The sequence below is a fragment of the Lepus europaeus genome, chromosome X, assembly GCF_033115175.1.
Source record: "Lepus europaeus isolate LE1 chromosome X, mLepTim1.pri, whole genome shotgun sequence".
Classification (NCBI taxonomy): Eukaryota; Metazoa; Chordata; class Mammalia; order Lagomorpha; family Leporidae; genus Lepus; species Lepus europaeus.
The window spans coordinates 78,720,316-78,792,404 of NC_084850.1; the positions used below are offsets into that span (position 1 = coordinate 78,720,316).

At 36.1% G+C, this 72,089-nt stretch overlaps 1 pseudogene; it reads right to left on the reverse strand.

The window, feature by feature from the left end:
* Window positions 1-15,931: 15,931 nt before the first annotated feature.
* LOC133752696 (putative elongation factor 1-alpha-like 3) lies at window positions 15,932-47,764 on the reverse strand (annotated as a pseudogene).
* Window positions 47,765-72,089: the final 24,325 nt, after the last annotated feature.

The window sequence follows — 72,089 nt, forward strand, 5'->3', positions numbered from 1 at the left end:
CAAGGAATCTCTGTAGAAAATACCTGACAAAAGATAACTAACTGATTTGAAGCAGAGTCTAGGATGAACAAGGCAATACTGAGAGTAATATTTCAGAAATACAGAAATCCAATATTAATCCAGATTGCCAAAGGCAATTGGGATGAGGGCAGAATAAACTAAGCAGGATGTGGCAGATAAAGGCCAAATTTTCAAAGCGAAACAGAGATAGAGTAGCAGGCACTCATACCGAAACAAAGAGGCCTAGTAGAGAAAATAGCATAGGTCAGATCTGGGGACCAAGGCAGACAAATTAGGGGTTAGTCAGTGGTCAGAAAGCTAAGATTCATTACCATGAAAATAAAAGGAGTGCTGAAGGGTAATACCTAACAGGGCTAGTACTTCAGCCAAAGAGATAATTAATTGTCCTAGAGAGGTGACTGCTTCACAATGGCTTGCAAGCTATAACCAGTCCGTTAATTAAGTAGTAATCAAGCCTTCTGAGTAGCTCTTGTGGTAGCCTCACTGATTGATTTGAGACTTCCAAGTTCCCTCTATGGACTTAGGTTTACTTACAATCTTAACAGTCATTCAACTTTCCCTGAATATTTTCAACGATGTAAAAAAGGAAACTAAGAAGATTGAAGAATCGGAACTTGTCAGAAACAGTAACAGGAAATAGGTACCCAGATAGCTAGTGCATAGAAATGAGGGCTTACAATTTGATAGCTAAACACTATTATTATTAACATATTACATATAGAAAACTCAAAGAGGTTAGGTTAATTACCCAAGTGAACATAAGTAGTTGGTAGGAAAACCAGGTAATGGGTCTACACTTTATTTTAAGCTTTCTTTTAAGTATTTTCTAGATTTCTAAGAATCCTCCTAGTAGGTGGGGCTAAAACCCGCTCTGATTAGTCCAGAGTTTGACACAAATTTTGCAAGTTCACAAGGACTTTTATTGTTTTCAGAGGATCACTTTTAAAATGCATGTTTCACAAAAGAATATTTTTTTAAGATTTATTTATTTGAAAGTCAGAGTTACACAGAGAGAGGAGAGGCAGAAAGAGAGATGTCTTCCATCTGCTGGTTCACTCCCCAGGTGGCCGCAATGGCCGGAGCTGTGCCGATCTGAAGCCAGGAGCCAGGAGCTTCCTCTGGGTCTCCCACATGGGTGCTGGGGCCCAAGGACTTGGGCCATCTTCCACTGCTTTCTTAGGCCATAGCAGAGAGCTGGATCAGAAGTGGAGCAGCCAGGTCTCGAATCGGTGCTCATATGGGATGCTGGTACTTCAAACCAGGCATTAACCCACTGTGCCACAATACTGGCCCCTCCAGAAGAATATTAATTAAAATACTCAACACATAATAATATACATTTTTTTCAGATAAATCATGTGAGTGCAGGTACCTGAGGCATCAGACCAAAGGCCAGGCCCATACTGAAGCAACAGAGGAGATAAAGGCAAGAGTTAGGGAATAATGGGACAAAGAAATAAGAACACTCCTGGAGGTCAGTGTTTTGAAATTAAAGAATAAGTTGTGTGAGACCAAGGTCCTTTATGGTTGGTCTTTATTATACTATTTGATGTTTTTTTAACAAGCAGAATTTTCCAGCTAAAATGTTTTATTAGTGGCAGTCTTTACTAGTTTACAATAGCGGGTGTATTCTGACTGGATATATATATATATATATATATATATATATATATATATATATGATGTCTGGTGATTAGGAAGTGATAGCAAAATACTTCTATGATTGACAGCTTTCAATACCCCATGAGCTGTATTTAATGACTAGTAAAACTGTCAGTCTTTGATCACTCTCAACAAACACATTAGATCTGCTCAGGAGCAATAAGTGCATGCGACATTGCCATTCTCAAGGGATCTCACAATTTCTTTTCCTTTTGGGTTGTTTTCTAGTGAAAGGATCATTTTGAAATTTACCAGGTGTTACTTAAAATGTTGTGTTCAGACTCTATAACTAACTAACTGAACTTGACTACAGAGTTAATCTTAGGCAATAATTTCTCCAACCCCGCTGGGATTTTGCATTTGATACTGTCATTAAAGACTTATTTTGTTCAAATCTCTGAAAAGTGGTACAGTTCTAGTCATTGTAAAGATTTTTCAAGAGGTGGAAGAAAGATCTAATGAGGTTGTTTTCCGTGGTGTTATACTGAGAAGTGCTTTGGTTGGGATGGCTTGGCAATTGGTGTTTCGATGCTTATATTTAGTACCCTTGAATAGTTGAAGATCAATGACATTATAAAATGCATTCTGTCTTATCTGTACTTTAAAACATCTCGCAGAAAACCATTCAGAGAACCATGTCATAATCATGTTTATATCTTAGGATTCATAGAATGGTGAGCACTTTGACAAACATGTGGCTTTTTAAAAATTTTTATAGAGTGTTTATTACAAAGATACTTTAAAAGCAGAGGAAAATGTACATTCCAAAAATAACTTTGCATATTCTAAGGCTGCTAAAACTGGGAATGAAATAAGATCTACTTCATTAACCTGATTGAATAAGATTATAATTATTTCTAAATGATTCTTGGCATTTGGGTCCAAATGTAAATTTCAACCCAATTTTTGTATTAAAAACATGAATGGAATATCAAGTACACATGCCATATACTTTATAAATTTCTCTCTTATATAATCTATTGTTTTTTTCCATACTCACAGCAAGACCACCATAACAATAAAGATGATATATCCCTGTGTTTTTCATAATGATTGCTTTCTGATTTCTCTGCAGTCAGGGAGTTGCCAGGGCCTTTCTTATATGGGCTTCCTTCCCTTTTAGTCTCAGTACCAATAGATCACAAGTCTCTCGAATCTGTGTATCTGTAGTGACATGCCTGAGAAAGAACAATGTGCTGTGATGTAATAATATTGGATTAGGTCAATTGTTATGTACAATTACTTTATTATGAACTTGAAAAACAGCACTATCTTGAGTATTCTGTTTGTAATGCAAATTCCCAGGATGGTGATCTTTACAATAGCTACTTACTGTTAAATGAGTAAAAATGAAATGCAGTACAATATACTGGTTAAGAAGATGGACTCTGGTGTGTTTATATATGTATACTTGTATACTTGTTTCAATTCATATAAAATTATGCTTTTGGAAGCAGTGTTGTTGCCTAGTGGATAATGCCACTACTCGCAATGTTGGCATCCCATATGGTTTGTTTTCTGGCTGCTCCACTTCAGATGCAGCTCCTTGCTAATGGTCTGGGAAAAGTAGTGGAACATGCCCCAAGTGTTTGGTCCCTACCAACCATGTGGGAGACCTGTAAGATGCTCCTGGTCTTGGCTTCAGTCTGGCCCTTTCCTGGCTATTGTGGCCATCTGGGGAGTGAACCAGCAGTTGGAATATTCTCTCTGTGTGTGTGTGTGTGTGTGTGTCTGTCTGTCTGTCTGCCTCTACCTCTCTCTCTGTAACTCTTTCAAATAAATAAACAAATAAATAAATAAATAAATAAATCTTTTTAAAAAAATTATGCTATTTATTATGAGTTTACCTCATTCATTTTAGTGGCTGTATAATATTTCAGTGCATGGATGGATGGATGTACTGTAATTTGATCATTACTCTTTTGATGTATATTTGGATTATTCCCAAGTTTGTTCCTATTTATCCCCTTCAAATGCAATTACACTATTAGTCTTTTACCTCCATTTTGGGACAGAACCCAGAATCCACATTTTACAGGGAAAAGGAGATAGTGCTGTGTAGAAAAGGAGAAACCTCTCATCAATTACTCTTCATCTTAATAGGGTATCAAGGGTAGGTCCTATTACTCCAGTTGTCAACAGTGTGTTAGAACTGCCTTGAAAGGGAACAATTTATCAACAGAATAATGAAAGAATGTTTGGTTCAAAGTCAGACAACTGGAGTGTGACATTTGGGATTATGGCCCAGTTAACTTGCTTGATTTTCACTTTTACCATCTCTAAAATGAGAAGTTGGAATACACAAGTTTTGTGGTCCCTCCCTACTTTAATGTTTCTATAATATTTTGTTGGAATATTAGTTTAATCTATATAATCCATATCAATTGAACTTTCTGTTATTTAAGTTAAAAACATCTTGTGTGTGTTTGTGTGTGTGTGTGTGAGAGAGAGAGAGAGAGAGAGAGAGAGATAGAGAAAGGGAGAGAGAGAGAGAGAGAGAGAGAGAGAGAGATAGGAGAGACAGAGAGAGAGATATGACACTAGAACCTAGATACCTGGGTTTGATAATGAGCTTTATTACTACTAGCAATGTGAATTTAGAAAAATTACTTTCTCTGTACCACCATAGTTTTATTTGCAAAATGTAAAGTAGACATGCTTCAAGTGATTTCCAATATGAAAAAATGATTTAATGTATGTAAATCACTTAATGTATGACACATAGTAAGCAGTATATCAATGTATTTCTATCATTATTATATTATTTCAAATTCCTTTTATTTATTTAATATTTATTTATTTATTTATTTGAAAAACAGAATTACACAGAGAGAGAGAGAGAGAGAGAGAGAGAGAGAGATCTTCCCTCTGTTGGTTCACTCTCCAGATGGACACAATGGCTATGGCTGGCCAGGCTGAAGCCAGGAGCCAGGAGTTCTTCCAGGTCTCCTATGTGGGGATAGTAGGGGCCCAAACACTTGGGCCATCTTTCAGTGCTTTTCCCAAGCAATTAGCAGAGAAATGGATTGGAAGTGGACCATCTGGAACACAAACCAGTGCCCATATGGGATGCAGGCAATGGGGACAGCAGCTTAACCTAGCTATGCCACAATGCAGACCCCTAAACCTCCATTTTGAAAGTACTATTATGATTCTAAGTGACTTATCTCTCTGTGTCATCTAAAAATTCATACTTTGATTAATACCATAAAAGCAAAAACTATTAAGTTTAAAGTCTCAGTACGAAAGACAACATAATCAGGTTATATTTCATTTCAGAATTTCAACTTTTTTTTTGTTTTGGATATATTTGTTATTATTGACACAGAGATAAAATATGTTTCTGCTCAAGATGGTGAATTATGTAGAATATGTCCAAACCCATAAAAGCTCAGGGTTTAAAAAAATCTTTTTTTAAATTTTAAGAAAATCAATGGGTAAGCTTGAAAGGAATAATAATAAAAAAAAATCCTCAGGTACAACAGCCAAATCAGAAACTCACAGCCAAAGTAATTAGAGGAAGGTAAAACTATGTGATCCACTGAGGTAATTGACATGTTGCACAAGACAATTATTTTTGTGAGTAACTATCTTTTGCATTGCAGGATGTTTGACATTCCTGGACCCCTTCCCACTAAATGTCAATAACACCCACCATTCATCATGACAAGTAACAATGCCTCCACCAGACCAAAATTTACCATGAAGCTAATGATGCTCAAATGTCTGCAGTAAATAGACAGTAAATAGACATTTTTCAAAGCCCTGTGCCTAATTTTGTATTTGTAACTTTGTATTATTCTTCAAAAGAATTCCAAAATTATAAGAACTTCATATTCCCCCAAATCTAGATCTTATCCTGACCCCCAAACATTTCCAAACTCCATTAAGCTGTGGAGGGAAAGGCACTTCCATACTCAGTTGAGATACAGGGTTTAAGGGGAAGGGATTATACACACTCATGGGATTGGAAACTGAGCCTACAATCTCTTTGTGTTGGGCTCCTAAAGCAATTTCCTATATAAATCTAGAAATCTGGATAGGGTTGTCACATGTATGACACTAAATATGGATTAAAAAGACTGTCTCCTAGTCCTAAAATAATGAATTGAAAATGAATTTCTTGTTTTGGAGTATGAGCCTAAATAATTAATCTGTGAGGAATCAGTATCTCTATGTGCTCCAACTGTGGGTGGTTGAGGATGAAATTACCTACTGATAGGGAAACCCCTGAGCCAACAAACTAAGAAGATCAATATCATGATGATGATTTTATGAACAAAACATACAAAACTTTTCGCACATCCCAGCATTACAACAGAAAGTTTGTGTATGTAACAAATAGAAGAATTTGCCCTGGAGAAAAAGATAATACAACATAATCATGAGTTATTTCACACTGTCATGACAATCTTCAGAAGTCTAAAGATTTCTTGCAGTTTGAAAATCTCTATCATATTTCTTCATGTATAAAATAAAGGTTTTTGACCTAGTCAGATCTCTGAAACCAGTTTGGGCTATGAACCTCAAGAATAGTCTGGAGGAGCCGGCGCTATGGCATAGCGGGTGAAACCACTGCCTGCAGCACCAACATCCCATATGTGCACTGGTTCGTGTCCCCACTGCTTCACTTCCAATCCAGCTCTGCTATGGCCTGGGAATGCAGTGGAAGATGACCCAAGTACTTGGGTCGCTGAACCCGCATGGGAGACCTGGAAGAAGCTCCTGGCTCCTGGCTTCGGATCGGCTCAGCTCCAAGCATTGCAGCCATCTGAGGAGTGAAGCAGTGGATGGAAGACCTCTCTCTCTCTCTCTCTCTGTGTGTGTGTCTCTCTGTCTCTGCCTCTGCCTCTCTGTAACTCTGCCTTTCAAATAAATAAATAAGTCTTTAAAAAAAGAATAGTCTGGATTCCTGCTTGAGAGATATTTGGAATTTGACTGTTGGCTCTATTCTAATCTGACTTCTGAATAAAATTTTGAGTTTCAGACCTGTTGGGAATGTGTTATAGCTATAATTACTTTTCCTAGAAAAATATTCAAATAGATGTAACAATAAATTTCTGTATAAAATCAAAATAGGTACAGATTCAACATCCGTTATTGTACTTACATGCACCCATTTGAACCAGTTTAAGAACTCCTATCCTATATGATGACTTGTATGAAAAGAAGTAACTGTTAAAATCTTCAGGATTTGATTCACCACAACAATTTGAGGTGGTTATGAGGAGGCTCAAATTTCAGGTCTCACTTAATTTTTCTATGCTGGGCTTCCATTTTGTGCAGGTATATGGGTGCTGTGTCCTATAATAGATTCTCTAGTCATGAAAAGAGTCAAGTAACATGAGCAAACTCAAACTTTTTCACAGATCAAGAAACTTCACAACACTACTAATCTACACACTTTCAGGGTGGAGAGTAAGAGATCGAAGCTAGTTTTTTTTTAAAAATGTATCATATTACAAATACATATAGTGAGATGAAATAAAACTTGAAATTGGGATATAGGTGAAATGTTTATAAGAAAAAGAAGGTAAATCCAGGAGTGAGGTTGGTTTACAAGATGCATGCTAAAATTAGCTGGTATATCTTCTAGAAAAGGGCTGAAAATGTGTCTTAAGCTTTCTAGCAGCAAATGTGAAGCACTGTTTTCTAATATGGCTTAAATTCAGGAATATATCTAAAAGCATATCAATTAGGGATTAGAAAACTTTCTGTAATGGGCCAGCAAATATTTTAAGCATTGAAAGTCATGTGGTCACAGTTCTGTATTTTCCTTTGCTTTTTTGTTTTGTGTTTTCTACTTTATTTTGTTTTTGTTTCTTTTATATCCCTTGAAAACTGTACAAACTTTTCTTAGCTTCCAAACCTACAAAAATAAGTCATGAGACAGATTTGGCCTATGCCACAAGTTTGCTAAACCATGACATGGAAGATTGATTAAACATTCTTCAAGCAATCTTGTAAATATTGCTTCATTTAACTGATATTTATTAAGTAGATAGCAACACTAAATTTAAGGTTATGCTCACTTATGAGTACCTAATTTATAACTATTCTTACTTATCTGTTAATTATGAAAACATTATTTCCCAGTTAATCAACTTAGAAATAGAATTGGTATTTTCTTGACAAAATTAAGAACCGGATTGTGTTATTTAGTTCTTCTGGGAAACACATGTTAAGATGACTTATGATACATTCAATGTAGTGCTTATGGAAGAGGATAAAATGAAGAAACAGAGAATATCTTCATATAAGGATGTTGGTCTGATACCTGTGAAAAAACAAAGGAAAAGGAGATACATTGTGTCTGAAAACCTCCAGACTACAGTGCAACTATGAGAAAACATTGGTCAGGCTGTAGAATATCACCTCCTTGTGTGACAGAAATGCCTGCACTCTATTATGCATTGGGGGCATTCTAGAAGAAGCAGGGACTATGGGAAGTATCACTATGTTCTATAATCTGTATATATGAAATGAATGAAATTTGTATACTTAAATTAAATAAATAAATAAAAACCTCAACAAACTAGGAACAGAAAGAAACTACCAAAAAGTATACATATTTTTGGTGTACAACATGATGTTTTGATACATACATACATTTGCAATATTCAAATCTGGGTAAGCATCTACAAGCATACTTTTAAAAGTTCATACAAGATGAAATTTGAAGATGAATTTATCTTGTAGCAAAAAAATTTTAAAAACCATGAATAACTTTTCATGACACACGTTTTCCATGAACCTATTAAAGATATCACCTATTTCCTAAAAAAAAAAATCTGGAGAAGCAATAGCTCTGGCTATTGGTCAACTGTACTCCCCACAGTAGATCTGCATGACACATTTTATGCTGACCACTCACTGACAAGATTTATTTATTTGAAAGGCAGAGTTATGAAGTTACGAGAGAGAGAGAGAGAGAGAGAGAGAGAGAGAAATAGAAAGAGGGAGGGAGAGAGGAAGGGAGAGATTGATTTTCCATCCATCAAAGATACTTTTTTGGTTCAAGTGACCTAATTCTCTGTACCAGATGTTTTAAATTTGTTGACATGTTTCTACTTGGGTTTGCTGGTCAAACAAGTCACACTTGTGTTATATATTTAAGTAATGTTTCCAAATACATGTACTCTTGCATTGCAATTTATAGAAGGCATTGGACCTTCTGGTAAATGTTTTCATAAGCTGTTATTTAACAGTTAAAATTACTTGCTAAGTTTTCATTTGATATTAAGTTATTGACATTAAGTGATCTGGGAAGGCTGACTTGTTCCCTCATTTCTCTATTGTCTTCAAGATGGGAAACTCATTCTATACTATACATCTTCAGGATGTACAGTTTGATCTTTAGATCTTATAAAAGGGATGGCTAACACTTTTCTGTAATAATAGCATAGACAAAATGAGAGCTTCAATTATGATTTCACAGCTAGATTTACTTTTCTATGGGTACAGTAAATAGGCAAAACCTCCCTTTTCAAACCAAACAAAGGGAGAATAAGTTTTAAAGCAAGGACATAGCTTTCTTAATGGGCATTGTCCACCTCAGAGAAAAACCACTATCAGAACATGCCTGTGACTATAAATTTCTAGTTTAGGGCACCAAAGATTAGAGATGGGACTGAGCACTCCTTGACTTGCATCCTAGTAAAGGTTTCCTCTGGTCTGCTTTAACAGAAACCAGGAGGAAGACGAAGCTAGGCTGCAGAAGCAATGTAGAGATAGGTGGTAGGCCAATTAATGGCTTCTTTACACAGTAATCTTCCATCATGGAGACCCAACAGCTCAGTGCATTGCATTGGTTTTTGATCTGGAAAGCCAGGGCTTCAGCAGAAGTCAGATTATGAAGGGTCCTGGCAGCTTTGCCAGCCAAGAGTTGGTTCACTGGAAATGGAAATGTGCTTTAATCAAAGGATTCCCAGGTCAGAGCCACAGGTTTTGTTGGCTCTAAGCTGAAAAGCCCTTCACTCGGCCCAGCTTCCAAAGTAACCACTGCTGTCAAGGGGATGGCCAAATAGGATCAGCAACCTTGCAGGCAGAACTGTAAATTAACTAAAAATGTTTTCTTTTCAGAGGTGCCACCTACCTTTTCTTCAAGCCAGCTCTCCTCCCAGGCAAGCTAGGTTATAGAAGTCAACAGGGTACTGTACCTTTCCTAACAAGGTTCACACCTCCCTTATGATGTACCCCATGTGAAGACATAGATAGGTCTGGACCTCAAATATCTGGCAAGACCTTAAATACCACTTGATTTTTATCAGGCCCCTTCTGTCAGTTTCTAGTTGCCTCTAAATGGGAAAATATGCTCGTGTTTTAGACAGCTCATTTCTCAGGTCTTCTAATAATGACTCTATGCTTTGTTTTAGATCCTGTGACTTTAAACTGCTTGTTAGATTCCTTTTCTCCGGACTTGAAAAAGAATTCTAGGTGGCCATGCACATGAAACCTCAGATGGAAGTGGTTTTGGATTCTTGATCAAATGTAAGTTGGCTGTAGATGTTTGGATTGATTTCTGGTGTTTCTATTCTGTTCCCTTGGTCTATCCATCTGTTTCTGTACAAGTACCATGTTGTTTTGATAACAACTGCCCTGTAGTATGTCCTGAAATCTGGTATTGTGATGCCTCCGGCTTTGTTTTTGTTGTACAAGATTGCTATTCGAGGTCTCCTGTGTCGCCATAAGAATTTCAGTATCATTTTTCCAGATCTGAGAACAATGTCTGTCTTCGCTATCTTGATTGGTAATGCATTGAATGTATAAATTGCTTTTGGGAGCATAGACATTTTGATGATATTGATTCTTCCAATCCATGAGCATGGAAGATTTCTCCATTTTTTGGTATCCTCTTCTATTTCTTTCTTTAAGGTTTTGTAATTTTCATCGTAGAGATCTTTAATGTCCTTGGTTAGGTTTATTCCAAGGTATTTGATTGTTTTTGTAGCTATTGTGAATGGGATTGATCTTAGAAGTTCTTCCTCGGCCGTGGCATTGCCTGTGTATACAAAGGCTGTTGATTTTTGTGCATTGACTTTATATCCTGCTACTTTTCCAAAATCTTCTATAGGTTCCAATAGTCTCTTAGTAGAGTTCTTTGGATCCCATAAATAAAGAATCATATCATCTGCAAAGAGTGATAGTTTGAGTTCTTCTTTCCCAATTTGTATCCCTTTAATCTCTTTTTCTTGCCTGATGGTTCTGGCTAAAACTTCCAGAATTATGTTGTATAGCAGTGGTGAGAGTGGGCATCCCTGTCTGGTACCAGATCTCAGTGGAAATGCTTCCAACTTTTCCCCATTCAATAGGATGCTGACCATGGGTTTTTCATAAATTGCTTTGATTATACTGAGGAATGTTTTTTCTATACCCATTTTGCTTAGGGTTTTCATCATGAAAGAGTGTTGTATTTTATCAAATGCTTTCTCTGCATCTATTGAGAGAATCATATGATTTTTCTTTGGCAGTTTGTTAATGTGGTGTATCACATTGATTGTTTTTCGAACATTGAACCATCCCTGCATACCAGGGATAAATCCCACTTGGTCTGGGTGGATACTTTTTTTGATGTGTTGTTGTATTCTATTTGCCAGAATTTTATGGTGGATTCAATCTTTTTCAATTGTTCTGAATAGTTTGAGAAGAATTGGAGATTGTTCTTCTTTAAATGTCTTGTAGAATTCAGCAGTGAATCCATCTGGTCCTGGGCTTTTCTTTGTTGGGAGGGCCTTTATTACTGTTTCAATTTCTGTCTCAGTTATGGGTCTGTATAGGTTTTCTATGTCTTCCTGGTTCAATTTAGGTAGGTTGCTTGTGTCCAGGAATCTATCCATTTCTGGTAGATTTCCCTGTTTGTTGGCATAGAACTCTTTGTAGTAATTTCTGATGATTCTTTTTATTTCTGTGGTGTCTGTTGTTATATTTCCTTTTTCATCTCTGATTTTATTGATTTGGGTCTTTTCTTTTTTTAGTTAGTTGAGCCAATGGTGTGTCAATTTTACTCATTTTTTCAAAAAACAAGCTGTTTGCTTGGCTGATTTTTTGTAATTTTTTTTGGATTCCATCCTGTTGATTTCTTCTCTGATTTTAATTATTTCTCTTCTCCTACTAGATTTGGGTCTGGTTTGCTGCAGTTTTTCTAGATCCTTGAGATTCGTTGAAAGCTCATTTATTTGGTGCCTTTCCAATTTCTTGATGTGGGCACCTATTGATATAAACTTTCCTCTCAGCACTGCTTTTTCCATATCCCATAAGTTTTGATATGTTGTGTTGTTATCCTCATTTACTTCCAGAAAGTTTTTGATTTCTCTTTTAATTTCTTCTATGAACCATTGTTCATTCAGGAGCATGTTCTTCAGTCTCCATGTGTTTGCATACTCTCTAGGGATTCCTGAGTTGCTAATTTCCACCTTCATTCCACTGTGTTCTGAGAAGCTGCATGGTATGATTCTAATTCTTTTAAATTTGCTGAGACTTGCTTTATGGCCTAGTATGTGGTCAATCTTAGAGAAGGTTCCATGCACTGCTGAGAAGAATGTAAATTCTCTATTTGTAGGATGAAAAGTTCTGTAGATATCTGTTAGATCCATTTGGGCAATAGTGTTGATTAAATCTGCTGTTTCCTTGTTGAACTTCTGTTCGGATGATCTGTCTATTTCTGAGAGTAGAGTATTGAAGTCCCCCAGTAATAATGTATTGGAATCTAAGTCTCCCTTTAAGTCCCTTAACATACCTTTTAAATATACCGGTTCCCTGTAATTAGGTGTATATACATTTATAATAGTTACATCTTCCTGTTGAATTGAACCCTTAATCATTATATAGTGTCCCTCTTTGTCTCTCTTAACAGTTTTTGTGATAAGTTTATTTTGTCTGATATTAATATGGCTACACCTGCTTTTTTTGGTTTCTGTTGGCATGGAATATACTTTTCCAACCTTTCACTTTCAGTCTGAATGCATCCTTGTTGGAAAGATGTGTTTCTTGTAGGCAGCAAATAGATGGGTTTTGTTCCTTAATCTATTCTGCCAGTCTGTGCCTTTTAACTGTAGAGTTGAGTCCATTAACGTTCAATGTGACTATTGATAAGTAGTGACATTGCCCTGCCATTTTCCCAAATATATTTGCTAGTATTTGCTTTGAGCTTCCTATGATCTTTTACTGGTAAGTTTTCTTCCTTAACCTTCTTTCATATTGATGGCCATGTTTCTGTGTTTCTCTGTGTGGCACATCTTTAAGTATTTTTTGCAGGGCTGGGCAAGTACCGACAAATTCTTTCAATTTCTGTTTTCTATGGAAGGTCTTTATTTCACCGTCATTCACAAATGAGAGCTTTGCAGGATATAATATTCTGGGCTGGCAGTTATTCTCTCTTAGTACCTGGGCTATATCGCCATTCCCTCCTAGCCAGTAGAGTTTCTGATGAGAAACCTGGGAAATTTTTTGCTAGTATCTCACTAAAAAGGTCTTTTAATCCTCTCTCCCTCTCCATGCCTTCAGGAACTCCTAGAACCCGAATATTGGTTTTTTTTTTTTAATAGTATCCTGTAGATTCCCGACAATATTTTTTAGATTTCTAGTTTCCTCTTCTTTTCTTTGGTTTGACTGTATACTTTCCTGTTCTCTGTCTTTTAAATCCGATATTTTCAAAACCTATGTCGCCTCAGAGTTAGTGTTTGTTGATTTTTTCTATGAGAATATTTTCATCGTTTTTCATTGTCACATAATAGCAGATAATAGTCTAGAAATGTTGATTTCATGAGATTAAATATTCTATTTAATCCTATGGAAGACACTTTGCCAAACTTGAAGGACAATTGACCTGGTTTACTAAAGGTCACAAGTTTTACCCTGTCTTCTATGGACTGTAGTTCCAATGTTCGTTAAATTTTCATAAATTTTGCAGTGTTAGTCAAATCTCTGTGTGTGCATCACCAAGTGGAAGTTCTCAGAAATAAATGTGTCCATTCAATTCTCAAAGTTGTTTCAATTTTTTTTAATTTCAAAAGAACCAATTTTTGAAGTTTTTTCTTTTCTCTTTTGCTTTTTAGCCATCTTTTAATAACTTATCAGTTTAATCATTACTATTATTTCCATCTATGTGATTTGTGTTTAGTTGACTCTTCTTTTTCCATTTTCCTAATGTGTTGTTAGATTATTGATTTGAGATCTTGCTTCACTTTCAACATAGACATTTTCTGCTATTCATTTCACTCTGCACTGCTTTAGCTACATCACATAAATTTTAGAATTTTTGTCTCATTTTTGTTTATCTTAAGAATTTTCTAACTTTTCTTGTGATTTTTTTGAGGCATCAGTTATATGGAAGTATGTTATTTAATTAATATGTTATGTTAATTAATATCTGATAATATCCCAAATTCCTTTCTGTTACAGGTTTCTAATTTCATTCCATTGTGGTTGGAGAATGTAATTTTTATTGCTTTGAAAATTTTGAAAGCATTTGTCATTTGTTGCTCGTATCATTTTTCCAGTCTATTTTAAATAACATATGGTGTCAATAATATGGTCTAATACAGCCTACCTGCTCTATACTATTTTTAGCAAATATATTATATACTTATTTGCTATCAGCCTCAAAATAAAATTACATATCTGAGGAATTTCTTTTAGTATTTTTCATAAAGCTGTTTTCCTTGCAATTAATTCTGTCACTGCTTATTTCTCTAGAATTGTCTATTTCATCACTGCTGAAGGCTATTTCTGCTAGATATAGCATTTTTGGTTGGCAATTTTTCTCTAAGAGAACCTTAAATATGGATTTCACTGCATTATGCTCTCCAGTGTTTTTTTTTTTTATTAATGATTTGTTTATTTATTTGAAAGTCAGAGTTACACACAGAGAGAAGGAAAGACACAGAGAGGTCTTTCATCCATTGTTTCACTTCATAATTGACTGCAATGGCTGGAGCTGTGCCAATCTGAAGCCAGGGGCCAGGAGCCTCCTTTGGGTCTCCCACACAGGCACAGGGGCCCAAGGACTTGGGCCATCTTCTACTGCTTTCCCAGGCCATAGCAAAGAGCTGGATTGGAAGAGGAGCAGCTGGGGTTCTTGAACCGGCACCCAAATGGGATGCAGGCATGACAGGTGGCGACCTTACCCTCTATGCCACAGTGCTGGGTCCCTCTCCATTGTTTTGATAGTGAGTTATTATTAAAGAAAAAAGGAGAGATGGGCATATATACTAGCAGTTAAGATGTCCATGTTTCACATTGTAGTGCTTGGATTTCATACCTGCCTTGGCCTCTGGTTCATAATTCTAAGTTCCTGCTAATGCAGATGCTGGGAGGCAGCAGTGATTGTTCAGGTAAATAGGTTCTTTCCACGCATACAGAGACTCAATTGAGTTCCTGGCTTCTAGCTTCATCCCAGACATAGTCCCAGCTATTGTAATCATTTGGGGAGTAAACTAGCATATGAGAAGATGACATTTCCTTCTCTCTCTCTCTTTCTCCCTCCATCCCTCCTCTCTAGCTGTCTCTTGCTCTGTGTCTCTCTGCTTCTCAAATCTTAAAAATATTTAAAGTTCATGGGACAGGCATTTGGTCTAATAGTTAAGATTCCATTTAAAATTCCTGCATCCTATTTTGGAGTACCTGGGTTCAAATCTAGATTCCACCACCAAATCTAACTTCCTGATAATACATACTCTAGGAGGCAGTGGGTGACGACTCCCTGCCACCCACATGGGAGACCTGGGTTGAGTTCCGGGCTCCTGGGTTTTGCCTGGTCCTCTCTTGGCTATTATGGGCATTTGGGTAGTGTACTAGTGGATTAGAGATCTTTTTCTGTCTCTGTTTCTCTCTCTCTCCTTTACATAAAAATGAAAATAAATAAGCAAAAATTTAGACAAAAGAGAAGCTTGCTTGGATACAATCAAATTTTGACATCCACGCATAGTTTTTTCTCTTTTGTTTTTCTCATTAAGGATTATTTTATGGGGTTTCACAATTCTGTGGTAGATTTTTGATTAAGTTTTTTTTTTCATTAAAAAATAGTGATTTTAAAAACCGATAACAAAAAAGTTCCATATTATATATACACATAGATATACACACAAAAATGATTCACAAAACATTTTCCTTTCTTTCAGAAAGTTTTATGCAGCATTGTTATCATTAACTGGTCTTTTACTATTAAACTTCAATGGGCAACTGAGACAGCAGTTCTGAGACCTTTCTTCTACCACTGAGTAAGACTGGGGTGGCAGGTGTTGGATAATACTCATTTAGCTTTCTGGGCAGACTTGGTGACCTTGCCAGCTCCAGCAGCTTTCTTAACCACTGCTTTTGATGACACTCACAGCAACTGTCTCATATCACAAACAGCAACATGACCCAGAGGAGGAGAATCAGAGAAGCTCTTAACATGCATTGGCTTGCCAGGAACCTCACTAATTATGGCTGCATCAACAGATTACAAGAATTTAGGGCCAGCTTCTAACAAAAGGACAATCAATAGTTTTTCAGTTCACAAAACTTGCAAGCAATGTGATCTATGTGACAGTTTCCTGTTGGGGCCTGGCCTGCACTGATTTTGACTGGATGGTTCAGCTTAATCACCTGAGCAGTGGAGCCAGCAGCGTCCACTGATGAGTCATTTTTACTGTCACCAGCAGTGTTACCACGAATCTTTGACATACATGTTCTTGCCTTTGAAATCCACGCTGTCCCCAGGAAGAGCTTCACTCAGTGCTTCGTGGTACATTTCAACAGACTTCACTTGTGACATTACTGGAGCAAAGGTTACTACAATGCCAGGTTTCAGAATGCCAGTCTCCACCCAGCCCATAGGAACAGTACCAACACCACCAATTGTGTGGACATCCTCTAAAGGGAGACACAAAGACTTGTCTGTTAGTTGAGTTGGTGGGAGGATGCAATGCAGGGCTTCAAGCACTGTGGTTCCTCTGGTGTGGCCATCTTTGTGGGTGACTTTCCATCCCTTGTGCCAAGGCATGTTAGCACTTGGCTCCAGCATGTGATCACAATTCCAGCCAGAAATTGGCACAAATGCTACAGTGTTGGGGTTGTAGGCAGTTCTCTTAATGTAGGTGCTGATTTCCTTAATGATTTCCTCATATCTCTTCTGGCTGTAGGGTGGTTTGGTGGAATCCATTTTGCTTACACTCAGTGTGTAAGCAAGAAGGGCTTGCTCGTGGGTTTGTCCATTCCTGGAGATTTCCTGCCTCAAATTCCTCTACACCAACAGTGGCAATCAGAACAGCACAGTCAGCCTGAGATATGCACTTGTACTCATGATTTTGATAAAGTCTCTATGACCTGGGGCATCAATAATAGTCACATATGCTTGCTTGCTCAAATTTCCATGGCGAGATGATAAGGATACCACCCTCACATTCAGCTTTTTTTTTTAAAGATTTATTTATTTATTTGAAAGAGGCAGACACAGAGAGGGAGAGAAGACGAAGATCTTCCATCTGCTGGTTTACTCCCCAGATGGCCGCAATGGCCAGGGCTGAGCCGATCTGAAGCCAGGAGCCAGGAACTTCTTCTGGGTCTCCCACACGGGTGCAAGGGTCCAAGCACTTGGGTCGTTTTCTACCAATTTCCCAGGCCATAGCGGAGAGCTGGATCAGAAAAGGAGCAGTTGGGATTCGAACCGGTGCCCATATGGGATGCTGGCGCCAGAGGCGGTGGCTTTTCCCACTATGCCACAGCACCCGCCCCCATATTCAGTTTTTTATTTTATCCTAGACCCAGGCATAGTTGAAGGAGCCCTTTCCCACCTCAGCAACCTCCTCAAACTTCTCAATGTTTCTTTTGTTGATGCCATCACATTTGTAGAAAAGATAGCCAGTACTAGTGGGCTTTCCTAAATTTACATGTTCAATGATGATGACGTTGATTTGAGTCTTTTCCTTTCCCAATTTGCCTTTGATTTTAATGGTGGTTTTCATGACATCTGTTGTCTGGAGGCAAACTCATTGTGAAAAATAGCATAGTTTTTTTCATAATATGCATTTTTATAAACTTTTTGAAAACCAATCATATGCATGGATTTCAAATTTTTGTATTAGAATAAATGTATTCAATTTTTCATAAATTTAAAAAATAATTTATTTTTGTTTTTTATTTGAAGGGCAGAGAGACAGATAAGTTTCCCACCTGCTGGTTCACTACCCCAAAGCCGAAAATAGCTGGGGTTGGGCCAGACTAAAGTCAGGAGCCCAGAACTCAATCCAGGTCTGCCACGAGGATGACAAGGAATTGAGTACTAGAGCCATCATCTGCTGCCTCCCAGTATGTACATTAGTAGGAAACCGGAATTGAAAGCAGAGCTAGGACTCAAACCTGAGTACTGCAATATGGGACACAGGCATACTAAGTAATGTCTTAAATGCTCTCTCAAATACCCTCCGCTTCCATGAACTATTGGAAATGCTCTCATATTACTGACATTCCCATGTAAATGAAGAATATTTTTCTCTCATTGCTTTCAACAATTTTTCTTTGGCTGTACGAATTTTTACTAGGATGTTTCTGTGTAATCTTTGTATATAGTCCAGTTAGAATTTGTTGGGTTTTCAGAATGTGTAGATTTAAATTTTCCATCAAAATATGGAAGTTTTAGCCTTATTTCCTCCAATACCTTTTCTGCCTTTTCTCCTCTCCTTCGGATGCTCCCAATATCTGTATGATTGTGTGCTTAATGTCCCATCTCATTACTCTCACAAGAAATTTCTATCCCTGGTTCCCCCCGCCCCCACCAATATTTGGGTGAGATTTTCCTGTTTTGTTCTCCTGTTTGTAGAAAACTCTACAGTACTCACAGAGTACTTTGGAAACTCGGGGTAGTGATCTCCCCCTACTTCCAGGAATTACTATGGTTATTTTAATATTTGCTTAGTTAATGATAGGCTGAATCGTTTTAGTGAAGTGTATTTCTCCCCTCAATGTTGAACTAGAAATGCAGGCTCAGATATGTACACAGTCACTTTGGGATAACAACGGTCTTGGTAAGACACTTTTCCTTTCTGAGAATATCCAGCTGTTAAGTTCCACTAATTGCTAGCTGATTTCTCTATTGTTTTCAGTGAAGCCCTGGAGCATTCATTGCTCCACTGACTGATCCAATTAAATTCAGACTCCTTAAAAAGATTGTTTTTGAAGTCAATATTGAGATTGATTCTGACCCTGTGAAGGCCCTTCGTTGTAACTTTCTCTGGTTTTCTTTAATTAACAATCTGGCCTAAAATTTAGCCTGTATCACTAATGAATCCACCAGTCTCCTGTCAATTGCCTTTTACCACAATCCCCCTCCCCCTTCTTTTTGAGAGTTCTCTTAGGCTTGAACTTCTCACACCCTTGCAAATGAAGTTGGTTCTTCTGCAAAGAACTTTAGGGCTCTCTGTTTTATAGTCGTCTTTACTTCTGGGCAATTCTACAAGCCATGACCCTAGAGCAAGGGAAGGGATAGTGGTATGCTCTGAGTGATAACACTGTGTTTGGAAATGAATATTCAGCAGAGGGAAAAAGCTTTAGTTTCTTTTACTTGTAACCTGCTTTCCCAGGTGCCAAACTTCCACTTTATAAACAAATCAAGCAACAGCAATTAAGGCACTTTGTCCAAGGTAGAGTTTCTTTTCTACACGTAAGATCAAGGTAGAAGAAGAAAATCCTTACTTTACAGCTGTAATAACCAAAACCATCCTCTCCACAAAAGGTAACTGGGTAGAATTATGAAAATTGCTGATGTTCTGTCCCTCCAGGAAGATAACAGCTTTCCAACTGGATCTAAATGGAAAGAAAGTTCTGTTCTTGTCTGTATTCCTCTAGAGCAATATATATTTTTAAATATGTATTTGTTTGTTTGAAAGGCAGAGTTACAGAGAGACAAGGAGAGAGAGAGAGAGAGAGAGAGAGAGAGAGAGAGAGAGAGAGAGAATGAATCTTCCCTCAGCTGGTTCACCTCCCAAATGATTGTAATGGTCAAGGCACAGCCAGGCCAAAGCTAGGAGGCACGACCTTCATCCAAATCTCCTACGTGAGCTGCAGGAGCTGCTTTGCCCAGGCACTAATAGAGAACTGGATCAGAAGATGAGCAGCCAGGACTCAAACTGGTGCCCATACAGGAATGCTTGCATCGCAGGCAGCGGCTTAACCAACTATGCCACAATACCAACCAGTAGAACAGGGTATTGTTGGCACTGAGTTGGGAGGGAGGAGGTTAGGGAGGAGTTTTGATTCTAATGATACAGACTTTTGCTGTTCTTTATTTTACTAGGTTTTATTTAATAAATGCTTCTTCATTGTCTGTCTACTCTTTGAACCATTTTCAAAGAATATAAATGTTTTATTTTCCTTTTTACAAAAATATAATTTACTTAACTTTTATTGGGAACAGGTCCACACCAGTGGCAGTAAAAACTTAACAGGTGGCTTCTTAATCATGAAGGGGCAGTATTCCCCTTGGTGGTTTAGTTCTACAATATGGTTTGAAATTGTTACTGAAAGTTTAATCTAGATCCTGTTTCTTCAATGCTCCCAGAGAGTCTGTAAATTATACTTTGAAATAAATTTGTCTCTGTTTAAAGTAAGTAAAATTTATTTCATTTTCTGCAATTGAACTTCCACCAATACACTTTGAGGTAATAACAGAGTGTGGTTATAATAGTGATCTAAGCAGCCTGATTAAGGATTTAATCCCACATTGATTCACATAAATGTTAGCCTTTTGGATCTACACATTCTCTTTTTCCTAGCTTGAAATTGTATAGGCATTATTCTAGTTCCTAGAATCAGAGAAAGTATTTCTGTCTGAAATCAACTATCTTGCCAGTTGATTTTTATGCATACATCCCTTAACTTTTTGTTATATATCTCTCTCACAGTTATTTTGGCTGAAGTAAGATTAAACTAATTCTGAATTCGGCTTTTTTTTAAAAATCTGATTTCACTTTTAATCCAACCGAAGTCTGATTACATTGTATCTTGTAACTTTTATCTTGCTAACAAAAAGAAAGGCAGATTTTTCACATACCTGTTACTTAAATGGCGATGGTAGATTTTACTGTTGAATGATAGATTGTACTGTTGCCTGAACTTTAGAAAGGGACACAAAAATTACCTTTGAATCATATAATAGAAACTTAGCATTCAAATGTCTGCCACCTGCTAGGTTTCCATTTCTAATCTTTAGAATGTTCAAGTCTTAGAAAGCAGATCATATCCTTACTAGATGATAAGCATATAACTCTTATATATGTGTTGTTAAATTTATATTTGTATATTTCATTTTTGTGGGTGCTAATATAAATGGTAATGTATTTGACCTTAAAATTCAATTTGTTGGGGCAGGTGTTTGATGCAGAAGTTAAATAACCACTTGAGACTTCCACATCCCATATTGGAGAACCTGGTTCTAGTCCCATCTACTCTACTTTGAATACAGTTTTGTGCCCACAAATACCCTGGGAGAAAGCAGATGATGCTCAATTATTTGAGTCCCTGCCACCAATGTGAGACATCCAGATGGAGTTCCTGGTTCCTGGCTTCTGTCTGGCTCAGACTTGGCTGTTGTAAGCATTTTAGGAGTGATGCCATGGATGGCAGATTTTTCTCTCTGTCTCTTCCTCTTTATCTCTTTGTCAAAAAAATTTATAAAATTTATAAATAAAAATGTTAAAGCAAAATAAAATTACATTTGTTCATAGCTAGTATATAAGATAATAACTTACATATATTAGTCTAATATATGCAATCTTGCTAAAATTATTATTTCTAGGATTTTTTTTACATTTTTTAAACTTTTATTTAGTAAATATAAATTTCCAAAGTATAGCTTATGGATTACAATGGCTTCCCCCCCATAACTTCCCTCCCGCCCTCAACCCTCCCAACTCCCACGCCCTCTCCCATTCCATTAACATCAAGATTCATTTTCAATTCTTTTTATATACAGATGATCAATTTAGTATATATTAAGTAAAGATTTCAATAGTTTGCACCCACACAGAAATCCAAAGTGTAAAATACTGTGAGGATATTTTGGTCATTCCTTTGGATTTCCTACATAGAAAGTCATGTTATCTGTGAACAGATAGTTTTACTTCTACCTTTCCAATCTGTCTACATTTTATTTATGTTATAGTCTTTTTGCATTAGGGCTTCCAAGATGATGTTGAAAGCAATATTGGGTAAAAAGCCCATGAGAGTTTCTCAGGCATGGAAAGCCAAGACATTGTGGCAAAAAAAAAAAAAAAAAGAAAAGAAAAGAAAAAGAAAAAGAAAAGACCTAAATGAAAGATCTCTGTGAGTGAGATCCCAGCAGAAAGAATGGGCCATCAAAGAAGGCGGTACCTTTCTCTGAAGGGAGGAGAGAACTTCCACATTGACTATGGCCTTGTCTAAATAAGGTCAGAGTCTGTGAACTCAAAAGGCTTCCATAGCCTTGGCAGCTCATGACAAGAGCCTCGGGTGATTACTGACGTCATAAATAAGAGTGCCAATTGTTAAATCAACAAGAATCACTGTGCACTTACTCCCCATGTAGGATCTCTGTCCTTAATGTGTTGTGCTATGCAAATTAACAGTAAAACCAGTATTCAAACAGTACTTTATACTTTGTGTGTCTGTGTGGGTGCAATCTGTTGAAATATTTACTTAGTATATACTAAATTGATCTTCTGTATATGAAGATAATTAGAAATGAATCTTAATGAAGATGGGATGGTTTGGGGGTGGAGGGTGGTTATGGGGGGAAAAAGCCGCTATAATCCAAAAGTTGTACTTTTGAAATTTATATTTATTAAATAAAAGTTTTCTAAAAAATGAATTTAGCCTTTAAATGCAGATTTTTCAAAATAGAAGGGCTTCGTCAGGAATAAAAAGAGGAGGACATTCTTGAGTTTGATCATAGCAAATAAACATCACGTTTCTCACCATCAAATATAGTATTTTAGGTGTAGGTTTCCTGTGAATGTTCTATTTTAAGCTGAGAAAGTTCTCCTTTGCTCCTAGTCTTTTGAGAGTTTTTGTTATGAAAGGATGCTAGGGGGCCGGCACTGTTACGCACCAGGTTAATCCTCCACCTGCGGTACTGGCATCCCATGTGGGCCCTGGTTCTAGTCCCGGTTGCTCCTCTTCCAGTCCAGCTCTCTGCTGTGGCCTGGGGAAGCAGTGGAGGATGGCCCAAGTCCTTGGGCCCCTGCACACACGTGGGAGACTGGGAAGAAGCACCTGGCTCCTGGCTTCGGATCAGCGCAGCGCTGGCCGTTGCGGCCATCTGGGGAGTGAACCAATGCAGGGAGGACCTTTCTCTCTGTCTCTCTCTCTCACTGTCTGTAACTCTACCTGTCAAATAAATAAACAAAATCTTTAAAAAAAAAAGAAAGGATGCTAGCTTTTGTCAAATGCTTATTTTGTTTATTATAAAGTAAAATAAATTATTAATTTGTTCATGTTATTTTCTTTTTTTAACCTATCAATGTGATAGATTATGTGGATTGATTATAAAATTTTGAAACAGGCTTGTGTATTTGGAATGAATCGCGCTTGGTTGTGGTGTATAATTCTTTTCAGACACTGTCAGATTTGATTTGCTTATATTTTGTTGAAGACTTGTGCTTGTATGTTCATGAGAGATTCTGGTTTGTAATTTTTTTTCTTGTAGTGATTTTGTCTGCTCTTGGTATTAAGCTGATGTTGACCATATAGAATGAGTTAAAAAGTATTCCCTTTGCTTCTGTATTCTGTACTCTGGAAGAGATTGTAGATAATTTGTATTGGTAGAATTTCCTTCTTAAATGCTTAATAGAATTCACAAGTGAACTAACCTGGGGCTGGAAGTTTAATAATTATTGATTCAATTCGTTTAATATATAAAGGTTTATATCTAATAGATAAAGGCTTATATTATTTCTTCTTGTGTATTGGAACATTTTGTTTTTCAAAGAATTGGTCTATTTCCTACAGCTAATGAAATTTGTAGACAGAGAGTGGTTTACAGTATTACTTAATTCTTCATTCAATGTCATGGAATTTGTAGTGATGTTGCCTCTTTTTTTCTCTCTCTTTTTTAGTTAGCCTATCTGGAGGTTTATGAATTTGATTGATCTTTTAAATCAGTCAACATTTTTTTTTATTTCCTCTAATGCTTTCTTGTTTTTCAAAAATTTCTGGTGTGATTTTTTTTTTTACTAATTTTTCTGATTACTCTGAATCTAATTTGCTCTTCTTTTTGTTTTCTAAGGTGTAAGCTTAGATAGCTGATATTAGGTCTCTCTTCTTTTCTGATATATGCATTCAATTTTATATATTGCTTTCTATGCAGTGTTTTTACAGCATCCAAGACATTGTGAAAGGTTGTGTATTCATTTTCACTTAGTGTTTTAAAATTCCCTTGATAGCTCTTTTTCAGCTTACTTTTTATTTAGAATTGTGTTGTTTTCCAGCTATCTTGCTATAATTGATTCCCAGTTATCTAAATGAAGATATTATGCAATTTCTATTTTTAGAAATTTGTTAATGTGCATTCTGTGGTTCAAAGTGTAATCTATATTGGTTCCATGTGAGCTTGAGAAGAGCATGTCATCTACATACTTTTGGATGTTGATTTTATGCTGTTGATTGATGGTATTATTGAATTCACTATGTCATTACTAATTTTTTGACTGCTAGACATGGGCATTTTAATGAAATATTTTTAAGTCTCTTACTTGAATAATATATTCATATATTCTCTTATATTTTTATCAGTTTTGTCACACATATTTAAACAATCTGTTGTTAGGCATACATACATAAATTATTTTTATGTCTTGGATTATTGGCTTCTTTGTCATTATACATTGCCCCTCTTTATCCCTGATAATTTTCCTTGGTCTTAAGTCTGCTCCATCTGCGGTTAGTATAGCAACTCTCATTGTCTTTTGGTTAATGTGACCATGGTACATTTTTTTCTCCATCCCTAGATTTGTAGTCTATATGCATCTTTTTTTTTTTAAAGTGGGGTTCTTGTAGTCAAAACATAGTTGTGTCTTGTTTTTCTGTCTAATCTGAGAGTCTATGCTTTTAAATTGGTGTATTTAAACAATTGATATCTAAGATGATTATTGATACAATTATATTAATATTTGCATTTATTATTATAGTTTACTTGTATTGATATCTGCATTTATTATTATAGTTTACTTGTCCTTCTAATTCTTATTTTTGTCTTTCCTAATGTTTCCACTTTTTATGGTTTTAACTGAGCATTTTATGACTCCATTTGCTCTCCTTTTTTGCTACCAATGATACTTATTTTTGCTTGTTCAGTGGTTGCCTCAGATATTGCAAAATATGTGCACATCTACAGCTAATCCTAGTTCACCACTAAATAAGATTATATTACTTCACATTGTACCTTTTTTAAAAGATCTATTTATTTATTTCAAAGGCAGAGTTAAAGCAAGAGAGGGAGAGACAGAAAGGGAGAGAGAGAGAGAGAGAGAGAGAGAGAGAGAGAGAGAACAGTGGTTCACTTCCCAAATGGCTGCAATGGCTGGGGCTTGGCCAATCTGAAGCTGAGAGCCAGGAATTTTCTCCGCATCACCCACATGAGTGCAGAGGGTCCCAAGCACTTGGGCTATCCCTCACTGCTTTCCTAGGTGCATTAGTAGGGAGCTGGATCAAAAACAGAGCAGCCAGAACTCTAATGGATACCTGCATGGGATGCAAATGTCTCAGTTGGTGGCTTTATCCACTATTCCACAATGCCAGCCGCTAGCGTGAGTATATTATAGTAAAAAAAAAAAATCCTAATTCTTTCCTCTCATGCCTTGCATCATTGCTGTCATTCATTTTTTTCTTTTAAAGTTTTTTTAATATAAAGAGAACAGATTTCATGCATTTCATCTATACAATTCTAAGAAGATAATCATACTTTCCTCCCTCATTGCTCCCTTCTTCCTTCCTTCCTTTTATTTAATTTTTGCCATAATGTAATTTCAATTTACTTTAGGATCTCAGGCTTAACTCACCACTAACCATAATATACAACAAGTAAGAAGTAGAAAGACCACACATGTATAGACAAGGGTTAAAAACAATAAATCAGAAGATGTCAGTTTCATTCTTGTTTTTTTTTTGCATTTTTTATTAACTACCACATATCAGAGGAAACATACATTTGTCTTTTTGAGACCAGCTTATTTCATGGCCTCCAGTTGTACCCATTTCGTTGCAAAAGAAAGCATTTTCATTGTTATAAGCTGAGTAATATTCCATTGTGTATATATACCACATTTTCTGTATCCAGTCATTCATTTTTCACACATACACATGCACACACACATACAGATAGCATGTATATGTACATTTATAGATCTGTGTATATAAAGTATGCATATATAATGTGCACATATATAATGTGTGCATATATTTATTGTATATATAATATATAATTCATTTATGTAATGAATGTTATAGTAGTAACACATCACTTGAAACACCCACATCCCATATCAGTGTCTGGATTTGAGTTTATCTCTGATCCCAATTCTAGCTTTCTGCTAATTTGTACTCTGGGAGGCAGCAGGTGATGGCTCAAGTAGTTAGCTCCCTGCCAAATGGTAGGCCCAGATTGAGTTCCCACCTCTGGATTTGGGCTGGCCCAGCCTCCTTCTTTGTGGGTATTTGAAGCATAAACAAGTAGATAATAATTCTCTTTGATTGTCTGCCTTTCGTATAAAATGAATAAATAAATAATTTTGTCAATGAATATGTATGTTATATAATCAAATACACTATCACTATTATTGTTTTTAAACCAATTGGTATCTGCTGGATCAATTAAGAATAAAAAACTAAAAGTTTTTATTTTACCTTCACTTATTCATTCTCTCATGTTTTTCCTATCTTTCTAAGGTTCTGACCTATATAATTTTCCTTCTCTATGAATAATTTATTTTAATCTTTCTTGCAAGGGAGGTTTACTGGCAATAAATTCCCTCAATTCTTGTTTGAGAAAATTTTAAATTTGCCTTCATTTTCAAAAGATAATTTCAACAGTTGAAGAATTATTGGTTGTTGATATTTCTTCTGAGCACTAAATATTTTACTGTATTATCTTGTTTGCAGGGGTTCTGAAGAGCAGTTTGACTTAATTGCTATCATTGGTCTATAGCTCATGTCTTTTTCTTGTTGTTTTTATCCCATTATTTTGCCTTTGTCTTTGATGTTCTCAGCTTAAATATGATATGTTGAAGTGTCATTTTTTTTGCATTTATCCTTCTTGGTGTTAACTGCTTTCTGAGTCTGTTCCTTTGTACAAGGCATTAATTCGTAGAAATTCACAGTTACTACTGCTTCAAATGTATCTTGTATTCTCCTCTTTCTTCTCCTTCTGGTCTTATTAGATATAATAATACATTACATCTTTTTCATTGTTTTATGGTTCTGAGATGTTTCTTCTGTTTTTTCCCTATTTTTCTATTTTAGAAGTATCTATTATTATATACATACACACAGAGATTATTTCCTCAACCACATCCAGTTTACTAATGAGTCTGTCAATGTTTATCTTTTTCATTGTTTCCTAGAATTTCCATCTCTATTTTATTTTTTATGTTTATTATCTTTAGCTTTAAAATTTAACAATATTTAACATTTTGCTACTTTCACTTCAGTGTACACATTATATATACACATGTATGTTATTTTTCTTGAAAATTATATATTATATATATATATATTTGCAAGCACAAGAGGCGGTTTATTTACATTTTGCGCAAAACGGACCCCTCCCTCCTGAGAGAGTGAGGTACTGGACGAGGGTTACAGGCAGTATTTAAAGGCAAAAACCACAAAATTATCTTAAGTAAGTGAATACAAAGGGGAATGGGGTTTTTGTTTACAGTAATTTCACTTATCTTAGTATACAGCAGTTTTACTTATCTCAGTACACATCAGTTTTACTTATCTTAACCATTGCACAAGGGGGGTTTCCAAACTGGTATTCCCTGTTATCTGCTAAGTTGCAGTTTCCCAGAAACTGACCTTTCTTGAAACTTTCTAACTGACCTTTTTTGAAACTTTCTTGTTTCACAAGTCCTTCATTCCCCCCTTTTTGTTTTTGTACAAATTTTAATCCTAAAATTTACAGGCTAGATTCCGCCATTTTTAGCGCTCTGAGCCTGAATGGTTGAAAGGCGTTCACGAACAAACTATATCAGCTTATTAAAAAGTGAGGATTCATGAAAATGGAGAAAGAAAGGTATATTGGTATGTACATGGTATGATTGAGTGAATCAATATTTTTAACTATATACCAAATGATATGACGTCCACACAATTTTTAAACTCTGTATATATTGACTTCCACAAATAAGAGAAAACATGTCTTTTTTGTCTTTCTGGATCTCTATTTTCACATTAGTCATATGTTTTTGCATGCTGCCTACTTTTTCCATTAAAACCCTTAGCATATTTATCATAATTTGTTTTAAATTCCTGGTCTGATTATTTTTACATTGATGTAATATCTGACTCTGGTTTTGATACTTGTTCATTTTGTTCAAACTGTAGTTTGCCTTTGAATACTTCTTGTATATTTTTCATTTAAAGATGGAAATGAAGTACTTATTAAAGAAACTGTGGTAAACAGACCTTTAAAAATAATATGGTAAGTCTTGAGGGGTGGGGGAAACACTCCATAGCACTATGATTGGGTCTCAATCTTTTGGTGAGCCTGTGCTCCTGAGCTGTGAACTTCATCAGTGCTTAGTATTTTCAACCCTCCTTAAGTGGACTAGGATAACTGGTAGAAACTGGGGTTGTAGATTTGTCATTTGCCATGTGTAAGACCAGAGCTGGCTAGATCTGAGTATTTCCTATCCATCAGTTAGCTTAGGTTCTGATAAAACTCCACTAGAAGTTAGAATCTGGGGGCCTGCTTTGTGGCATAGCAACTAAAGCCACTGCCTGTGACTCTGGCATCCCATATGGACACCTGTTAGAGAACTGGCTGCTCCACTTCTGATCCAGCTCCCTGCTAATTTGCTTGGGAAAGCAATAAAAGATGGCCCAAGTTCTTGAGCCCCTGTACCTACATGGGAGACCCGGAAGACACTCCTGGCTTTTGGCTTCAGACTGGCCGAGCCCAGGCTGCTGCAGCCATTTGAGGAGTGAACCAGTGGATGGAAGATCTCTCTCTCTCTCTTTTTCTCTCTTATCTTCCTTTCTCTCTGTAACTCTGATTTTCAAATAAATAAATACAATTTTTTTAAAAAAACAGAAGTTAGAATTTGATAAAATATTTTTTCTAGAAGGAAGGTGTCTAGAAGTGCAGAATGTGCTGCTGTATTTAAATGGTTCTTTTCTCCCTTCCCATGCTGGAAGTTCAAGAAGACATTTTCTTCTGATTTGCAATTTGAGGACCTGATTCAACTTCCAGAGGTAAAATGCATAAAAGTGTGTTGGAAGCCCTAGTATTGGGCCATCCCAGAATTTATAAATCTCAGATTTATCCATATTGAGTCTCCAGCAATCCATCCATTCTAGTTCAGCTTTTCCTACCCTACCACTGATTCCTGTGGAAGTTTTTGCTAGTGAGTTTCCTTTATAGTTGTGATTCTGTGGATCTATCTTTACAATTTTTGGGGGGAGGAGGGGAGAAGCAGTTTTTGTGTTGTGACTTGACTTCTCTAATAGATCTATGAAGAACGGTTGATTCTCCAATTTGTTCTGCTTTTTACTGGCTGTTTAGGACACAGTAATGAAGTCCAAGCTCTTCACATGCTGGACCGAAAACATACTTTGACAACCTTAGAGGCAGAATGCTTATTAAATTACCTTGGAAAGAATCAGAAATACTCTGTTGAAAAGAAACATTTCAAACTGCAACAGATTTGGATATTACTTCTTGGAAACTGATACTTGCAAAAGTAAATGAGATCCTATTTATGTGGAAATCCAAATTTAAGATGTTTAGAATATATGCTAAAGCCTTTCACACTACATAATAATTTTTAAAAAATCCTCATTTCTGTAAAGCACATATTTATTCTTCTTTCTATATTGGTTGATTATTATATAAAAGCAGAAATTTGGTTTCTTTTCGCAATCCAAAAAAATGATGATATGAATTAAATAATTTAGTAAATTGATCATTTGGGAATTTAAAAAAATAAAAAATAATTAAAATAATAAGAAGTATTTCCAGAAGTTCTATAAAATAAACCATTTGTGAAACTAATTATCAAAGATTAAAAGCTACAATACAGTTATGCAAAAACAATTTAACTTTGAATAATTATTCTATCCCTAAAAAACAAAGTAGGACCCAAAATTCAGTTTTTACCAAAAGAGCACATACAAATGAACACCAAATGCTTATATACTGGAAAAAAATGATATTTTGTGTGGAGGTCTGAAATAGGAAATTGCATTCATCCCCCAGGACAGGAAAAAATTTCAATTACTAACTCCTAGTATTGCCTCTGCTGAGTTATCACATCTCACCCAATAAGCGGAAAAGGTAAATCTCAGTCAGTCCAATAAACTACTTGAGTCTCCTACTTTCATTTAAGTTGGGACCAAAAAGAAATAATAACCAATAGATGAAATTATTTTTAAAAATTGAAATGCATTTCTCTGTGTTATTTTTTTAACGGTAAGGGATGAAAGTTAATTTGAAAAGGCATTTTTAATTAAAAAGGAAGGAAGATAAATGCATTCTGATCAAGTCGACTGGAACAGGAGAAAACAAATTCATATTGATAAATCATTGTCTTTTCCCCCTAAAGAATATATAATAAATACAAGTTCAGAATAGTGATTACCCCTGGTGTTAGGTGGAGGGCAAGTATGGGAAATAGGAGAGGAGAGTGATTGTGTGGAACACAGAGGCTTTCAACTGTTATTGTGGTATTTTATTTTCTATGCTAGTATGTAGGGATTCATTTAATCATTCTTTATACTTTTTGTAAACCTTAAATATTTTATAATGCATCTTTTAAATTACACCTAAGGGAGTAGAATCATAAATGACTTGAAAATATCATCTCCTCCTTTCTCTCTACCTTTAGGCAGCATTACACCAAGACCACAGTGTAAAAATAAGTGAGTTCTCTACACATTTTTGTGAAAATCAGACACACAGCATATTTAGTCATTTTAGTGGTTATCAATTTGTATGGTCAGTGGAAATTATAAAGAAGAGTGAACTGGGGCTGGCGCTGTGACGCAGTAGGTTAATCCTCCGCCTACGGTGCCGGCATCCCATATGGGCGCCAGTTCTAGTGCCAGCTGCTCCTCTTCCTTTACAGCTCTCTGCTATGGCCTGGGAGAGCAGTGGAAGATGGCTCAAGTCCTTGGGCCCTTGCACCTGTGTGGGAGACCGGAGGAATCTCCTGGCTCCTGGCTTCGGATCTGTACAGCTCCGGCCGCTGTGGCCATTTGGGGAGTGAACCAATGGAAGGAAGACCTTTCTCTCTGTCTCTCTCACTGTCTGTAATTCTACCTCTCAAATAAATAAATAAAATCTTAAAAAATTTTAAAAAATGAACTTTCTCCAACCTCAAGGCTATTTATTACTCCTTTTCCTAGTGGTTTCTTTCTTTTTTCTTTTTTTTTTTATTTGACAGGTAGAGGTATAGTTAGTGAGAGACAGAGAGAAAGGTCTTCCTTCCATTGGTTCACCCCTCAAATGCCCGTTACGACCAGCGCGCTCCGCCGATCTGAAGCCAGGAGACAAGTGCTTCCTATTGGTCCCCATGCGGGTGCAGGGCCCAAGGACTTGGGCCATCCTCCACTGCCCGCCCGGGCCACAGCAGAGAGCTGGACTGGGAGTGGAGCAACCGGGACTAGTACCCCGCACCCCAACCGGGAGTAGAACCCAGGGTGCTGGTGCCGCGGGTGGAGGATTAGTCAAGTGAGCCATGGTGCCAGTCCCCTAATAGTTTCAAAGCTTTATTTATTCTATGACATTTACTCTTTTGAGATAAGGGAATTTTAAAATGAAAAAGATTTTCTTAGACAGTTGTAAAAAGACATGAGAGATTTTTAATTGAAAGCATGTTAATATTGTGGAAGGGTTTATGATTTGCTACTATATTCCAGGTTGCAGTCTACAAGTGTGGAATGCCTGCCTAACCATGTCTAGTCCATTGGTAGTGTCCTCCATAGTTCCAGATGAAGACATTATTTTCATTAGCTTACCCCCAACCCCTACTCACCCAACGTAGGCAAGCCAATACTATTCTTTCCTTAGAATTCGAACTAGCCGGTGCCACGGCTCAATAGGCTAATCCTCTGCCTGTAGTGCCAGCACACCTGGTTCTAGTCCCAGTCAGGGCACCGGATTCTGTCCCGGTTGCCCCTCTTCCAGGCCAGCTCTCTGCTGTGGCCCGGGAGTGCAGTGGAGGATGGCCCAAGTCCTTGGGCCCTGCACCCGCATGGGAGACCAGGAGAAGCACCCGGCTCCTGCCTTCGGATCAGCGCGGTGCGCCAGCCGCAGCACGCCGGCCGTAGCGGCCATTGGAGGGTGAACCAAAGGAAAAGGAAGACCTTTCTGTCTCTCTCTCTCACTGTCCACTCGGCCTGTCAAAAAATAAAAATAAAAAAAAAAGAATTCAAACAAGTAAATTTGGAGACTTATAATTGAAGAATCTTCTAAAAAAACTGGGATGTCAATTTTAAAGCCATGTGCTTTGATGAGCAGAAGGAGGATCTTCACAGATTAATAACATAAATGAGTAGATGCCAAAAATAAACTGAGATAAAAGGTCAGGGGCCCCAGAAAAAAAGACAATTGCTATGCTTGTTCCTTATAAATATCCATATCATTCAGAGGACTATTTTAAAGATATTGACTACTTTTCTTGGTGATACTGAAAGCAACTGAAGAATTTATCACAAGGATGTATATAAGTAGATTTAGAGTTTTTTAAGCATTTCAGACATTATAAGAACAAGAGAATGTAGGTGCTTGAGGTTTATATAGGGAGGCCCAGTTATGAGTCAAATTGGTATTAACCAATTGAGAGTTGATGATGGCTTGGGCCAGGGTGGAAATGCAAGAAGTAGTCAGATCATCCACAGTGTTTAAATGTAGAGCCAACCAATTTGATATGATAGATACATGTGAAGGAGTTGTCAAATACCATTCCAAAATTTTAGATGAACAACTGAAGGCATTAATTATTAGACTGGCAAGGATATGTTGGCCTCAGGGAGAGGAACAGACTCTCATAAATTACTACGAGAGTATTAATTGAAACAATGTTGTGCTCGCTTCCGCAGCACATATACTAAAATTGAAACAATGTCTATGGAAACCAATTTGGCAAGTTACAGTTGCACTTAACCTTCTACCTTAGCAATTTCCCTTTAAGGAATTTATTCTAGAGATATAGTTACACATGTATAAAATGTCTAGCATAAAAGATTATTCATTACAGCCATCAAGAGAAGATTGATCAAATAAATTATGATACATCCATTCAATGCAACATCATGCATATATAAAACAGAATGGAGTAATGTACGTATGGATCTGGGAAGATCTTCAAGATATACAAGTGGGAAAAACCATGTGCAGAACAGTGTAATTAGTGTACAAGGGGTTTCAAAACTCCATGGAAAACTCAAATGATTATTTAATTCAAATCTTCAAAAAAAATCTTTGAAGCCCTAGCACATTACTATTTGTCTAAAAGCAATAAGGGATGAGATCAAGATATAAAGACATGAACTTGTTTTTATACAAATTAAAGTATTCATAGAATGTCACAAACTGAATAATATTTGAGGAAAGAGGATGAATGGAAGAATGAAGCAGAAAATTATCACTATACTCATTTTCACTTTTCAAATTTTAAACATATAAATGCTCTAGTTCTTCACATAATAAAAATAAATTTAGCTATGTAGGTTTGTCACAGCTACACAGGTATTAAAATCACAGATATTTTAGAAAATACAAAAGAAAAATTTTAAACCTAAAATGAGTTCATTAAATTATCTAAAAATGTCTGAAACTAAAAAAGGAATAGATAAGAATGTGCATCTTTTCAACATTGCTACTGTTAATATGATTGTAGCTTTGTTCATAATACATTTTTGGTTTGAAAAGTAAGCATAAATAACACTTTAAAACTTCAATTTGTGAACTCTTTTTGAAAAAAAATTTATTTAAGTTATACAAGTTTCATGTATTTCATATATACAACTTTAGGAACATAATGATACTTCCCTCCCTCTCACTCATGCTCCAATCCTTCTTCACCCTCTGTCTCCAATTTCTACTCTTGATTTTTACAGAGATCTACTTTCATTTTACTTAATTATTATAAGGTTAATCCTACATTAAGTAAAGGAGTTCAACAAATAATATGAAGAAAAAAAAAAAACACTGTTCCTCAGTGCAAGAGACAAGGTCTGTAAACATTGATTCTCAAAATGTCCATTTTACTCCAATACATTATATTTCAGGTACTCTACTAGTTACTTCTGATCAGAGTAAACATATGATATCTGTATTTTTGGAACTGGCCTATTTCACCTAAGTATAATGGTTTTCAGCTGCATCCATTTTGTTGCAAATAAAAGGATTTCATTCTTTTTTACAGTTGAGTAGTGCTCTGTAGTGTATATATACAATAATTTCTTTATGCAGTCTTCAGTTGATAGGTATCAGTGTTGATCCCATATTTTAGCTATTGTGAATTGGGATGCAATGTACTTGGGGGTGCATATAATTCTTTCATATGCTGATTTCGTTTACTTTGGATAAATTCCTAGGAGTAGGGTAGCTGGATCAATTCAGATTTTTGAGATATCTCCATACTGTCTTCCACAGTAACTGCACAAGCTTATATTCCCACCAACAGTGAATTAGGGTATCTTTTTCCCCATATTCTTGCCAGAATTTTTTTTTTGCTGATTTCTATATGAGAGCCATTCTAGCAGTGGTGAGGTGAAACCACCTGTTTTCAAAAAACTTCCACTTCACTGATGGCTAGTGATCCTGAGCATTTTTCAAGTGTCTCTTGGCCATTTGAATTTCCTCTTTTGAAAAATGCCTGTTCAGGTCTTTTGCCCATTTCTTAACAGGATCATTTGCTTTATTGGTATTGAATTTTTTGAACCCTTTATATATTCTAGATGTTAACCCTTTATCAGTTGCATAGTTTGCAAGTATTTTCTTCCATTCTGAATAGTTTCTGATGGGAAGTCTACTGGGAAGTCTGCTGAGTCTAGTTGGAGATTCTCTGAAAGCAATTGGACATTTCTCTCTTGCATGTTTTAGGATCCTTTCTTAATGCTTTACTGCTGAAAGTTTGACTACAATGTGTCATGGTGAAGCTCTTTTCTGATCATGTCTATTAAGAGTTCTATGTGCTTTCTGTACTTGAATGTCCCTTTCTTTCTCCAAATTGGGGAAGCTTTCTGTAATTATTTCACTAAATAAGGCTTCTAGTCCATTCTCTTTTTCTACACCTTCTGGAACTCCTCAGACCTATATGTTAGGTTGTTTGATAGTATCCAATAAATCTCCAACATTGTTTTTAATTTTTCTAATTTCTTCTTTTTTTAATGCCTCATTGAAAGATTTCTAAAGATTTGCCTTCTAGCTCAGATATTCTTTCTTCTGCCCCCTGTCTGTTGTTAAGGCTCTCCACTTTTTTTTAATTTGATATTTTGCATTCTTCATTTATAATATTTTATTTTGATTTCTCTTTAAAATCTAAATTTTATGGGAAAAATTTTTCATCATGTCATGTATGGACTTCGTTGGTTTGTGGATTTCCTTCTAATTGCTTTCGAGTAACAATATGATAATTTTTTTTGAATTCTGTTTCAGGCATTTTATCAATTTCTCCATCTTCACATTTTAATATTGAAATATTATTGTGCTGCATTGGGGGGGTGAGTCATAATATCTTCTTTATTCTTGTTTCTTGAGTTTCTGTGCTTATTTTTAGGCATTTGTGGATATACTTGTTGGTTTTTTCCTCTGATGCCACAGAAGTATGCTTCTGTGGCTTAGTGGGATTTCTCCACTTTCAGTGAGTAACAAGAGGTATTTTGTGGGTGTGGCCACGGAGCTCTGGTCAGTGCTCCATGATGAGGTGAGTATCTAGGTTAACACCCATGTTGGGTGTGGTAGATCTCCTCTTGTTAATAGAAGGGGGGTAATGGTCGCCTTTATTGGTGTGATCACACCCTCAGCTCCTCTCTTCCAAGGTGATCAAAGCCCAGATTTTAGCCCCCTGTGTGTGGAACACTTATCTGAGACACTGTATGAATGGCACAAATGATCTGTGCAGTTCTCACTCCAAGCATGGATCCTGTTAGGCAACCAGGAATTTCCAATTGTGTGGAGCCACACACAGTAATTAGCCAGAGACCCAGCTTCAACCTTCACCCTTTCATGTAGCCACCAAATTCCCACAGTTTCAGCACACAAAGCTCCCACAGTCACTGGGTACAGAGGTTCTGCTCTTCCCTGCCAGCCTGTCTGGTCCACAGAGAGGCAGATGTTCTCTGAGTCAACTGTACATATGTGCTCTGTCTAGGTGGCTTGATCCTCAGAGCCTGTGGTATTTTGGGAGGCTGGGGACGTTTCACTATTCTACAAGGGTGCCCAGCCCTCTGTCTATCCTACCTGCCAACTAAAAGTCACTGGAGACCATGGATCTTTCACTCCACTAGAATCTCTGGATCACATGTGTACACAAGAGCCACTGGCCAAATGTTGTTCTCTCCCCACCACTGCTGTCAGTATTTCTGAGATGACATCCTGTCTCAGCTAGTTGCTGTGCATGTGCACAAGGGCTTCTGCAGCTGCTGCCCAAACTACAATAGCACCTGTTCTCAACTGGATGCCTTGTGCTGTTGTGGGGAGGAAGGGTGAGAGGAACAAGCTCCCTTTACTTCCACTTGGTTTATGAGTACCTAATAGCCCCTAGGGCTCCAGGCTGGATTCACACCATGCTCTCCCTCAGGTTTTATCTTCATGGGCTGCTGCAGTTTGGTCATCTCCATCTCTGAGCTGCTGCCCACTCCAGCTCTTGGCTGCTTAGTGTATTGTGTCCATGTTTGTGCTGTGTATCCACACCTTCCACACAGGTCCATGGCATCCCTCTTCCTTCCACTGCGACTTTCTCTCTAATTCTCCCCTACGTGCACTTGCTACATTTTTTACTATTTATCCATAGCCTAGCTCAGTACTGCGAACATTTTTAACAGTTCACAGTGAAGTGTCTTTGTTATTTATTTATGAAACACAGTTCATTATTTTGTAACTAAATATTTTAATAATATAGGTAAATATTTAGTAATTATTCCTTTAAGCTTATTCATAGAAATATTGTATTCGAAAAAGACCAATGTGATATAGCAACTTTAAGTTTTGGCCCTCTACATCATTAAAAAATTTTACTGGTTAGTACAAACTGAATATTTTTCATATAGTTACATAAAGCATGATATTAATTTTTTAGTAATTCACATATGTTTAGCCACATTACTAGAATTCATAGAAAGTATTGAACTGAACAATTCATTTTTAAAGAAAATCTTTCGTCATTAATGCAAATTAAATAATTTTTAATTATAGTTTGATCTACTGTTGATTGATTCTCTTGGATCAAGGTAGAGATGGTAAAAAGGGACACATTGTTCTTATAGCTTGAAGGTAGCACCAACAAGATTTTCTGATGTACATGAAGTGATAAATATGAAGTGAATTACAAAAGATATTAAAATATTAGATGAATAACTAAAAGAGTTAGTTATGATACTGGCAAAGATGTATAATCCTATTGGTTTCACTCAAGTTTTAAGAACGGTTTGTGTGTGGAACTTTGTTCATACACATGCATGTGTTTCGAATGCTGCAGCCCTTGTTTCTATTTGAATAAATACACATACAAAAGAAATACCTTTAACGACATCTGAATTAACTTACATCTCAACTTTTGGGAAGCAATATTAATAAGTAAAAGATCCATGGTTTCCATTGTACAAGATATACCAGACAAATAAAACTGCCATTAAAAGCAGGGAAAAGGAAATAGTTCTCTGACAACACACTTTAATTACACATATGACAAAAAAATAAGAAAGGTATCCCTAGACTGGTTGTGGATAAAATCAGAATCAGTTTCAGAGTTCCCATATCAGAGTGGCACAGTTTCAGTGTCAGCTCTACTCCTGATTCCAGCTTCTTGCTTATGTGTACCCTGGGATGTAGACCTGATACCTCAAGTGCTTGAGTCCATGCCACCCATGTGGGAATCCTGGATTGGACCTCCAGCCCCCAATTTTGGCCTAGCTAAGCCCTGACTATCACAAGTATTAGGGAGGAGTCTAGTGGATGTATTGTATTTCTGTGTGTCTGTCTCTGTGTTTCTATCTTTCCAATAAGTGAATAAAAACTAAAAATGTTAAAAATAAAAATATAGTTGAGCAATATTTCATTGAGTATATATACCACATTTCCTTTGGTCATCAGTCTATGGACATCTAGGTTGATTCCATATTCTAGCAAATATGAATTGAGCTGCTATAAACATGTGGGTACAGAAAACTCTAAAAAAATGAAATCCTATCTTTTGCAACAAAATGGATGCAACTGGAGACCGTTATGCTTAGTGAAATAAGACAGACTCATAAAGACAAATATGTTTTCTCTGATTTGTGGTAGGTAATATATAGAATACAAAAAATGTAAAGTACATGAGTGAAATTAATATCATGAGATTTGATTATTGTCTATAGCCCTTGTCTATACACCTACAGAACAGCAGTCTTTTTTTAGAATTTTTAAATTTATTTTGAAAGTCAGAGTTACACAGAGAGAGAAGGAGAGGCACCCAGAGAGAGGTCTTCCATCTGATGGCTCACTCCCCAAGATGACCACAATGGCTGGAGCTGTGGTGATCTGAAGCCAGGCGCTAGGAGATTCTTCCGGGTCTCCCCCATTGGTACAAGGGCTCCAGGACTTAGGCCATCTCCTACTGCTTTCCCAGGCCATAGCAGAGAGCTGGATCAGAAGTGGAGAAACCGGGACTCAAACCGGTGCCCATATGGGATGCTGGCACTGTGGACAATGGCTTTACCCACTACACCACGGTGCCAGCCTTGAACAGTAGTATTTCTGCTTTACACTTGTTAAATTCTTTATTTAGTGGAGCATTAATCCTGTGTAAATTGAAAGTAAGTTATCACGAAAATTAAATGAAAAAGAAAGGAAGCAGGATGGAGAGAATGAAGATGGAAAATATCATTATGTGACTAAAATATGAAATATATGAAATCTGTTCTCTTTATATAAATAAGCATAAAAGATAAAAATAAAATAAAGAAAGCCTATATTTGACACTTTCAAGAGCATGTATATACTATTGGGAGTGATTTGAAATTTATACTTTTAAACTTCACTTACTTTGATATCAAAGCACATTTTTAGAAATAGATTTTTCTTTTTATTTGAAATAATCATATGAGCTATCTTAAACACATTGCTTAAGATGTATTCATGATCTACCTCTAAATGTAATTTTATGTTACTTACTTGGCAGCAAGGATTTAGATGAATAGATGTTAATAAGAGATTGCCTCATTTGTTTAGTTTGTGGTATACCGTAGATGTATTTCTAAAATCTCAAAAAAGCTTTCAATGAATCTATTGGTTTAAGAAGACTATAGAAAAACAGCTGTTATCCATCTTTTCCTCCTACCCACAGGAGTATTAGAGTAGACTTACTTTCTTTCCTTTGCCTGATTAAGATGATTACTCAGAAAGTTAGAGCTAATGATGCAAGCTTAAACCAGGTGCTGCCTCTCTTCAAGTCACTTTACTTCAAGCACGTGAATACAGATTTTGAAAGCTGCACATGCTGTATTTGTGGCAGATGACTTGTCTGAATGGTGCTTTACCCATCTGGTCTCTGGAGTTTTGATCTCGGGTGAAGAAGTGCAGCTATTTAATTTCTCTTGGGAAAAAAAGCCTCTTTGAGAATGTCGACTATTTGGACTTTTAGACTGTGCAAAACTTTTCAAAGATCTAAATGAACACTAAGCTTGTCTTTGGGATAAACTCAAGATGAAGAACAATAACAGTAGAATGGAATAGGAGGAGAGTGTCTTGATCGTTGGGATCAGAACACAGTGAGGCAGATATTACTTGTAGGAACAATTTCTTATATCAGGTTTTGCCACAATGTTGTGGTTTACATCTTTGAAATAGAGAGTTTGCCATGCAGCTATTTTTGATTTTTTAAGATAATTACCATCTTGATATTGTCCACTTTACTCATGATTAGTATCACCAGAAAGCAGATAGGAATGGGGAGAATTGATTAAATTTAAATGTATCAATTTCAGATGTAGTTTCTCAAATCCTTTAGAAATTAATGGCTTTCAACGTTGACTGCATATTATAATCAACTGAGGACCTTTTAAAAATCTTGATTCCTAGGTTGCTTCCTAGTCCAGCAGAATTGAAATTTCAGGGTGGTAGGACTTGGATATAAGTACATTTTAAAGCACTCCAGTTGGCTTAAGTATGCAGCTGAAAATCACTGCTTTAACTCCTTTGAAATAGTAGCAATAAGCTACTATTGCATTTCTTTTTCTAAAAAAGGATTTATTTATTTGAAAGAGTTACACAGAGAGAGGAGAGGCAAAGAGAGAGAGAGAGAGAGAGAGAGAGGTCTTCCATCCGATGGTTCACTCCCCAGTTGGCTGCAACGGCTGGAGCTGTGCTGATCCTAAGCCAGGAGCCAGGAGCTTCTTCCAGGTCTCCCACGTGGGTGCAGCGGCTCAAGGACTTGGGCCATCTTCTACTGCTTTCCCAGGCCATAGCAGAGAGCTGGATTGGAAGTGGAGCAGCCAGGTCTCGAACCAGTGCCCCTATGGGATGCCAGTGCTTCAGGCCAGGGCTTTAACCCACTGCGCCACAGAACCAGCCCCCTACTATTGCATTTCTAACAGCAAGTTGGATTTTGTTGGTATTTTTAACACAACTTTGGACTTCTACCTATATGACTGAGATAGTTCGGCAATTAATTCCAATTGTACTTAATGTAATCATTTGCTCAAATGTTATCTTTTCAGAAAAGCTATCTCTGACTACCTTAAAATAATCATTCTGGATCCCCTTAATCTGTTTTATTTTCATTCATAGCATTCATTATTACTTGTCCTTTTACTAAATACTAATCTCTTTATTGTTCATTTTCTGTCATCCCTTTCTTCCTTCTTAGAATTAAAATCCATGAAGCTTGGGCCTATGTTTTGTTTACCACTATCTCCTAAGGACCTCAGACAATGCCTGATGCATAGTAGGTACTTAATAAAATTTCGTAGAATGAATAACAAATATACATAATCAACTATTCCATTCTATTTGTTTCATTATTGATAACATGTGATATGAATGGAAAACTTCTCTTACATTATATATATGCATATATGAAACTGTATTCACAAGATCACAAGGTTCACTGAATATTGTATTAGAATTAGGTGTAAATAATTTTTCTCTGGGAAAAATATGCAGTTACATGCAAATGTTTTCTTTCTGTTTCAGAGAAGAAACTAAGGCATACATAATTTTTTCATTGCTGGATCAAATAATTATCAAGTGGGAAAGCAATTCTTATATCTGAATCTCTGTGGAATTGTGTTAACTCCTTAGAGAAGAGATTCAAAGGTAACTTTGTGATGGAATACTATAAATTTTAATGTATCAAAATAAGCCGCAAGGAACAGAATTTTTACTTGTACCATAATTCAAAATATATTTATTTACTTTTATTATAGAAATAATTTATATTTGTTTTATACTTAGTAATATTCCAAGAATTTAATATCCACAACAAATGTAGCAATATTACTTCCCATCAGATGGCAAATGAGACATTTTGTATTTCCTGTGCTTGTTGTAAGATTTATCATTTTGTACACTCTTCTTTTATGTGACGTTAAGTCTCCACCCAGTTAGAGGAATGGCTTCTCAAATCTAAGAAGTCCTGTGGTTGTGGCAGAAATGATTCTATGTAACCTCCAAAGTCCAAAGGCAGATTTCTTTATTTTTACGGAAAATACAGATGTTTATAATTAGCAACTGTATTCTCATGCCTTTTTTTAAGTTCCAGCAATATTCAGTCCTTCTTTACCATTCTTTAAATGCCCCAATTCCTTTGCCACCACTAGTTATTTTCCTCCACTGTTCCCTCTACCTAAAATATTATTTTTTTAATTACTTGTGCAAAGCCTGCTATTCTTAACATTGAAATGTTAGCATATGTCCTATGTCCCACTCCCCAGAAAGACTTTCCCTCATTATCGTTTTTGAAACTGATCTCCTATACATTCATGTTTTGTTGTTGTTTGTAGCCTTTGCCTATATTCCTGTGGAACAGTGATCTTTTTACTTTTTACTTGTTGAACACTATATCTAGTTGTGCATTAAGCTTGTGATTATAAGATAAATTGAAATTATGTTATCTCAAAAATTAAAAGAAAGGAAGGAGAGAAAAAGGAGAGAGGGATGGAAGAAAGTATCATTATGTTCTTAGAATTGCTCTTATTAATTGCATGAAATCTGTTCTGTTTATATTAATAATAAAAATTCAAAAAGAAAGTACCCTCCTTTGTTACTCTATCACCATCAGATTTCTTTCTTTCTAGTTACAATCACAATTCATAGTTATCATGAGTATTTCATATCTACTCTACTACAACAGCCTACTGAGATGGTTAATTTGTATTTGCTTGTCCAAGAGCCATTGTCTACATTTTTTATCTTTGTTTACTACATCAGAGCCTAACGTTTATAAATGGGATTACCTGGATTTTCATGCTCGTGAGCTTCAAGTTGGGTTCAGTCAATGTGAGACATTAGCAAGAGGTTGGACAGTGGAAGAGAGAAGTTTTGTATGACCGGCTCTCTCTTCTTATTATTCCATAGTTTTATCAATGGCTACATTCCTCTAAGGGTATAGTTTCCACTACCTGTAATTTTTTTGATGTTCTACTAATGTGCTTTCCACCATTGTCCCTTCAGAGATGAGATGCACCAGAGAATCGGCATGCAAAAAATATGTTCAAATTGAAGAATTTAAGGATGATTTAATAAGACTAGTCACAAAGTATGGGTAAGTACTTTAGTCTATTTTGTCCTGCTAAAGCAGAATACCAAAGATGGTAGAATTTATAACAGACAATATTTAATGTCTCTCTGTTCTTGAGGATGAGAAGTCCAAGATCAAGGGGCCAGTAACTAGTACAGACCTTCTTGGTATGTCATAACATGGATGAAGGCATCAAATCACAAAAGGACAAATAGAGAACAAACTCACGCTTGTATACTGGTACGAATTAAATATCCAACCTCTTAATACTGTTATAATGTCAATTAAATTTAAAAGTGAGTTTTAGAGGGAACATTCAAACCGTAGCAGTGATGTTTAGGAAAAAACTACAAGGGATGGTGCATAACCCTGGAGCTAGTAAGAAAGTGACCAGGAGAGGAACTTGTATGAAGAGAGCTGCCTAAAGTAGCTGTGACCTCAGAGCAATACAGCTACTGCTAAAACTTGTCCTAGCAGGAGTTGGGAGGGAGGTAGTAGAAAGCAGAGCAAATGGATATTCCTATTTTAGGCTTAGCTTATTCCTTGGATTTTTGTTATGTCATTTTTTGATCATCATCCAAACCTAAACATTGAACATATATCAAGGAAGCCCATTTATTGCATTTTATATGGATCAGATTTTTAAGACACAAATCTGGGTGGAGAATGATGGAGAGTGAGTTTCAATTGGCAAATGTAAAATATCCAGCTTTCAAGTTTTTCAAGAAAGTACCTTCATATTTGTTCTTTACACCACTACAGTTTTACCTAAAATGTAAGTCAGATTATATTAATCCTCTTTGCACAGTCTTCTGATACCTCTCCATCAAGCTAAGAGTAAAATTGAAAACTTGTATTATGGCCTACAAAGCCTTGCTAGAAGTGGCCTCTAACTCTCTGACCTCATCTGCTACCACTTTACTCTTTCTCATAATAGTGTAGCCACTATGATCTTTGCGGGCTAACATGCCTGAAATACCCTTACCACGAATACTTGAATGGTTGTCACCTTTATGATATTCAGGTCTCTGCTTCAATTTTACATTCCAAGAGGCTTTCTAAAAGAACTATTGAAACAGTCCATGGTTTCCCCCTGACTTCTTCCATTTCTAACCCTGTATAACTCAAATAACCATCGCCATCATTTATGCATTACAATTGCAGAATATCCTGTGACTCACATATTGCTTTGATCCTCCTTCAGAACCTCACCTCTGCCTATGTGTAAGTCTATTTGTATATGTCATGGACAATTCTTTACATAGGTTACAAGGAACTCTTTTCATCAGCTCACCATGACTGCTTAAAGTCTGAACTAAAGTCAGTTTCCATAGCCAGAAGCTTAACACTCTTGTATCTATCCTCACCCTATGAAGTCGCTAAATCCAAAGACCCACTCTTCTTGCAGTGCTGTGATGAAAAAGCTTTATTAAAGTGTTCTTTGGCTGAACAAACACAAAATGTGAAAAAATTACAAATAATAAGTATTCAATTTCCTAAATACAGTGGGAGCTTGCACAATTAAAGAACTTGAGAAGTCGCATGATCTCCTGTCTACAAACTGGAGGTTCCAGAATGACAATGGTATAATTCAGTCCAAATCCAAAGCTCTGGGAATCCGGGAAACTGATGACACAAATCCAAGTGCATGGACAGGAGAAGATGAAAAGAGAAGTCTCAGCTGAAACAAGTAGGAAAAGAAAGGGGAGTAAATACCACCTTCCTCTGCCTTTTGTTCTATTTATACTCTCAATGGGTGATGCCCACTTATGTTGTTGAGGTCAGTTTATGTACTGCATGGATTCAAATATTAACTTCATCCAGGAAGACCCTCACTGACACACCCAGAAAGAAGTTTAATCTGGGAAGTCCTTGCCCCAACCAAACTGAAGCAAAAAATAATCATCATAATATATAATCAATGGTGTGGTCTTTTAGAATGTTATAAAGAAGATTCTAAATGAAGCTCTTATTGAAAAATACCTTAATTATAAGATTCTTTGGCCCAAACTAGTGAAAAATATAAAAAAAAAACTATTTCATTTGTGGATCCATTTTCATTGCATTCTTCTAGTCATTGCTCTTATTTGACACTATTTTTCCTCTTTCTTATAATTCCCCATTGTCAATTGAACCTTCTTTTCCAATTTTTCCAAAATCTCATATTTTCCCCTGGACTTTATCCTGAAATTTACCATCTTCCAGCTATGACTCTTTCCTCAAGCCACAAGGCTTTTTTTTAAAAAAATAATAAGAATGTAAAAACTTCAATGTAAATTTTAGAAAGCCAATTTTTGACACTTTTCACAGTCCACGTTAAGGAACATCAATGAGAATTTTTTTTTTCCATTCCTAGGAAAAAAGAAATAAATTGACTGGAGAATTTAGAATAGCATTGTAAGTCTAAAATCGCTTCTTCCTTGACATGTAACAAGCATTATACATGTTACTAGTACATTCGGATTCTAATGCCTGGCTCAACAAAGTAAATTGGAAGGACCTGGAAAAAGATTTTGCTATTCCTTAGGTCCACTGAAGAGAATAGTTTACTAAAGAAAATATAAGACATGTTCCAGTTCTTTCTTTTAAAAATTATTTATTTGAGAGGCAGATAGAGACAAACAGATGAGGAGAGATCGCCCATATTCTGGTACACTCCCCCAATGCCCACAATGGTGGGGGCTGGGCTGAGTCTGGCTGAAGCCAGGAGCCTGGAACTCAACCCGTGTCTCTTATATTGGTGGCAGAGACCCAAGCACATAAGCAACCACCTGCTGCCTCCCAGGGGGCACATTAGCAAGAAACTGAAAATGGGAGTGGAGCCAGGACTTGAAACCAGACACTCTAATATATGGCATGTGGGTATCTCAAGTGATGTCTTAACAGCTAGGCCAAATGCCAGTGCTGTGCCAATGCTCTCTGAAGGGTATACTTGTATTTCCACTAAAGATTTACTGGACCTTATCCATATGCAAAAATGACTCATTTAAAGCAACTACATTTACAGTAACTCAAAAGTGCAAAGAATCTAAATGTTCATCCACAGAATGGATAAACAAACTGTGACTTTGTGAAATACATATTTGGGCTTCTTCCCAGTTTCCTGACAAATGGCTTTTGAAACCCTTGGAATCTCAGCAGTGGTAAGAATGTGCTTTGCGTGCTAATGAGATGACTTGTGGCTGTCATCTACTAGATAGCTTTAGCAAAGGACTAGGCAGCAGATAGACCAAGAAATTATTACAGGGTTGGGACATTCAGTTCTACCACTTAACCTCTGAGAAGTGAAAGGCCTGAAGGTTGAGAACACTGCCATGGCAAATGATTTAGTTAAATTGATGAAGCCTCCATGAAAACCTCAAATGATTGAGATCTGAGAGTTTCTGCATTGCTGCACACATGGGAGGGAGTTCCTGGAGGGTAGCTTACCTTGAGATGGCACCGAAATTCTGAGTCCACTACCACACAATTTGCCCTATGCTTTTCTACCATCTGAGACTTTATCCTTCTGTATCCTTTATGACATCTTTTACGACAAACCAGTAAATTTAAGTGCTCCCCTGAGTTCTGTGAACTGCTCTAGTAAATTAATCAAGCTCAAAGAGGGCGGCCATAGGAACGGAACCTAGATTTATTGTTGGTCAGCCAGAATTTTTGAAGGCCTGCACCTGCCAATGTCATTTGAAGTAGGATGGTCTTGGAAACTGAAGCTTCAACCTGTGGAATCTGTTGCTATATCCAGGTAGATAGTGTCTGAATTGAATTGAATTAGAGGAAACCAGATGATATCCACTGAAGAACTTTCCAGAAAATTGCATGGTATGGGCAAAATCTACTCATCTGGGTCTCTGAAGTTTTGAATGTTGTATAAACATAATAGGAGAAACAGTTTTATTTTTTCCAATCTCTTTATATAAATCATGATATAGTAATATAAATAAATATCACTTGGGTGTAAAATGGGATGGACTAATGATTCAAGCAATAAAGTTGAGAAATCTCAAAAACGTTACTGAGCAAAAGAAGCCATACACAAAAGAGTATCTGTTATGTAACTTTATATGTTCACATTTCATGAAAAGGCAAAGCTAATAGGTGACAATAGAAATCAGAAAATTGTAAGTTGAAACAGCCCAGGATAAGGAATAAAGAAAATATCTGGGGTACAAAATATTTTATAGCTAGATTGAGGTGTTATTTACAGGAATGTGCAAATTTATTAAAAACTGTAAAATATTGTATCATCTGTGCATTTCATTGTAAGTCAATTTTACTTCAAATTTTAGACTGAGTGAAAATTAGTCTAGTCAGGTATGCAGAGAAAGACATATCCATTGGACATTTTAGTGAATGCTTTTTCAATTGTTTCACAGGACATTATAGAGTAGGTATAGTGGCAGATGCTTCTGTCATGCTGTCCTCATTGTTTTGTGAACAGTGTTAATGTAAAAATATAGCATTTGTTCCATAAACAAAGGCTAGAATAGGAATTAGCACATTTAGTTGACCTACAGCATTTGGAACTATCTGAACAGGTCTTAGAACAAAAAAAGATTGTATTGAGAAAAGCCCAAAATAAATTAATAGCTTTATAAATTAAAAAAAAAAATAGAATGACCACATGTCCTCCATGTTTCTCTCGAACAAAGGACCCACTAATAAGAATACTGGCGGCCACTATAAGGAAAGTGGATACTTGAAAAATAACTTCCTTTTTTGGTCAAAAATTCACAAAGATAAACATGATAAAGATGAGGGGAAAGGAAGAAGAAGAAATGTAATATCTGGCTTCCAATTTTCCCCTTAAACTTAAACGGATACTTATCATTAACTATTGACAGCCAACTAGATAGTTTACTTATAGTTACAGTTCCTGCACTTTTCACAATAAACCTACCCCTGTGTCCTTCTGTCTTATTTGGAATCAGTGTTGTTAAATGGTACTGCCAGCAAACATCCACAACCATCCCGTGCCTCCCAGCGACTAACTCTTATCCTTGGGTCTTAGACTGAGAAAGGTTTACTTTTTCATTATATCACACAAAAATCAATTTGACTGCTATATGAAAGTCCATTTGAAATTTTCAAAGACTTCATAAATCATCATCATAACATAAATACTTTGGATGCAGTCTTACTGGTATCCTTGTTCTTAAATCAGACAAAATTTGAAGATTTCCAGGAGGAATCAGGTTCCACATGAATCAAATATTATATTATATATAGAGAGACAGAACTGATAAGATCAATTAATTTGTTCCCTTTCAAGTCTTTACCCAATGTGCATCAAATATCCTAAAGAAAAAATAATTATAAGCTATAGTATATGTACTGACAAAAATAAGACTCACTATAACTTGCACTAGCATTTGAGATAGTTCATCTTTCCTATTGAAGAATCCAATTAAAATTTGTTCAGATTATTCAAGATCTAAAGGTTATTAAGAAGATAGTGCCATGAAATTGCTATACCACTTCTCATTTACATAAATCAGGCTTCTTAGAGAAATGGTTTATTCAAGGTATTATCTGGCAAATATACAGAATGTATCTGGAATCTCTTGACATGTAAGAGAGCAATGAAGCTCTCAACGACTATGGAGGTCATGTTAAAAGAACTCAAGTGCAAACTTGAAGAGGCATCCTCAGCCAAAACAATATTTGGATCTCAACAAAGATAAGAATTGAAACACACAGAAACATTATTTTTAAACTTATGATTTCATATTGTGATAAAAATAATTGTATACTATGAAAATGCCTTGACACCGATTCATTATCTGAAAGCTAAATAAAAAAAAGAATTATTAATTTACCCTACCTTTCTCACACAAACTGTACCACTGAGTAATCAAATGTTAGATGAGAAGGAATGTCTCTTTATAAAATTATTCATTTATAAAAGCAAACAAAGTGATAAAATTAGGATATAACCATTTTTCAATTCTCAATGGATCTACATATTGGGTATCAAAAGCTGTTAACATCAAAAAAAGTTGTAAAAAGCCTGCATGTACCTCCTGATGAAAGAACAAACACCAACAGCCTTGCCATAGGGATTGCGCCTGACTCTGATCGTGCCACTGACTCCAGCTGCCAATTTACAGAAAATACAGAGGAATTTGCTAAAGTGCACCATGATTACACAAGTAGAAAAATTCAGACTGTGGAAACATTTACAAGTCAAGCATAGGTTCCCAAATAGATAAATTATAAGAAAAGGATGGAGAGAAGAAATCTGATTAACAGTGACTTAAAATATCATTTGCTGCTGTTGTTGTTATAGCAGAAGATTGAAGCTGTAGCATCTAGGGTTGCACTCTTGATTAATAAAACCAAAAGAAATGTTGCAAAGTGATTACTGTAAAGTCAGGATAATGGTTATTTGTGGAGGAAGGATTGTTGAGATTGAGCCAATGAAGGGATTTCTGATGAAACTCTGGAAATCCTATCTCTTGAATTTGGTAGTGGGTATGAGAGTATTCACTTTGTAATAATCATGGGATTGTGTTATCCTTGGGTAGAAATTGTGACTGGAAGACAGCATAATGAGGAATTATGGGATTCTGACACTCATTCTGTTTCTTGATCTAGGTCCTGCATACATGAATGTTTTACATTTTTTAAACAATCATTATTTTGTTCATTTATATGCACTTTTCTATATGTAAATTATGTTCCATGTAGAGCTTTACAAATCTAATTGGCATTCCAATAAACACTTCAGAGTCTTCCTCCTTCCTTCTCTTTCCGTTAGACACTTAGAATACTAGAAATGTCTTCCCCACATTGTTAACCTCAATATCCAGTCATAAAAAACATTAGATTTTGATCATGATACAAAAAAGTTTATGCAAAAATAATTACAGAACTGTCACAATGTGAGTAGGATTAAGTATAGGCACTAGATTTTCTACTTGTATAGTAACCTATTTTCCTCACAAATGATTCAACCTGCTTTACAGACATTGTTCAACTTCATTAATAAATTTAAATTGGTCACACTTGTCATGTTTAACAACATCTACATCCCTAATGCAGTACTCTACAGGGTTACAGTTTTTGATGTAGACATCAAGCTTGCTATTTGCTTACTGTACATAATCCTGCTTTATATATATGTCATAATCGTTAGAAACTTTATACATTCAAGAACAATACTGCCCTATGGTCTATTTCTCCTTGAAGTGTGCATTCACTAACCAAAAATGGAGACATCTATGGAAAATTGCCAAAAAAAAACCCATAAAAGTTCACCTTTTATGCTTACTATCCAAATAGTGATTTCTGTAATGATAGGATACTTATCAACCTTAGCTAAAGTAATAAATGATATTTCCAAACCTCTAAAGTTTCAACAGACAAGCCTAGTTTCCTTCATTCAAATGCTAATGGACAAATGAATAGCTATGGATTCTCTATTATCCAAGACGGTATCTAGTACACTCAGATAAATACTACTGTCATGTGTAACAATCTCTAAATTGAAGAGCCCGATCACTAAGGAAACTCGTTTTCTTGGCCTAGATTTGTTAATTTGAATCATGGCCTCATAGTGTTCTATATAATTTAACCCTTATTTCACCATTAGTCTTTATGTATGTTGCCTTTGGCCGTATGTTCTCTCCAGAGTATCATATGGTGCTGAGCCACTAATGTCATATCAGATGATTCTTGACAAAAGTAGTACAAAGGTTACACAGTGGCCCAACTATAAACTGTTATTTTTGAGCCAATGATGCCATCTAATGACCACACAAGTGATATAGAACTGGTGTAAGAACACTGTAACCACGGACCCAATTAGTTAGCAGGGATGACCAGATGGGTGAGGGTTTAAGACAGCCACATCCTCAATAAGTAAACTGAACAGAGTGTCTTGTGAATCATAATATTTTCACTTCACTCTCTTGCTTCTATCTTTGTTTTAAGAGCTCAATCAATTCATTGTTTCACCTGGCCTTTCATATTCCAACCTAAAAACTTCCTAGCCCAAGAGATTCTATTTTAGAATTGTCCATTAAGTTTGTGTATGCCATATTCTATATTTAAGAATATCTTACTCTGTTTGATCTTCTGCATAGCACTCATACCACCTACAATATTATTTTAAATTTACTAGTTATTTCTCCCACACTAGAATATATTTGCATGGAGGCAAGCTCTTTAAATATCTTGATTCCCTCTACACCTTAGGTTGTACAGTTTGATGTATTATAAGTGTAAAAATAAATGGAAATATTATGAACCCCAGTAGAAAATATGCTACATGAAACTAGAAATTACATGGTTCAAACTTCCTGGCATGATAGTATGTATGTAATAAATACTGAATTGATTAACTAAGATTAAAATTCTTTGTACATGGATTAATATGGATATTGTGTTTGCTACCTTTTTGTTTTCATTTTGCTTGACTATTTACTAAAAGTAAATAATTTTTTGAGAACACTTTTTACTATTAAGTTTCATAATACAACTCTTTGAAGACAGAGGTCCTGCAGGGGGAGTTAGTGCACAGTGACTCCTGTTGTTAATTTAGCAATTAACACTCTTACGTATGATGTCAGTGTCCACCTGAGGCTATTGACATAAGCTGACTAGGCTACAGAAGCCTTTTGAATCCTCAAACTTTGTCAGTATTTAGACAAGGCCATAAGCAAAGTGGAAGTTCTCTCCTCTCTTTAGAGAAAAGCACATCCTTCTTTGATGGCCACTTTTTTTTGCTGTGGTCTCACTTACAGAGTTCCTTCATGTAGAACGTTTTTTGTCACAGTGTCCTGGCTTTCCATGCCTTAAATGCTCCAATGGGCTTTTCAATACACATCATAAGAAATGCTTAACCTCTGAAATCACACAGTGTTTATGAGCCATGGCTCTGAAGCTGCACACAAATAAGTTGAATACCTGGCATCAATTTAGGCAAGATATGTAATCTTTCTGTTTTATCATCTTTTATTAAATTTTATTTATTTATTTATTTATTTATTTATTGACAGGCAGAGTGGATAGTGAGAGAGAGAGAGACAGAGAGAAAGGTCTTCCTTTTGCCGTTGGTTCACCCTCCAATGGCCGCTGCGGCCGGCACATCTCGTTGATCCGAAGCCAGGAGCCAGGTGCTTCTCCTGGTCTCCCATGCGGGTGCAGGGCCCAAGAACTTGGGCCATCCTCCACTGCCTTCCCGGGCCATAGCAGATAGCTGGCCTGGAAGAGGGGCAACCGGGATAGAATCCGGCGCCCCAACTGGGACTAGAACCCGGTGTGCCAGTGCCACAAGGCGGAGGATTAGCCTGTTAAGCCACGGTGCCGGCCCTGTTTTATCATCTTTAAAATGGGTTTATGTGAAAATAAATGGGAAATTAATAGTAATACCACTGTTAAAAGAGCTTTTCAAAATGCAATCAGGAAGCCACTACCAAGCAGGATTTATACACACTTCCAGCTGCTGCCCAGGAATGTGAAGCTTGGTTGCTTTACCCTTTGACTGCAGGCATCGGGAATAACTAGAGCAACTAGAAATTACCCTATTCCTAGAAGCTGAAGATGCATTATCAAGAGGTTATTGGTCTATTGTTTGTGGAACTTTCCATTCCATCTATGCAGTCTTTTCATTTTCATTCTTTCAATAGAGGTTTCCAACAAAGGGATTTTTGCTGTAAATCAGCACTGCCTACCCATTTAAGATCCTGCTTTCCTTAAATTTTTAGAAACAGATTCAGAGCTAAACCCATACATCTTGAGTTGATCTTCCTGAGACCACAAATTAAGCTTTTTAACAGTTTTAGAGTTTGAATTGATTGACAATTACAAGTTCTATATATTTCATAGAATTGTTTCCAGGATTAAATAGATGAATAAATAAGATGAATGAAACACTTATTCCTTTATTAGTAACTTAGTAAATGCCCAATAAAGGTCAAATATTTCTAAATTATAGTAATAGTTTCTAGTTAAAAAAAAGCACAGAGTTTTGTTTCATTTTTTTTAATTGTAGTTTTCTATGTTCTTTGTTCTAAATTTCCTCTGGGGCTATAACAAGTTCCTGATGTAGTTCATGTCTTCAGATTGCCAGGAATAGCTGATATGTTTAATGTATCTATAAGGAGCTGATTTTTTTTCATATTTTGTTTATAAGATAAAGAATTAAAATGCCAATGAAGGGTTGAGCTCTCCTTTTAAAAAGGGCAAGACAAACTAACTCATGCAAATTACCTCATTTCCTTATTTCAAATCATTGAATATATTTTCTTTGTCACTTCCCCTATTTTCTTTAATGATATTACGATGCAAGTTTCCTTCAATGTTCTAGCGCTTTGTGATTGCTTTTGCATGGCTTTTATGAATGCTTATATACCTAGAAAAGCGAAGTTAATCAAGGTGCTGAAGTGGTTTTTGCTTTAGACTATACAGCAGTTTAGCTGTTAACCAAAGTCCTCTCATTGATTCTAGATATTACTGATTTCTTTGGGGATATTTTGAAGTCTCTATTTTATTGTTTTTATAGTCAGAGGAAGATAAGATACAATCTTTTTGTTAAACTTAAAAGGAGAAAAACAGCATTATTTAGAAATCCTTGAAGCTTTGTTCTGTGATTTGGTATCTCAAGAAAAGATATTTTACATTGTTATTCTGTATTAGTGATTTTTTTATTACTATAGTGAAATATCTTAGAGAACTTAAGTGTATAAAGAGAAAAAGGTTTTTTTGGTTCACAGTTTTGAAAGTTCATAGTCCAAGATTGGGCAGCTCCATTGGTTTGGCCTCTGATGATAGTGTTAGAATGCAGAGCACCAGGAGAGGAAGGATCATGTGATAAGCCAAGGAGTAAAGCCAGGGTGAGTCCCACTCACTCAGGCTCTATAAGAAACCTTCTCAAGAGAACTACCTTGCTTGTGCATGCTCCCAGTGATCCAAGTACCTTCTACTAGGTCCACCTCCTAAACACCATACTTACTCATTTCACCCTCTTAGTACTATTAATATGATTTTGGGATTTAAATATCTGAATTAATTTGGGAATCAGATGTGTTGAAATCACTTAGCATATTTTTTCATTTTTATAATAATTTTTTGGATCCCACATTAAACGAACCTTGGCAGCAAAATATTTCTACATGTTCCTCTTTTTGATGAAGCTCATCCTGTTGGCTGGAATATTAGTTTTCTGGCTATAGTGTTCTCTGTGACTCTGTGACTCCATGCATTTTTTTTTTGACAGGCAGAGTGGACAGTGAGAGATAGAGAGAGAGACAGAGAGAAAGGTCTTCCTTTTCTGTTGGTTCACCCCTCAGTGGCCGCTGCGGCTGGTGCACTGCAGCCGGCGCACCATGCTGATCCGAAGCCAGGAGCCAGGTGCTTCTCCTGGTCTCCCATGGGGTGCAGGGCCCAAGGACCTGGGCCATTCTCCACTGCCTTCCCGGGCCACAGCAGAGAGCTGGACTGGAAGAGGAGCAACCAGGACAGAACCCGGCGCTCCAACCAGGACTAGAACCAGGTGTGCCAGCGCCACAGGAGGAGGATTAGCCTATTGAGCCGCGGCCCCAGCCCATGCATGTTTTTTGTTAATGAAAGTTCTAATTAAATCCAAATTTTATTTTTCATTATATTTCTAGATCAGTATTTTAATCTATCAAAAAGTAGTCTTCTTCACCACTTTAGAGAATTTAGAAGTGTATTTTGTTTACCAATATCAAATAGGTAATTTTCTTTCACTATTTTTTCATCATAAAATTAACATCATTATACTAAAAGCTTTGGAAATAAAATGTATAGCTGAATTACTTCTCAATTGCTGTGTAAAAACTTTCATCAAAATTTAAGAGCTTAAAACAATGGTGAACATTTTATCTCATACAGTTTCTGTGAGTCAGGTACTTCAGAGTGACTTAACTGAGTAGTAACAGCTCAAGCTATGTAGTAGTTGAAGGGACCAGAATGGTATGAGCGCTTAGCGCTTCTTTTTTAAAGATTTTATTTATTTATTTGAGAGGTAGAGTTACAGTAAGAGGGAGAGACAGAGAGAAAGGTCTTCTTTCCATTGGCTCACTCCCCAAATGGCCTCAGTAGCCTAGGTGTACTGATCCGAAGCCAGGAGCCAGGTGCTCCTTCCAGGTTTCCCACGCATATGCAGGGTCCCAAGGATTTGGGCCATCTTCTACTGCTTTCCCAGGCCATAGCAGAGAGCTGGATAGGAAGAGGAGCAGCTGGGACTATAACTGGCACCCATATGGGATGCCAGTGCTGCAGGCAGAGGATTAACCTACTGTGCCATGGTGCCAGCCCCATGAGCACTTCTTTAAACTGAAAACTATTGGACCAACTGCAGCTGCATAAAAAAGGCTTTGTCATCTTAGCCTGCCTGATGTCAGTAAATTTTCAGTCTTACGCCTCTTCCCACAGCACCCAAACACTTGGGCCTGTATAGGATATGATCTCCTACCACCACAGTCAAAATACCAATCTAAGATGCAGTCACCTGAAGGCTTGACTAAGACCGAAAGAGCTAAAATCCATAGCTTATAAAGATAGTTGGCATGTCCATTCGTGCTACATATTAGTGGTGGTGGGGGGGCTTCAATTTTCCTCTTTATGTGCAGCACTCCATAGACTTGTTGGAGCATCCTCATGAATATGATAGCTAGCTTCTCCTAGTTTACATGATCCAAGAGAGCAAAACAGACAGAACCTACCATCTGTTTTATGACCTAGTCTTAGAAAACTCACATACTGAAATTTCTGAAGTATCCTAGTGATTGTACAAGCTAGCCCTATTCCATATGGAAGGGGACTGAATGAGGTGTAAATAATAGGAGGAAAGAATCACTGGGTCTGTTTTGGAACCTGACTATCATGATGACCTTTTTTAGTTGAAATCACATAGCAAATCCAATGTTGAATTATACTTTTGAAATTAACATTATATATAAAACCATTTCTCTTTGTCATTACATTATCATCATGATCACCATTTCTTAATGACTATATAGGACCCCATCATAATTTAATTTGCAATTTCACTATTCTTGACATTTAGTCTCTTTCTGAAATAGATAATTTTGACATTTAATCATTTCTTTTTTTATTGAAGTACTTAACAGTTTTCTCACTACATTAACCACATAGAAAGGATTGTTCATTTTGTTTTAACAAAAAATACAATATTACTTATAAGCCTAGCCTACTTACACTTGATGGATTCACCCAGACTAATTCCTTCCTTAGAGAAATATTTGAGAGAAGTAGTTTTGTGTCCCTGGAAACTCATTGTACTATGCGAATAGAACACAGGCAAATGAGGTGACCAAATTCTTTAACCACCTCTTTAGTCGCTAAAAAACTGCAAACGGGAAGGATTCATGATTAAAACCCGTGTAGTGTCTTCACTAACTGAGCATAAATGCCCAGACAAATATGGCATAGAAGGCCCTTCACAAATTCCATCTACCTTGTCTCTTCAGTGTCATCTTTCATGTAATCCTGTTCACAAAGCTCTATCATAGAAGGTATTCAGGCTATAAACATGGCAAACTCTTTCTCCAAGGCATTTCTTTGCTCATGTTGCTCCTGAAATTTGGAATGTCCTCTTGTACTCCCAGTACCACTTCTTTGTTTGGCAAACCACACATCTTCCAAAACGCCATGTAAAGTTTCCCTAAAACCTGTTCTGCAGATAAATTTAACAACTCCTTTTCTTGTGTTGCATTATTTCTGTTCTAAAATTTCTATCATAGGTCCTAGAATCTCTCATTATGATTATTTTTAAGTTCTTTGAAGGCAAAAATTGGAAAATATAATCAAGTTTGTATTTTCAGGGCCTCCCTTACTCAGTCATTTTTTTAAAAATTTATTTGACAGCTAGAGTTATAGACAGAGGGAGAGACAGAGAAAGAAGTCTTCCTTCTGTTGGTTCACTCCCCAAATGACCGCCACGGCCGGTGCTGCACCGATGTGAAGCCAGGAGCCAGGTGCTTCCTCCTGGTCTCCCATGTGGGTGCAGGGCCCAAGCACTTGGGCCATCCTCCACTGCCTTCCCAGGCCACAGCAGAGAGCTGGACTGGAAGAGGAGCAACCAGGACTAGAACCTGGCGCCCATATGCGATGCCGCCGCTGCAGGTGGAGGATTAACCAAGTGAGCCACGGCACAGGCCCTCCCCTACCTAGTCATAAGTGCTCAGCACATAGCAGTTGCATAATACATGAACAGTCTAATGACACTTATAGATATTCTGCATCTTCTTTCTCATTTAATTAGGAACTATTCTAAAAGAACTTCCTTGCTGTTTGTTTTTCAAGATAATCACATGAGATTTTAGAATGCTCCTCATCATATATCCTACAGGTATTTCTTGAACACTTACTTTATAGCAAGCACTGTTCTACATGCTGGGCATATCAGCATATGAAAGAGACAAAGTCCCTACTCATAAACCTTATAATTTAGTGGATATTAAGCGCTAATAAACAAATGTATAATGGGCAACAATTTCAGATCTTGGTAAATAATAAAAAGAAAATAAAACAGGCTAAAGGTATAAGGTAGTCATAAAGGCTTCTCTGAAGAGATTATATTTGTGCAGGAGGAAGTGAAGAACTGAGCTATGCAGTAAGCAATGAAAGAGGGTTCTAGGTAGCAGTACCAGCAAAGACAAGAAAGTACCTGGTATGATCGTGGAGTAAGAAGGATCCTGTGTACCTGCTGCTAAATGAACAAGAGCACAATGTGAGCCTATGAAGATAGAGAAGAAACTGAGGGCTATTTCAAAGATCTAGGTATTTACTCAGAGAAAACAGTGAAGTGATATAATCAGACAAGTTTTAGAAGGATTTCTCTAGATGCTGTATGAAGATTAAGGTGTAAGAGGTGGAAGAATGAAACAGGAATACCATTCAGGATATTGAAATAATCCAGATAAGACATGTTGATATCATGGCCAGACACAACTGGATATCACGAAAATGTTTATATTTGAGATATATTGTGAAGGTGGAGACAAGGACATATTGGGTATCAGATATTGAAATAGAAGAATTAAAGATCACTTTATGGTTTGTGATTTGAGAAACTGGAAGAATGCAGTTGCTATTTGCTGTGGCAAGGAAGACTTCTGGAGGAACATGTGATTCAAAAAAAATAAGAAGCAATTTGGCATTTACCATATTAATATTTAATTTGAGAAGTAGGCAGTCCTAGTCATTCTTTCATGCTCAAGACTTCTAAAATGGCTACCTTCTCTGCCTGGAATGGTCTTTCCTTAAAGTTTCAAGTGAATGCCTCATTTTTGTCCTAATCTTAGTTCAAATATTACTTGCAAAAAGAGGCTTTCCTTAACCACCCAAACCCAAGATATATGACAAATCCAAGTTAGTGATTGTCACATTTCTTCCTTTTATGTCCTTGTGGTACTTAGCACTCTGAAATTCTTATTTTATTTAAGGATCTTCTCATTTATTTCTCATCTCTCCTTCCTCTCACTTCCTTTTTTGAAGATTTATTTTACTTATTTGAAAGAGTTACTGAGGGAGGTAGAGACACAGAGAGAGGTCTTCCATATACTGGTTCACTCCCCAAAGGGCTGCAACAATTGGAGCTGAGCTGATCCAAAGCCAGGAGCCAGGAGCTTCTTCCAGATCTCCCACGTTGGTGCAGGGGCCCAAGGACTTGGGCCAGCTTCTGCTACTTTCCCAGACAGCAGTGATCCCATCTAGCACCCATATGGGATACAGGTTCTACAGGCTGAGGGTTTAACCCACTGCACCACAGTGCTGGCCTCTCCTCTTACTTCTATATTTCCAAATACTTCCTTGTACTTGTTCTTCATTTAAAGCATATGCCTTTCCAACCTCTGATCAAAATTTTACACTCTGTCTTCTTGTTCAAAGACTTCAGATTATTTTTGTTATTATTATATTTTATAATATGAGAAGATGGTTTTGGAATCCCGTGTTGTTATCAGAGTCAGAGCCACTCAAAGTTCTAAGAGTTGAAGGAGTTTTTGAAACTCAAATAATAGTTTAGTTTTTATGAAAACTCCTGTCATTTTTCTTGGAAGCACAGACCAAAGTAAGGACCTCAAGATTCTTTTACTCTTACCAAGAAAAATCCTTGTAGGTATTTGAAGGATCTTAGCATTTGGAAATACAGCTTTTGGTACACCAAGGGATGGGTTATATTATATGTTGAGTTATTCTGTTTTTAGGAAGTACTTTCTTTGGCATTACATTTTTAAACTTTTTATTTAGATTTAATTTGTAAACAATAGAATCATAATTTTAAAATGTACAATTAGTGAATTTTAATGTACTCACGGAGTTATGCAACCACCACCAATATCTTGTTACTGAATGTTTTCAGTACTACAAAAAGAACCCTTAACTGTTAGCTCTGACTTGGCACATGCCACTCTTACACTCTCAGGCAACAAACTTCCAGAAAATACAAATCTGCATTGTGTCTTTTGGATTTTCCTAATCTACACATTTCCATATAAAGGTAATTATACAGCCTGTGGCCTGTGTTATTTTGTGTCTGCCGTATTTCATGTAGCATAGGTTTTGAGAAATTGTATTTATTTACTTGAGGGAGGGAGAGAGAGAGAGAGAAAGAGAGAGAGATCCTATCCACTGATTCAGTCCTTAAATTCCCATAATGGCTGGGGATGGCAGAAACCAAAGTCCAAGAACTGCAATGCTAGCTATGTCTGTGATGTGGGTGGTAGGAACCCAATCACTTAAGGCATCACTGCTGTCTCCCAAACACAGTGTTAGTAAGAAGCTGGAATTATGATCTGGAGATGGATTGTCTCTTCATTGTTAAGTTATAAGAGATTTTATATATACATATATATATATATATATATATATATTTAATGCAAGTCCCTTGTCAAATATATGATTTTCAAATATTCCTCATAGTATGCTGGTTGTTTTTAGTTTCTTATAGTGTCCATTTCTATTAGTCAAGTCTTTGTCACTTTGACTAAAATTCCTGAAAGGAACCTCTAAGTACAAAAAAGGTTCATTTTGGCTCATGGTTTTGGAGGTTCACGGTCCAATTTTGGGTGACATCATTATTCTGGTGTGTGATGAGGGTGATGGACAATGGAACACTTGTGGAGGAAGGATCACATGGTCAGCCAAGAAGCAGAGACATAAAGATAGAATATTCTTTCTCCATGTCAATGTGCCTCTCTCTACAAAGCCATCAGGATTCCATCATGGAACTCTACCCTTGATTGTTTCCCAAAGACCCTACCTTCAGGCAGCATAATTGGATCAAGCTTCTGCCTTTAATCCATTAACTATTATTAATCCATTAACTATTAATATAAAACTTTGGGTTTTAAGCGTCTCCATAACTTGGGGAGTCAAATTCTGGTCAAGTTATAACATATTGAAGTGTGAATCTTTCTAATTTTGATGCTATCTAATTTATTTTTTGTCCCTCATGCTTTAGGTGTCATTTATAAGATAGCATTGCCTAACCCAAGGTAACAAAGATTTATTCCAATTTTTCCTTCCAAAATTTCCATGGTCTTAGATCTTATATTTAGATCTTTTTAAAAGATTTATTTGCTTGAAAGGCAGAGTAGCAGGGAGAGAAAGAGAGATAAATAGCTGGTTAACTCCTCAAATGGCCACAACATCCAGGTCTGGACCAGGCTGAAACCGTGAACCACATGGGCATTAAGGACCCAATACTTGGGTTATCTGTGCTGCCTTCCCAGGTACATTTGAAGGAAGTTGGATTGGAAGTGGAATAGCTGGACTGGAATGTCGGCATTGTAAATGGCAGTTTAACTTGCTGTGCCATGACATCATTCCAAGAAATTCATATTTTTAATATGTTATCTAATGCTATAGTTTGAACATTATTTGCCTCTTCAATTCAGTAGACATGTAAATCTCAAAATCACAAGTTAATGGTTCTGAAGGTGTAAACTTAATCTAATTATGATATTTGGGAGATGAGCCTAAAGGGAGGTTCTTATGTAATTGATTGAATGATTGGAAGATTGTGTTTGTAAGAGACTTGGTTATATAAGCCTGAGTCATGCCTGATTGCTCACTGTTTCCTGGAATACCACATGATCAATGTTCTTCACGTACTCCACCATTGCCAACCTCCAGAATCACCAGATGGTTGAACCAAACGGGTCTGCCTGATCCTGGACTGTGAATCTCCAAATTCATGAGCAAAATAAGCATACTTCTTTCATAAGTAGCTTCTTTCAGGTACTTGGTATACTAATTAAAAGCTGACTAGTACAACTAATATGAGCTATTTTGTTACAGCATCCCATATGGATTAAGATAAGAAATAATTATTTCAGGAGTGTATAGCCTGTATAAGAAGGGAAAGATAATTTTCTTCTACACTTTCTAGGTCCTTCACCATGTGAAGAAACAGAGAATATGGCCATCTACAAAAGAGGATGTGGCATCTCCTCAGACACCCAAAGTAGACACTTGATCTTGGACTTTCAATGTTCTAGAAAGATGAGATATGAATATCTTTGCGTTAATTCACCCAATCTCTGGTAATGTCTGTTATAGCAGTGAAAACTAAATAAGAGAGACTTTGTCTGGTTTTGGTATCAGGATGAAAGAATAACTTTGGTATCTTTTTTAATGTTATATCTTATTATTATTATTATATAATATTATATTATTGTTATATTATTATATAATATTATTATTTTTATTTTTAAAATTTTATTGATATAAAATAATAGATATCATGTATTTCATAGGTTCAATTCTAAGAAGAGAGCCATACTTCCCTCTGTCCCTCTCTCCCTCCCTCAACTTCCCATCTTCATTCCATCCTTTTTTCTTCAATTTTTGAAAAAATACGATTTCAGTCCACTCAATAATCACAAGCTTAATGCACAACTAACCATAAGATTCAACAAGTAAAAAGTAGAAAGACCACACTTCCAGGAAGCATAAATAAGGGCTAAAAACAACAATCAAATCATGAGATGCCCATTTCATTCCTAAGCATTTTTTCTTTTCTATATTAAATAACAAAGATAAAACATGATATTTGTCTTTTTAAGATTGAGTTATTTCAGTAAGCATCATGGTTTCCAGTTACATCCATTTTATTGTAAAAGACAGGATTTCATTCTTCTTATGGCTGAGTAGTAATCCTAGTGTGTATATATCACATTCTCTTTTCCCAGTCATTATCTGATGGACATCTAGGTTGATTCCATATCATAATTATTGTGAATTGAATGCAATAAGCATTGGGGTACACATAACTCTTTCATATGCTGATTTCATTTCCTTTGGGTAAATTCACAGGAGTAGGATGACTGGGTCATATGGTAGATCTATTTTTAGATTTCTGAGTAATTTCCATACTGTATTCCATAAAGGTTGCACTAGTTTACAATCCCACTAACGATGTATTGAGGTATTCTTTTAGGCACATACTTGTCAGCATTTATCATTTTTTGATTTTTGAATGATAACAATTCTAACTGGAGTGAGGTGAAAACTCATTGTGTTTATTTGCATTTCCCTGATGGTTAGTGATCCTGAATATTTTTCCATGTGTATGTTGGCCATTTGTATTTCTTCCTTTGAAGAATGTCTGTTTATGTCCTTTGCCCATTTCTTAACTTGTTGTTGGTTTTGTCATTCTTGAGGTTTTCAGCTCCTGGATATTAATTCTTTATCAGTTGCATAGCTTGCAAATATTTCCTCCCATTCTGTCAGCTGCCTTTTCACTTTGCTGAATATTTCCTTTGCAGTGAAGAAACTTCTTAAATTGATGTAATCCCATTTGTCTGTTTTGCTTTAGTTGCTACTGCTTCTGGGGGTATTTTGTAGGAATTCTTAGCCAGTCATCCTGGTATTTGATGCATATACATTTATTATAGTCACATCTTCCTGTTGAATTAACCATTTAATCATTACTTAATGTTCTTCTTTGTCTCTTTTGACATTTTTTGTGTTAAAGTCTATTTTATTTGATATTAGGATGGCTACATCTGCTCATTTTTGCTTTCTGTTAGCATGCAATACTGCTTCCATTCTTTCGCTTTCAGTCTGTGTTTATCTTTGTTGTTGAGGTGTGTTTCTTGTGGGCAGCAGATAGATGGGTCTTGTTTTTTAAACCATTCAGCCAGTCTGTATGTTTTAATTAGAGAATGTAGGCCATTTACATCCAAATTTATTATTACTTATAAGTAAAAAATTAGTCCTGCAGGTTTTCCGTCATAAGTATTCTTATTGTTTGTTTTGATTTCCTTTGTACTTTTTCTAGGAGATTTTCTGGCTTCACATTCTTTTATAATGATGACCATTGTTCTCTGTTTCTGTGTGTAACACATCCTTTAGTATCATTTGTGAGGCTGGATAAGTGGTGAAAAATTCTTTCAATTTATGTTAATTTTTGAAAGTCTTTGTTTCACTTTCATTCATAAATGAGAGTTTTGCAGGGTAAAGTGTTCTGGGTTGACAGTTTTTTTCTTTTTTAAAATATTCATTTGCTTATATATTTTAAAGATTTATATATAGAGGGGGAAACAGAGAGATAGATCTTCCATCTATGGTTCACTCCCCAAGTGACCTTAATGGTCAAGACTTGGCTAGGTTGAAGCTAGGAGCCAGGAGCATCTTCTGGGTCTCTCATGTAGGTGGCATGGGCCCAAACACTTAGGCCATCTTCCATTCCTTTTCCCCAACTGTTAGCAGGAAGCTGGATTGGCAATGGAGCAGCTGGAACTCAAACTGGTGCCATATGCCATGCAGGCACTGCAGGACACAGCTTTACAAGCCATGCTCCAACTCAGGCCCTAATAGTTTTTTCTTTTAAGGATTGGGCTATGTATCTCCACTGTATCCTAGCCTATAGGATTTCTGATAAGAAATAAGCTGTCAGTCTATTTGGAGAACCTCTGAAGGGAATCTGGCATTTCTCTTATTCGCATTTTAGAATCTTCGTTTTACTGTTGAAAGTTTCACTGTGAGGTGTCATGGTGAAGATCTTTTCTGATCAAGTCTATTAGGAATTCTCTGTGCTCCATGTACTTGCATGTCCCTATCTTTCTCCAAGTTAGGAAATTTTTCTGCCATCATTTCACTGACTAGGCTTTCTCTACTTGCCTTTTCGAGATTGGGTTTCCTCCTTGTTTATTGCTGCATGCCTTCCACCCAGAGGATGGCATCCCCTTCCTCATTTTTGTATCTTAAAAGAATAAATTGGGGGGGGGCAGCGTTTTGGCATAGTGGGTTAAGCCATCACCCAAGACACTGTCTCTATACAATTTTTTTCCATCATGAAGTTGCATAATTTATGTAATATAGTTCTTATTATTCTATTTAACCAGTTGTACTTCTGTAAAATTGATGGCAATGTCCTCTCTTTCATTTATAATTTTAATATTTTGAGTGTTCTCTCTCTTTTTAGTTGGTCAATCTAACAGAAGTTTCAAGACTATCAATGTTACCAAAGAAATAACTTTTAATGTTTTCCCTCCACTGCCTTTCTAGTCTATATTTTACATATTTCTTTCCACTTTATTATTCATTGTATCTTTCCTCCTGCTTGCTTTGAGTTTGGTTTTTCCTTTTATTTTTAATTTTCTTAAGATAAGTCTATGCTTTTCATTTAAGATATTTTTTAATCACAGCATTTACAGCTATAAATTTCCTTCAGTTGTGGGTTGAATTATGTCTCTCAAAAAAAGGTTAAGTGGAAGTCCTAAACCCAATGTAATCAAATGAGACTATTTGGAAATAAGGAATTTTCAGATTTAATCAAATTAAGATGAACTTACTAGTGTATGTCTTATTAGGCCCTGGTATAATTTCAAAATGGGAAACAGAGACATATAGACATAGAATGATAATGATGTGAAGACACCCAGAGAAAATGCCATGTGAGCACAGAGGATTAGAGCACTGTCTCTACAAGCCAAAAAGCATCAAAGATTGACAGGAAACTACCAGAATTTATGAAGAAGGTAGAAACCACTCCTCTCCCACACCAACGCACACACAGGCTTCAAACAGTAAATATCTGTCACAACTTTATTTTCAGACCTCTAATTTCTAGAACTGTGAGACAATAAATTTAAGTTTTTAAAACCATCTATTTCATATTATTTTGCTACAGTAACATTCAGGAACTACTATACTCTCCAAACACTGTATAGTTCCACCTGACAAATTTTGGTATATTGTTTTCATTTTCATTTAACTTGTTGGATTTTATTATTTTAACTATTGGTTATTTAGTTGTAGGGTTGTTTAATTTTCAGGTATTTATTTATTTCTCAAATTTTCTTCCCTTATTTATTTTTAATTTTGTGCCTTTGTGACTGGAGAGCATCCTTTGTGTGAGTACAATGTTTTAAATTTATTGAGACCTGCTTTATGATTTAACATATGGTGAATTCTGGAAAATATTTCAAGTGCATTGAGAAGATTGTGCATGCTCCACTTATTGGATAGAAGGTCATATGAATTTCTGCTAGTTCTAGGTGTCTTATAGTGTTGTTAAAGGTTTTTATTTTTTGTTCATTGCTAATATTTTTCCTAGCTCTGCCCATTATTCAAATTATGGTACTGGTGTCTTCAACAATTACTCTTGGATTATCTATTTCTTCCTTCAATTACGTCAATTTTTGCTCCATGTATTTTACAGCTATGTTGTTAAATTAATTAATATATGTTTAGAATTATTTTTAATGGTTGATCTCCTTTATCATTACAAAATGAATTTTTGTGTTTCTAATAGTATTTAATCATAAAATTTATTTTGTCTGGCGATAGTGTAGCCACTGTAGCTATCTTTTTAGTACTATTTGCATGGTATATCATTTTCTATCCTTTTAGTATCAACCTAGCTTTGTTTCAATTTAAAGTATGTCTTTGAATATGTCTACTCCTTTCTGATATCAGTATTCTATGATAAGTCATTTTTTTCTGGAGGCTTTGAGGATTTTTTCTTTGTCTTTTTTAAAAAAGATTATTTATTTGATAGGAAGAGTTACAGAGAGAGAGTGAGAGACAGAGAGGTCTTCTATTCATTGGTTCATTCCCCAAATGGTCACAATGGCCAGAGGTGGGCCAATCTGAAGCCAGGAGCCAGGGGCTTTTTCCAGGTTTCCCACATGGGTGCAGGGGCCCAAGCACTTGGGCCATCTTTCACTGCTTTCCTCCTGCATTAGCAAGGAGCTAGATTGGAAGTGGAACAGCTGGGGCTGGAACCACACCCATATGAGATGCTGGTGCAGCAGGCAGAGACTTAATCTACTACCCCACAGCCCCAACCCCATTTCTTTGTTTTTTAATAGTTTGATTTTGTTTTTAAACGTGAATGTCATTCGAATTTATTCTTGGAGCCTTTGAAATTCATGCATGTGTAGAATAATTTATTTCGCCAAACTCCAGAAGATTTTTGTAATATTCCTTCAAATATGCTTTCTATCCCTTTCTTTCTTCTCTATTTTGATTCCCATTATGCACCTGTTTTTATGTTTCATTGTGTTCATAATGGTATGAGACACTCTTTAGTTTTTCTTTAGTTTTCTTTCTCTTTCCTATTCTGGATAATCTTGATACATTTTTCTTCAAAATCATTTGTTTTTCTTCTGCCAGTTCAAATTTGCTGCTATTTTCCTCTAATGACTATTTCATTTCACCTACTATAATTTAAGCTCCAGAATTTCTATTAACTTTGGGAGTGTGTTTTCTGTTATTAATTCTCTCAAAAATTATCTTTATGCAGTTTAATTAGTACAGACTGTGGAGCATTTTGTGATGCAAGAAAGTGTCAAAAGCAATAGAACAGTCAACCTCTTTTTAGTGGATCCTGACAAGTGAGTATGTTAGCAAATGAGGCAGACAGCCTAACATACAGATTAAGGAAATGAACAGCTCAACAAAGTCCTGCTAAGACTATTGCCACTTAAGGATGATTGTCCACACACTCGAAGTTTACCCAAAGTTATACCCTCTGAAAAAGTAAACCGAAATCTTTGGGCTGCATGGAAATAGATGTCACTAAAATAGCTTCCTCACATAACAATCAGAAGAAAAAATTCAATAGTAAAAACAAAAAAGCCCAGAGAAATGGGAGGAGAATAAGTAAAGAGTTGCTGTAATACATACTTAAATTTATAGTTGTCAGAAAAAAAAATTTCAGAAAGATTTTTAAAGTTATAAAAGATTTTACAGATGTAAATGAATCTATAATAACAATTTCTTATCAAATCAGAGAATCACTATAGGTAACTCGAATCCAGAACAATAGAATCCAATGAATATTCTGGAGTTAAAATACATATTTACTGAAGTAAATATTTCACTGGTCTCAACAACAGATGTGACCTCAAGAAAAGTCATTAAACTTGGAGACAAATAGAAGTTATACAATCTGAAAAACAGAGAGAAGGGAATATAGAAAATTTGACAGAGCCTTAGAGAAATGTCAGTAGCTTTAAGCACGCCATTATAGAACAACATAAATCACATGCAAGTATCAGAAGAACAAGATAAATGTAAATGAATTGAAAAAGTCTTTAAATAAATAATTGAAACTTTCCATAATCTTATGAAAAATATTAATCTATATTTCAAAAAAACTCAAGAAACTTCTAGTAATATAAACATAATCAGAGCCACACTCAGATGCATTACAGCAAAAATACTAAAAAAAAAAAAGACAAAGAGAAAATCATGAAAGCAATAGGAAAATTAAATAATAACTCATTATTGAGAAAGGAACTCCAGTAAGACTAGTAGTCACTTTCTCATAAGAGCATGGAGACTAGAATGAAATGGAATGACATATCCTAAGTGTTGACAGTGAAAATCTGCCAACCAAGAATCTCATATATAGAAAAATGTCGTTTTTGAAATGAACATGAAATAAAGACATTTCTAGATAAACAAAAAACTGAGCAATATCATTGCTAGTAGATCTACCTTTCAAGAAATACTAGAAGTTGTTCTTTAGGCTGAAAGAAGGTGACTGTGCATGGAAATTCAAATTTATAGTGAGAAAGAGAAGAAGTGAAAGATTTTATGTAATTCTAAAAGACTGTATAAAACATTTCTTTTACTACTCAATCAATCAAAATGTTTGTCTAAACAATATGCATTACATTGTATTATGGGTCTATAATGAACGAAAAAGGTAATATATTTGATAATGGTCATACAAAGAAGGGGAATGAGAGAAATATTGCTTTGGATTAATGAAATGTCATTGTAACTCAATATCACAGAAAAATTAAAGTAAACCATAAAGGATAAATAATAAGGTAAATATAACAAACTATAAACACATACTTACTCTCTTTTCTCAAAACCTTTAGTAGATATAAAGTTATATAAAGATTGCTTATGCCAGTGTATTGGTGGGTTCATTATATATTTAGATATATATGTACAATGATAATAGCCCCCAAACTGGGGACAATTTACAGAGCAATTTCAGGGTAATGATTCTATACTTCACAGAAATTAAATTAGTGTGAAGTTAAATACATTCTGATGATTTGTACATGATAAGCCTTAGAACAACTACTAAGGGAATAAGTTAAAAACTATACTGAAACTAATCATTAAAGAAATTAAGTTGCTATATTAGAAAATATTTGCCTCATGCAAAATAAGGCAGTAATGGGGGTAGAGAGAAACAAAAAGAAATGAGACACATAGAAAACAAAAATAAAATGGCAGACATAAACTTAACTCTATCAATAAAAACAACAAATATGAATGGGTTAAGTAATCCAATTAAAGGTAAATATATTCAGAATTGATTATAAATGATCCTATTATATTGCAAACCTCAGAAATAATTAAAATTCAAAGTTAAAAATACATTGGAAGATTGAATTTAGAAAAATATATTATGTAAATAGCAATGATATGAAAACTTTGTATAATATCAGAAAAAATAGATTTTACCTGCTGGATATTGCTCCTTGGCTTACTATGGGGTTTTAGTCTCATAACCACAAAATAAGTTGAAAATATTCTTAGTCAAAATGCATTCAGTACGCCTTACCTTATCATCTGAATATCATAGCTTAGCCACACAGTACACAGGAGAGTATTGTAACACATATTAATAATCTGGGAGATGATCAAAATTAAAAGTATGGTTCCTACTGCTTGCATGCTTCATTTTTTCACAGTATCATAAAGTGAAAAAAATTTTGGTCAATGCACTTGTACAATTAAGAACTGTCTGTAAAGTACAGTGGATCATAGAACAAACCTCAATAAATTTGAAAGAGTTAAAAGGATACAAAGTGTGTTCTATACTATTACAGAGTGAAATAAAAAATAAGAGAAGTAAATTTTGAAAATATTTGAAAATTACACAACACACTCTTAAATAACCAGGAGATCAAAGAACAATGAATAGAAACATCATCTGTGAGATAAATGAATATAAGTAATGAACACACAAAAGCTTATAGAAAACTTTTAACATAGGCTTACAAGGACACATGAATGTCCTTTCCTAAAAGAAATAATTCTGGAAACAATCTCTTAGTTATTGGTCTATTTAGATTTTCTTTGCCTTCATATACTAATTCTGGCAAGTTGTATGTACAGAAATCTTCATTTCTTAGATTGTTAAATTTGTTGGCATATAGCTGTTTGTAATAATTCCTGGTGATTATTTTATTTCTGTTGTAACATATCCTTTTTCATGTCTGATTTTGTTAATTTGTGTCTTGACTCTTTTGGTTAGTTGGGCCAATGGTGTATCAATTTTGTGTGTGTTTTTTTTTAATAACTAGCTCTTCATTTCAGTGGTCCTTTGTATTTTTAAATTTTTTATTTTAGTTTTAATTAGATTTTAATAAACTTACTGTGTTTTGTAGCTACAGTTCTAACAATATGATATTCCTTTCTTCCCTCCCTCCATTCTCTGTCTCTCTCCCCCTCCTTCTGTTTCTCTTTCTTTATTTTTGTTTTTGATATATTTTAATTTTACATTACAGCAAAATGGCTTAATATGTCACTGAATATGATGTTTAACAAGTAACAAGCATAAAAAAACCCTAGTTTAGTGGGAATAGAGACAATGGCTATAAAAAATAATTGAATGGAAAAATGACCATTTCACTCATTTATAGCAAATTTTAAAGTAATCACAGATCAATAAAACTATAGTAATATAATGTTTTTAATGATTGGTTTCACAAAACTTTACAAAACTATATCGAGAGTGGCAAGATGGCGGAATAGGAAGGGAGCACATTGATAGTTCAGGAAGACACATGTTAATAAAAGTACAGATACTGCAGGGTCAAGGAAGAGTAGGGGAAGAAACAGCAGAGGAAACTCTTCCGGAACTAGTCATTCACAGTGGACCTGCGTGGAGAGCGTGAGAGCCCAAGTTCGGGACACCCGTGGCAGACTCAACACACCAGCGCTGGAACGCGAGGTGAGCCGAACCTCCATAGCCCGAGACACCAGCGGGAAAGCAGAAAGAGGAGACGGGGCTTGAAACTCCGTGGGGAAAAGTTCACCAGGCTAACTAGAAGAGAGATAGGAAAAAAATAAAAAGTGACCGATACGGACACGAGTTTCTCTTTCTCCGCTCACCCCTCAAAGGCGAGCAAGACAAAGAGCAGGCGCCATTTTGGACATACGTCATAAGCAGGGCGAACTCAGGTCTGCACCGGCCCTGAGCCTAGCAGAAAAACCTGACTCTGGGGGGAGGGGTGAAATAACAGGAGATTAGGATCTAACTTGGCAACCCAGTGGGAGACTGCAGGAGAATTGGAGCCCACACTGAGGGCAGCACAGATTCCCTGTGTGGTCCTTGGGAAAGAGCTTCCAATCTCTGGCTCCTGTGGGTATATCATTTGCCTGCTAACTACCTCCAATTCCGCTCAATTGTGTGGAATTACTTCCCTTTTGAATCAAAAAAAGAGAGAGATTTACCACGCTTAACCTGGGAGTGTCATCTTTGACACACCCTCAACCCTGAGGAACCAAACAGACTTCTCAGGCCACACTCATCTCAAGCCTCTAAGGCTCCACCGAAAGCAGACAGTCCACTTAATATAGAGCCATAGTGTAACAAGAAAAAACAGTACAGTGAAGAAACCAAATATCTCCAACATGTCAAACAACAAACACAAAAACCGAGGTAACAAGAACAAGGAAGACACTATGACGCCCCCAAATGAAAAAGACACCCCAATTCAAGATTATGAAGATGATGAGAGAGAAGAAATGCAAGAAGCAGATCTCAAAAAATTGATAAGAACATTAAGAAGTTCTCAAAAACAAATTCTTGAACTACAGAAATCCTTCATGGACAAGATAGAAAATCTCTCTCGTGAAAATGAAATATTAAGGAGGAATCCAAATGAAATGAAACAACTAGTAGAACAAGAAACTGTGATAGTGACGAGAAATCATAATGAAATGAAGAATTTAATAGATCAAATGACAAACATATGAGAGAGCCTTAAAAACAGAATGGGTGAAGCAGAAGAGAGATTATCGGACTTAGAAGACAGAGAACAGGAAAGGAAACAGTCAAATCAAAGAAAAGAAGAGGAAATTAGAAATCAAAAAATATTGTCAGGAATCTACAGCATACTATTAAAAAACCCAACATTCGGGTTCTAGGATTTCCTGAAGGCATGGAGAAGGAGAAAGGATTAGAAGGCATTTTCAGTGACATACTAGCAGAAAATTTCCCAGGTTTGGAGAAGGACAGAGGCATCTTAGTACAGGAAGCTTATAGAACCCCTAATAAACATGACCAAAAGAGATCCTCACCACGACATGTTATAATCAAACTCACCACAGTGAAACATAAAGAAAAGATTCTAAAATGTGCAAGAGAGAAACGTCAGATTACTCTTAGAGGATCTCCAATTAGACTCAGAGTAGACTTCTCATCAGAAACCCTATAAGCTAGAAGGGAATGGCAAGACATAGCCCAGGTACTAAGAGAGAAAAACTGCCAGCCCAGAATATTATATCCTGCAAAGCTCTCACTTGTGAATGAAGGTGAAATTAAGACTTTTCATAGCAAACAGAAACTGAAAGAATATGTTGCCACTCGTCCTTCCCTGCAAAAGATGGTTAAAGATGTGTTACACACAGAAACACAGAAACATTGTCATCAATATGAAAGAAGGTAAAGGAAGGAAACCTCACAGCAAAAGATCACAGGAAGCTCAATTTCTCTTTGACATAGAATTAAAATCTGATGCTCTGTTAAAGGAATGTGTTACAGTAATCTATGATGTTCTCTTGATGTCTGTTAAATTCTAATTGTTCAAA